Below are 72,089 nucleotides of genomic sequence, written 5' to 3'. Positions count from 1 at the left end.
TAATTTTCCCATTTTATTAATATAAAATAAAAATTAAACTATAAACAAGAAACAAAAATGAAAAAACAAAACCAAAAGCAAACAAAAATTTTGGTGTTGATGTTATAATGTCCAGTGAGTCACTCAGTAAACCCTTTTGTCCACACATTTTTACTTATAAGTGTTCATTGTAATGAATCATTGGTGTGTTTCTAGGCCTCTGACTACTGCTACACTATCAATACTGGGCTCTCTCTGGAACTCCCCTTGGGCATCCTGTTGTTGCTTTGTGTCATTGAGATACTACAGCTTTGGATCTGTAATTCTGACCCCTTCACATGTTCCAGCAGTTCTTAGATGGAGTGGGCCAAATCATAGCCCTGTTTGGGGGCCTAGGTAGTAGCTTGCTTGGTCAGCCCACCAGCTCTCTCTGGTCATCACCACCAGGGAGAGCTCTCCAGCACTGCTCTGCTACCTCAACAGTACAGCAGATAGCAAGTGGTAGTGGCAGTTTTCCTGCTCTCATGCCTTTGGTGCAGGATCATCTTCACCCCTGCCAAAGCTCTACTGTGCTGCCCAGGCAAGGTTCACTCCTGCTCTCATGATTTCTTCAGTTGGTGAATGGCAGGGATAGCTCTCCTGAGGCTGGCTCTCCCAACTGCTGTGGTATCAAGGGGTGGAGGGGTGGGGGGAGAGGAGTCTTTCCCTTACCTATGCCACCACATGGCAAGGTTAACTCTCCTGTTTTCATGCCTGCCTGCAGAAGGTGGCAAGAGGTGAGGAGTTGGAGGGCCTCTCTCCATTGTCCACACCACCACATGACAAATAGTGGGGCTGGCTTTCCCATTCTCATGCTTTCAGGTCTTGACCACCTGTGCCCTAGCCAATGGGGTCAGCTCTACTTTGCTGTCCACTTGAGGTGCAGGGCCTTGCTATCCCTAGTTCTGCAGCCAGTGAGGGGTAAGGCCAAGTGTAAGACTTTAGTGGTAACAGGAGCCATGGACATTAACACAGAACCAGCTTGAAGCAAGGACACAGACTCAGACATGACCCTTGGGAGTAGTCCAGGCCCAGATAACACCATGGTTCCTGGTGGCATTGTAGACCACAAAGATCTGTATGGCCCTAGCAGCAGTGCAGCCCTGGGACACTAAGATGTCCCCAGAGGTTAGCTGAGACCCCATATATCTGTGTGGCTCTTAGTGGCAACAAGGGTCATGGATATTAAACAGAACCCAGACATGGTCCTTGGCAGTAGCCTGGGTCCAGGTGTCATCATTGCCCCTCTTGGCAGTGCAGGTCACTCAGATTGGCATGGTTCAGTATCAGCTTGGCTCTTGAACACCATCAATGCCCCAGATGGTCTGTGATGGCAACAGAATCCTCAGACACCAACAGAGACCCTGGCCATGTTAGGGCCATGAACACAACAGCCATATTCTGACCATGCCTAATGATAGATAACTGAATTCTCCCTCAGAATTTTGCTCATATCCCTTGACTTCATTATATTTGCAACTATTTATAAGACTGAGGAATTGTGTTTCATGTGTTATTCTTCTAGATTAATTTCTGTTGTGATAAAATACTTGGACAGAAGCAACTTTAAAGGAGAAAGAGTTTGTGCAGCTTACAATTACAAGTTAAACTTACCAGTGTGAAGAGATCAAGATTGGAACTTGAAGCTCCTTGTTGCATCCATAGTCAGGAGAAGAGAGAGAGAGAGACAGAGACAGAGAGAGAGACAGAGAGATGGAAAGAGATGGGAACAGAGACAGAGACAGAGATGGAAGGAGGAACATAGAGAAAGAGAGAGAAGGTTAATACGTGGAAGTTTACTCATTTCCAGCACTCTCAATATATTTATTCACTCTATAGTACTTGGAGTGGTGCCACCATGCTGGTCTATGTCTCCTCTCACTAATTTGCACAGTCAAGGCAATACCACACCGTTATGCCCATAAGGCAACCTGATCTCTCACTCCCTCAGTGAGAATTTCTTCCTTGGTTATGTAAGATTGTGCAAAGTGGGCAATTAAAACTATCACAGTGCTTCTACCTTTCTAATTGTGGGTCCACAATTCCTAAAAAACCATTATTATTATTAATATTAATTTGGTTTTTAATTTCATTTTACATTTCAACCACAATTCTCCCTCCCACCCCTCCTTCTGCCCCCCCATCATCTCCATTATTATTGAGACTATCTAAGGGTAAAATAAAGTGAACAGTTCTTTTACATTCTGTTTATTTGAAGGACCTCCTTTTAAACATGGTTGCTATGATTGCAATAACTATTTGGCAAGTTTAAGGTGATGCATGACAGAAAGGCATTATTTCATATGAGAATCCTAGTGTCTTGGAGATCCTCATGAAGTAGATTTCAAGGAAGTCTGTAAGAGTTCCTTGATCTGAAATTCCGTGTGTGTGTGTGTGTGTGTGTGTGTGTGTGTGTGTGTGTGTGTGCATGCTAACATGCTAACTTACCTTGTGGATTGACATGCCTTGATTACCCATGTTATATAACATGTTTACAAGACATTTTTTTCTTATTCATTCTAACTACCTGTGAAATGCCTCCAAGAGGTATTAGAAAGGTTGAACAAGATCATACAGTGAGTTTATGCAATAAAGAAGAAATGAGATTAAAATGTGTTTCTGTCTGGAGATAATCATTTAACCATGATTCACTACAGGAAGAACTGAAGATGACAAAATGAATGCAGAATCTGGAAAGCTGACTCACCTGTTAAGAGAACTTAGTGCTGGTACAGAATTCCCAGGTTTGGTTCTTGCATCAGGAGATTATAACCATCTGTAACTTCAAGAGGATTCACTATCGTATATAAACTCTGAGGGCAGCCAGACATAGGGTACACATAAACTCACAAAAAGATGAACAGACATACAAGGTTTTTTAAAAAAGAACTTAAATATAAATCTTTATACAATTGCTATATGGAGAAAATTAAAAAATAACAGTTATGTCAATTTTATTCATGATGACATTGCATTTGTGACAAGGACAGCAGGTAAAGATTACAAGAATAGTACATGATTAACTTACAAGGAGGGAATATTCACATTAAAATGGGTCAGATAACTAAGTTCAAGGTTATTGGGAAAGTTCAGGGATATTAGGAAACAGAAAAGGAGATATAAAACAAAAGTGAACACCACAAATCAGGATAAAGACAGAATAAAAAACTATTTTGAATGAGGTTATCAGAATGCCACTTGTCTTCTCTCATATGATGGTCCTAACTTCAAATATTTTGTATGTTAACACTGCAGACATGTGAAACCTAGGAAATAGGCCATTTGTGTAGGGTTAATTTAGGCAGAGGATAATAGAATTCATTCAGGTAGTGAATTGACAATGATGGGCACATAATGGGTCAGGTGAGGACTTAAGACAAACCTGTGATCTTACAATCCAAGTTTTTTTTTTTAAAGATACTGCAAGAATGACAGTAGAATATATGCAAAAGGAATGGGGAGATGGATAGATGGATGCTGGAAACTAAAAATTTATAGAGGATGGAAACAAGGGGTGGGGAAATGAAAAATAATACTAAGGATTTATGAAGAAACTTTATGAGATCTCACTATATACATTGAAAGAAAGTATCCCACATTAGTGAAAATGTTGCTCTCAGAAGACATGAATTATTAATGAAAATCTCAGTGACAAGTACAGGCTCTCTCCCTGTGAGTTATTGTCCAGACATACCCCAAAGTCAATCAAAATAATACAGAGATAAGTAAAGAAAAGTACAGAAAAATTATTCCTGAGAAATGTGAATCATTTCCATGATAAACCTGGCATATAGAATCTATTTGTGGAAGAAATGTAGAATCTGGAGGCTTATGTCAGAGAAGCCCTTAGACTAGTGTGGTAAGCAGAGTCTAATGTGTCATTTTGCTGTGGGTTTAGTAGACTAGAATGTGATAGGAATGCAAATGGCAAAAATTGTTCTTGATGCTTCAAAGGGGAACTGAGGCTCCTATCAGAAATTTAACAAGAGGCCATTTGAATTACACTTTGGAAAATAATGTATCTTCTCATCCTCAAAACCTTAAATGAGACTAAATTCAAAAGTCATTCCCTGATGCATATTAAGATGCATAGCATTTGGGCAATATGTGTATCCAGGTTTACAGCGACAACTCTGAGCAAAAGGCATAACATGGAAACTTTTAAAAATGTGAAATGAGCTGAGGAGAGTAATACATGGGAACTTGAACTTGCAGATAGGCAGGTGTGAACAAGCTAGCTACAATTGTTAGAGGTCCATATAATTCAAGAGAAATGGGGAACTTTATTGTACAGGGATTTTAGAGTAGGTGCCTAGAAGACAAGACTCCATCAGATGCAATTATAATTACCATAGAAGAGACAGTTGTGAACTTGAGAGGGGAGAAAAACACAGGAGGATTTGGAGACTGGAGAGGGATAGGATGAGATGATGAAAATACAGTACTCAAGAAAGAAAATCTCCAAAAATAAATTTTAAAAAATGAATTAATCATAAGTAATGGCATGTTTAAGATTCCAGGACATTAAAATTATGTTCCTATTAAAATGAAAATAGTATTTCTTCTGGAGTTTCCTGTGCAAACGGGATCACCTAGGGAAGGCATGTCTCTGTTTGGACCATGTATGTATTTAGAGGCCTCTTCTGCAGGAGTCTGAGGGAACATGCTACACTCATGTGAGCTGGCATTGGAACTTGGCATTTGCAACAAAGAACATGCTGCTTTTCTGGTATACAGAGTCTAAGAATTACAGATCCTGGATTTCAAGGCCAAGGTTCTATTTCCTATGGGATGATGAAGGCTAGCAATGATGGGCCTTCAGAGAGCAGGAGAAGTGAATATGGGAAACTCTGGAGGTACATTCCAGCTTGTACTGGGAATGCTGTGGTGTTGGTGATGCTAAGGAGACATAGAACACTGGAAGTAGGTCAGCTCAGAGGCCACCTAAGCTGTAGGACTAAGCAATTCAGAGGTAGTTACTCAGCACATTGTTGGCAAGGTGACATCAACATGAGCTCCAGATGTTGAACACAGAGCTTGAAGACTTCATGTTTTTTCCCTCAATATATTTTTTTTGTAATTTTTATTTTACATATCAATATCAGTTCCCTCTACCTTTTTCTGTCTCCCTCCCACCCTTCCACTCTCCTTCCTTCTTTCCCTCTCTCCCAACTTTGCATTCACCCCAACAACCCTCCCCTCCCATTTCCCATCACTCCACATGTAGGGTGATGCCCTTCAGGACTGGTCACCTAAATCTGTCAAGTCTATTGGAGTAGGGACTAGGACTTCTTGCCTGTCTCTAGGTTAAGGGAGTATCCCTCCATGGGGGTGTGCCCCAAAGTCTTTTTGTGCATCAGGAATATACCCTGCTCCCACTGTATGAGGACCCTTAGACTGCTCAGGTCTTCTAGCTGAGACACATGATCAGGGGTCTAAGTCAGTCCCATGCAGGATTCCCAGCTATCAGTCTGGGGGCCCATTAGCTCCTCCTTGTTCAGGTAAGCTGTTTCTATGTGTTTCTGCAGCATGGTCTTGTCTTCTTTCTCTGCATCTTGGTTCTAGTTAGGCTCAGTGATTAGTTGTAGGTGTTGCTTATGTTTCCATCAAGTACTAAAGGAGGGCTCCATGATGGTGGATAAGTTAGTTGTTGATCTCATTATCAGGAAAGGACATTTATGGTAGCCTTTCCACTGTTGCTCAAACTGTTAGTTGGGGTCAGTCTTGTAGGTCTATGGACATTTCTTTAGGTTCAGCTTTCTCTTCAATCCTATAATGGCTCCCTATTTTATGTTCTCTCTCTCTCTTTCTCTCTCTCTCTCTCTCTCTCTCTCTCTCTCTCTCTCTCTCTCTCTCTCTCTTCTGTCTCCTATTTCTTCCCTGACTCAGTCTTCCTAGTCCTTTCCTCCCTTTCCCTTTCTCCTAGTTTCCTCTCCACCCACTGACCCCACACCCCACACACCCCATGTGCTCTGGAGGACTTGGCTCTTACCCCTTCAGTGAGGGACCCTATATGAATCTCTTAGAATACACCTTGTATCCTAGTTCTTCTGGCAGTGTGAATTATAGGCTTGTGATCCTTGCCTCTAGGTCTAAAATCCATATGTCAGCTAGTATATACCATCTTCCTCATTTTGTGACTGGGTTACCTCATTCAGGATGGTTTCTTCAAGTTCCATCCACTTGACTGCAAATTTCAAGATTCCATTTTTTTTTCTTTTTTGCAGAGTAGTATTCCTTTGTGCAGATGTGTGCCACCTCATTCTTCAGCTGAGGGGCATCTAGGTTGCTTCCAGATCTTGCTATTACAAATAATGCTGCTACGAACATAGTTGAGCACATGCCTTTGTTGCATGGATGTGGATCATTTGGGTATATGCCTAAGAGGGGGATTGTCAGGTCCTGTGGTAGACTGATTCCCATTTTCCTGAGGAACCACCATACTGATCTCCAAAATGACTGTACAAGTTTGCACACCCACCTGCAGTGGAGGAGTGTTTCCCTTTCTCCATATCCTCTCCAGCACAACTTGTCATTGGTGTTTCTAATTTTAGCCATTCTGGCAGAAGAATGATGGTATCTCAAAGTTGTTTTGATTTGAATTTCCCTGATAGCTAAAAATGTTAAAAACTTCCTTAAATATCTTTTAGCCTTTTTTATTTCCTCTATTAAGAATTCTCTCTTCAGTTCTGAACCCCATTTTTTTAATAGGGTTATTTGGTATTTTGTTGACTAGTTTCTTGAGATCTTTGTGTATTTTAGAGATCAGCCCTCTGTCAGATATAGGATTAGTGAAAATCTTTTCCCAGTCTGTGGGCTGACGTTTGGTCTTGTCCACTGTGTCCTTTTCCTTACAGAAGGAGGATCCATTTATTAATTGCTGATCTCAGTGTCTGTGCTACTGGAGTTATGTTCAGGAAGCAGTCTCCTATACCAATTTGTTCAAGGGTACTTCCCACTTTCTTTTCTAAGAGGTCAGTGTAACTGGATTTATGTTGAGGTATTTGATCCATTTGGACTTGAGTTTTGTGCATGGCAATAGACATGGGTCTATCTGCAGTCTTCTACACACCCTCATACAATTGTGCCAGCAACATTTGTTGAAGATGCTTTCCTCCCCCCCATTATATTCTTTTAGCTGTTTGTTGAATATCAGGTGTTCATAGATGTGTGGGTTAATATCAAGATTTTCAATTTGTTTCCATTGGTCTACTTGTCTATTTTTGTGCCAGTACCAGGCTGTATTCAGTACTATAGCTCTGTAGTAGAGCTTAAAGTCAGGGATGTTGATGCTTCTGCCTCCTGAAGTTCTTTTATTGTACAGGGTTTTGTTTTGGTTTTTTTTTGGGGGGGGTTGTTTTTTTTGTGTTTTGTTGTTGTTTTTTGTTTTTGTTTTTGTTTTTGGCTATCCTGTGTATTTTGTTTTTTCATATAAAGTTGATTATTATCCTTTCAAGGCCAGTGAAGAATTGTGCTGGGATTTTAACAAGGATTTCACTGAACCTATAGATTGCTTTGGCAAGATTGCTATTTTTACTACTCTTATCCCACCTATCCAAGAGCATGGGAGATCTTTCCATTTTCTTTTTCTTCTTCTTTAATTTCTTTTTTTAAACACAAAGTTCTTATTATATAGGTCTTTCAATTCTTTGGTATGCATTACCCCAAGATACTTTATGTTGTTTCTGACTATTGTAAAAGGTGATGTTTCTCTGTTTTCTTTGTTAGTCCCTTGTCATCAGAATAAAGTAGGGCTACTGATTTTTTGGAGTTTATCTTGTATCCTGCTTGTTTGCTGAAGGTGTTTATCAGCTGTCAGACTTCCCTGGTAGTGTTTTTTGGGTCACTTATGTAAACTATCTTATCACCTGCAAATAGTGACAGTTTGACTTCTTCCTTTCCAGTTTGTGTCTGCCAGATCTACTTTTCTTGTCTTATTGCTCTATCTAGAACTTCAAGTACAATAAAAAGTTATGGAAAGAGGACAGCCTTGTCTTCTTCCTGATTTTAGAGGAATCACCTTAAGCTTCTCTCTAGTCAGTTTGATGTTGGCTGTTGGTTTACTGTATATTGCTCTTATTATGTTTAGGTATGTTCCTGTTATCCATGATCTCTCCAAGACCTTCATCATGAAAGGCTGTTGAATTTTGTAGAAAGCTTTTTCAGCATTTAGGGAGATGATCATGTGGTTTTTCTTTTTCAGTTTTTTATATGATGGATCATGTTGATAGATTTTCATATGTTAAACCATCCCTGCAACCCAGGGATGAAGCCTACTTGGTCATGGTAGATGATGTATTCTTGGAGGGATATTGGTCTGTAGATTTCTTTCTTAGTTGTATCTTGTGTGGCTTGGGTACCAAGGTTATTGTGGCCTCATAAAAAGAGTTTGGTAATGAACCTTCTGTTTCTATTGTGTGGAACCATTTGAGAAGTATGGTATTAGCTCTTTCTTGAATTTGTGGTAGAATTCTTCACTGAAGCCAGCTGGATCTGGACTTTTTTGTTTGTTTGTTTTGTTTTTTGTTTTTTTGTTTTTTGTTTTTTGATTTGGATGGAAGGCTTTGGAGGAGTGTTTCTATTTTGTTATAGGCTATAGGTCTGTTTAAGTTGTTTACCTGTTCTTGATTTAATTTTGGTAAGTGATAGTTATCCAGAAATTTGTTCATTTCCTTTCAATTTTCAAATTCTGTGGAGTACAGGTTGTCAAAGTATGACCTGAAAATTGTCTGGATTTCCTTTGTGTCTGTAGTTTTGTCCCCCTTTTTGTTTCTGATTTTGTTAATTTGCATGTCCTCTCTCTGCTTTTTGGTTAGCTTGGATAAAGATTTTTCTATCTCTTGTTGATTTTCTTGAAAAGCCAACTCTTTGTTGCAATGATTTTTTTGCATTGTTTTCTGATTTCTACTTATTGATTTTAGTCCTCATATTGATTATTTCCTTTTGTCTACTCTTTTGGGGTTAGTTTGCTTCTTTTTGTTCTAAGGCTTTCAGTTGTGCTGTTAAGTCTCTAATGTGATTATGCTTCATTTTCTTCATTGGGCAGTTAGTGCAATGAACTTTTCTCATAACACTGCTTTCAAGGTGTCCCATAAGTTCGGGTATGTTGTGTCCTCATTCTTAATGAATTATAGGAAGTCCTTAATTTCTTTATTTCTTCTTTGACCCAGGTATGGTGTAATTGAGCATTGTTCACTTTCCATGCCTTTGTAGGGTTTCAGCGATTTGTGTTGTTGTTGAATTCCAACTTTAAAGCATGGTGGTCTGATAAGATATTGGAGACTATTCCATATTTTTTTGTGTCTGTTGAGGTTTGTTATGTTGCCTAGTATGTGGTTGATTTTATAGATAGTTCCATGTGGAGCAGAAAAGAAGGTATATTCTTTTGTGTTTGGATGGAATGAAATATAGATGTCTATTAAACCCAATTGCAACATAATTTCTGTTAGTTCTTTTGTTTGTTTTGTTAAGTTTCTGACTGGTGGTCCTGTCTAGTGGCGAGAGTGGCGTGTTGAAATTTCCCACTGCAAGTGTGTGAGGTTTTATGTGAGCTTTGAGTTTTAGTAGCATTTCTTTAATGAATGTGGATGCCTTTGTATTTGGGGCATAGATGTTCAGAACTGAGACTTTGTTCTGAGGGATTTCAACTGTGATGAATAAGGAATGACCATCTTCATCTCTTTTGATTAAATTTGGTTTGAGTCTAACTTGTTAGATATTAGGATAGCCACACCTGCTTGCTTCTTGGATCCATTTGATTGGAAGATCTTTTCCCAGCCCTTTACCCTGAGGTAATGTCTATCTTTGAAGCTTAGATGTGTTTCTTATATGCAGCAGAAGGATAGATTCTGTCTTTGTATTCATTCTGTTAGCCTGTGTCTTTTTATAGGTGTGTTAAGACCATTAATTTTGAGGGAGAGTAAGGACCATTGATTGTTAATACTTGTTTGTTTTAGATTTGTTATTGGCAGTTGTATTGTGAATATATATGTCCTGCTTTACCCTTGGGTTCTGGTGAAGTGTGATTATCTATTGCCTATGTCTTTGTGAACGTAGTTGACTTCCTTGGGTTGGAGTTTTTCTTCCAGAACTTTCTGTATGGCTTGATTTGTAGGTATGTACTGTGAAAATCAGGCTTTGTCATTAAATATCTTGTTTTCTCCGTCTATAGTGATTGAGAGTTTTGCTGGTTATAGTAGCCTGGGCTGGCATCCTTGGACTCTTAGTACTTGTAGAACATCTCTCCAGGACCTTCCAGCCTTGATAGTTTCCATGGAGAAGTCAGGTGTAATTTGGATAGGTCTGCCTTTATATGTTACCTGGCCTTTTTCCTTTGCTGCTCTTAATATTATTTCTTTATTCTGTATGTTAGGTGTTTTGATTATTAAGTGTTGAGTGGTCTTTTTTTCTTTGGTATGCTTCTTGTTCTTTCATGGACATGTCCGTCAGATTGGGTAAGTGTTCTTCAGTGATTTTGTTGAATGTGTTTTCTGCACTTTTGAGCTGGGCTTCCTAGCCTTCCTCTATGCCTATTATTCTTAGGTTTGGCCTTTTCATATTGGTCTCCCATATTCCCGGGATGTTTTGTGTTAAGGATTTATTGGAATTATGATTTTCTTTGTTTGATGAATCTATTTCCTTTAGTTTATCTTCAGCGTCTGAGATTCTATCTTCCATTTCTTGTATTTTGTTGGTTATGTTTGTGTCTGTAGTTCCTGATTGTTTGCCTAGTTTTTCTATTTCCAGCATTCCTTCAGTTTGTGTTTTCTTTATTGTCTCTATTTCAGTTTTCAAGTCTTGAACCGTTTCCTTCACCTGTTAAATTGATTTTTCTTGGAAGAAATTTGTTCATTTCTTCCAATTTTTTTGTTTGTTTTTTCTTCTATTTCTTTAAGGGATTTTCTCACGTTGTCTTTGAGGGCCTCTATCATATTTCTGACAATATTTTTTTAAGTCATTCTCTTCTTCTTCATTTGCTTTGGGGTGTTCAGGTCTAGTTGCTGTAGAGTCCTTAGATTCTGGTGCTGTTATGCTTGTCTTTGTATTGTTAGATGTTTTCTTGTATTGCCCTCTTCCCATCGCTTCCAGTAGGTGTAGATGGGGTCTCTCTGTATATATATGGTACTCCCCATTTGGGCTTAGGTGGGTCCCGAAGTTAGATGTCTGTAGCTCTGGGTGGTTCAAGCTCTTTATGAGGTCTGTGCTCAGGCAGGGGCCTGGTGATATGGGTCAAATATCAGGTTCCAGCAGAGGACAAGTGATGGGTGTCAAAGATCCTGTAGGCTGGGACTCAGGATGTTCCTGTGCTGATAGATACATCTAGCTGGGCCTTACACTCTCCAGTCGAGGCCTCTTTAGCAGAGGTCCAGCAATGGGGGTCAAGGATCCAGCCTGCAAGGACTCAGAATGGCCCTGAGGGGATAGGCAGATCTCTGGTAGGGACAAGGAACTCCAGTAGAGGACCTGCAGTGGGCATCAGAGGCCAGGTAGGTGGATATTCCAGGTGGTCCCGCATGGATAGGCAGGTCTATCGTGCTCAGAACAGCTCCAGATAGTTCCCCTAAGGTGGCAGGATTGTTACCTCCACCCTCTGTCTCAGTCCTCAATAGAGAGCTGGGACAGTGGGCAGGGTAGGGGACAGGGTAGGCAGAGGGCAGGCTCTTGGTGTGTGTGTGTGTGTGTGTGTGTGTGTGTGTGTGTGTGTGTGTGTGCGTATAAGCACCAGGAGTGTTCTCACTGGGGACAGGACACAGGGGGAGTGCTATGTGGGGCCAATCCGGGGAGGTTCCAGGGAAGGGTGTGGAAGGGATTCAACCCAATTTGATCCCAGACTCACCTCTAGCTGAGGCTTGTTGATAGGGGTCAAAGATCCCTGCAGGCTAGGACTCAGTATGTTCCTGTGCTGATAGGTGGATCTAGCCAGGGCCTGGCACTTTCCAGCTGAGGCCTCTTTAGCAGAGGCCTGGTGATAGGGGTCCAAAGATACCCTGTTTTTGATGTTTGGTGTGTCAGCCTTGATTTTATCTTTCATTGCTATCTTTTGTAATAGGAATATTAATTGTGTGATATTGTATGCTTTAATCTAGCTATCATCTCAATATCTATCATCATCATATCATCTATCTTCTATCTGTCATCTATATGTATCTATTCTATCATCTATCTACCCATCTCTCTATCATCTATCCATGTATATATCCAACTATCATCTTCTTCATTATCATCTATGCTTTCTGAAATTACACTAGTCTATAGCTGTGCTTGCCTTGAATCTCAGAAAATACTTCCTTTTTATACAATATTGGAAGTGTGAAGACTGGGGGCTTTTGAAACTATCCAGTGGATTTTGTACAAGCCTATTAGAACTAGGAGAAGAATGTTACAGTTCAGAAGTGAAACATCTCACACAGGTTCTTGTGTTGAACATTTGAACTCTTTGACTATGCTTTCAAAGAGTGTAGAGCCTTTTTGACTTGGACCTAGCTAGTAGATACAGAGTCACAGGAGCAGACCTGGAGGATTAAAGGGTAGACCACATCTGGTCAAACGTTGTGCTTCCTAGTGTGTCATATAAAAAGTAGCTGCCACTCAATCCAACCACTACAGACCACAAGTTCTTTGCCATATCTTCTTTGCCATGACAGCCTCTGAATCTATGAGCCCTAAGACAGAATGAAACCTTTTCTATATGAAATTGCTCTTTTATGATATTTGGTGACTCTAAAACTTATAGCTAATTTATATCTTTGTCAGTGTTCTATTGCTGTTAAGAAACAGCATGGTGGCTACAATTCTTATAAGAGGAAACATTTAATTGGGGCTGGCTTACAGTTTCAGAGGTTTAGTTCATTACCATCATGGCAGAGTGCATAGTGACACATGGGCAGACATGGTGCTGGAGAAGTAGCTAAGACATCCAGATTAATAAACAGCAAGAAGAAAGACTGGGACTGGCTTGGGCTTTTGAAATCTCAAAGCCCACTACTAGTTACACACTTCCTTCAACAAGGCCAAACCTACTCCAAGAAGACCATGCCTCCTACTCTTTCTCAACGAATGGACTCTGGGATAGTCAACTATATAAGCCTATGGGAGCAGTTATTATTCAAACCTCCACAATATACATACACAGAAAACGGAATGGGGTGAAGCAAACAGGAGATTAAAACTACATTCTACTATTTAGAGGTTACATGACTTGGGGTGCACATTCCCATCTGAAAACAGAAGCAATCATGGCTGAAGTGTGTCTTGAAATGATAAATCAATGAACTATAAAGTCGTATTCCCTCTGTAAACAGTTCAACTCATCAGGTTTTCTTGAAGACAAAGGAAAGATCATTGGAGAAAGGGGGGAATTATAGAAATGCCGTGTTTAAGGGATTTTAGAGACTAGGAAATCTAGAAGCATTGCAGAGTAATGAACATTTAGCCTAAGTTGTCTGTTGTGCACATCTGTTTCATCAGCCCACAGAGACTTTTGATAAGTTGTGAGGCAGGGGGAGAAAGGCATTGATGAACTTTCAGGCCTCAGAGTCTTGTTGGTTTAACACCTGTTTCTGCCGCTACGTTTATCAACAGCTTCTAAGAGAGAATGTAAGACTCAGAAACACTTCTTAGCTCCCAAAAATCATTAGACTTCTGCAATTGGAATTGCTTCTTACATCCTCTGTATGGATTGGTGGCCCACTGTGCAGTGCTATACAGGTAAGTGCGTGCTGGCACTGAAGGTTTCCTATATGGAAATGGCAATTGTCAGGAGATTAATGGTCAGTTAGGCTTCTGCAGTGCCATTCCCCTTTGAATGAAATTATCACTGCTGTAGTACAAAGTCAGTCCCCTTAGAGTGATTTATTTAATCAATATTCAGGCTGTAGACAGGGTAAGCTCTGCATTTATTCTTGCTCTTCTGGGAGAAGTCATTACAATGTAGAAGTCAACATGGCTACTCAGTATGGTGTCCTATCTATCCTTACAAAATGTACTGTGTAAGTTTCCATTACATTGGTTCTAGGCAAACATAACTGCTCGTGTTGACATCATATGGTTCCTTTTATCAGACACAAGCAAAAAATAGAGCACAGCTGGTTTCCTTTTCTTCTTCCCTTTTTACATTTTCTTATCAAAAACTGAAAATTAAGAAATGTACAAAGTAAAGTAACCACTATTTTGGTTTTTTATAGGACTTTTGTCCTAAAATTCATATGACAATGCTTGCTTTTGGTATAAAAAAAAAAAAGTTCAATTACACATCCTACACAATGGTAACTGAAAAGGATGCTTTGAAAATAACTGCAATGACTCAGCAAAATACAAAATACTCATTCTGTTTGAATGTGGGATCTCAGGTTGTTTTCCTTTGACTTGATTTAATCATTTGATGAATTTTACTTGTAAGACAAAGGAAAATATAAAGAATTTTATCTGACCCTCAAATGTCTCTTATCACAGTTTAACTGACAGATTTACTTTATTGGTACTTTATTATTTTTCCATTTTTTTCTCTCGATTTGACAATCCTTTGAAAATTACAAGGACTATATTACACTTTATAAAACACAAAATGATTAATTATTATTCAAATGCTTTCGAACACATCAGGAATGTATTATTTGTTTCCATTTTAATACAGTGAAAACTGTTGGTTATAAAGGATGTCACAGTATCTTGGAATGTCCTGCAAAGTAAAGAATACAAGGCAAGCGAGAAAGCAAAAATTAAATACAATACACACACACACACACACACACACACACACCTGAGGTGACATCCTTATTACCAGACAGTTCCATCTTTGAGAATTTGTTTCTTATTCACCAGCATTTATTTTAAAAAATATGAATATGACAGCTAGAGAGCCCTGTGTGAGAACAGAGCATTGCCCTGTTAGTGTTCTTCTTTGTTGATTAGAAATTTCTTTCAGATTCTAAATTAGTTTTGATTCTGACATCTCTAGAAGTGTGTGCATGCGTGTGTGTGTGTGTGTGTGTGTGTGTGTGTTTGAGTCTGTGTGTGTGCAAGAGAGTGTAAAATACATGAAGGTGTGAGAATGCATGTGTGCGCGCGCGCACATGTCCTCATCTGTCATTTGAGACAGGATGTTTCCCTGAGCTCCCAGCTTTTCCCCCCTCCTTCCCACCATCACTCCTTGGATTACAGTCACATATCAGCACATTTAATAGACTTTTATGTAAGTACTGAAGATTTGAACTCAAGTCCTAATGACTGAGCAGCAAGCTCTCTTAAGCACAGAACTATTCCCAAGCTCTGCAGAAAATATTCTTAATAAAGAGTCAAAGTGTTCTCACATGTGGATGTGTGTGGAGGCTTTAAGCTGTATCATTGAATGGAAGTTATCATTGCCAGTCAGTATATTGAGTATTTCTAAGTGACAGCAAGAGTTACAGGATATTCAGCTAATGTCTTTCTCCAAGTTCCTAATAAAAGTCTTGAGCCGGAGAGGTTTCCCGATTTGACATAAGTAGCTTTATTTTAGATTTCATTAAAAATTTGGCATCAGCTAAGTTGTTTTGTTTTTTTCTGTTCTTTGTTTGATTTTTGCTAATACTTGCAGCTATTGAGTTGTCTATTCCATCATTCTGTCCATAACATAACTGTGTTTACTGTATGTTCCTAGAAAATCCTTTTCTATCATTCTGCTAGTGGGAAACTAGCAGAAAAAAATCTTATTCAGAAAAACTGATTCATCTAAGTATTTATGGCTACATTCAATGGTCTATCTGGTAGTTTATATTTGGTAGTCTAAATAAAGATATTTAGAAATGAAAATGGAAAGAAATAGCCTGTCTCCTTATTTGACATGGAGAAGTGGATGACTGAGTAAAGAATGGCTACTTTGGGGTACATATAAATAATGTAACAAGACTTTCAAAAAATGGGATGCTCCAGGAAAAGACTTGGGTAGTGTTATAATACATTAGGTCAGATTAGATCAGGGAAATCATTTAAATAACTTGAAGATAATGGGCAAATAGGTGGCCAATTTTTAGACACTTTTACTTAAATATAAATAAAAAGACCTTCCTTTCATGTTGTCTTTCTTTCAGTGATTCCAAAAAAAAAAAAAAATATATATGTTCTATGCAGTTTAGGCTCCCTTACTGAGTACATGCTATGCAAAAGAGAATATAAAGGAAGTCCTCATGGAACATGGTCAAAGGTTCTCAAATGCGGTAGTTTTTAGCCTTTTTAAAAAATATCACTTGGCTCTCCTCCCAGAATGTTATAATGTTTTAAACTTTATTTTGATGCATTATGAGTATTTTTGTATGTTGGTGAGAATGACAAGAACAGACTTGCAGTCTGGCAGCAAGCCACATTTACCTACTAAGCCCTTTTGCTGGGCCCAGAATTTTATTATTAAAACCCAGAGGGCATTTCTTTATTGCGGTAAATAAGGATCAGGATAAACAAATAGGCCGAATAGATGTTTATTCAGGGAGAAATAACTTACAACCTAGACAGATGAACACCAGGAAATTCAACCCGATCCTCTCCTGTCCGAGTCACGCCAGAAAGAGAGAGCGCCTTCCTGGCCCCCTCCGACCTCCTTCCTCTGGACACCTCCGCCCATAGCTCCACCCCCCAATGGGCGTGGTCAGTGCTACAGAAGGACTACCTCACTACAATTCCCCTTTTAGTCTAAAGAAAAGATTTAGGCTTAATACAAAACTATACACAAAACAGTGAATAACAAGTGTGCTCTAAGAAAAGGAAAATCGAGAACAAAATGACCTACATATCTAGTCCTAGGGTGAGGGCATAATGGAGTTTACAATAGAGTTGTCCTAAGCTGGAAAACGTAAGTCTAGTACCTAATATATCTAACTAGGAAGAGAGAATAATAGTTGTGATAGTTTAATCTTCAACCTCATCAAGACCTGAGAAGGAAAATAACAATACTAGAGTAGACAGGAAATGCGGATGGACAACTTCCAAAACGGTGCAGCAAGGACAGAAACAGCAAGCCACCTGAACAGTCACCCTAGGTCTCACAGCGACGTTGGTACACCCAGATTTGGCTAAGGCCAAGAGAACTTGACAGACCACAACAACAGCAGGGAAATAGAATGGCTGTCTTACCCTGACTTGGCAAGGTCAAGCAGTCTTCTATATTTGTCTCCTGCAAGCACATAGGACTGCATGTCCAAATCAGTGGTCAAGGTGGGGGCAATTCTATGCCCAACAGGCCATTAGCTGAGGCGAGAATGAACTCCAGCAGGAGCAACAACAGTGTCCAACATATTTTCGGGAAAATGCATGGTGCTGTCAGGAGCAACAGTGTCTCATGTCAATGGAGTACTAATATTAAAACATTTAAAGGATCAGGATAAACAAATAGGCCGAATAGATGTTTATTCAGGGAGAAATAACTTACAACCTAGACAGATGAACACCAGGAAATTCAACCCGATCCTCTCCTGTCCGAGTCACGCCAGAAAGAGAGAGCGCCTTCCTGGCCCCCTCCGACCTCCTTCCTCCGGTCACCTCCGCCCATAGCTCCACCCCCCAATGGGCGTGGTCAGTGCTACAGAAGGACTACCTCATTACATTTCTTTATTGATTCTTCTTTATTTTTCTATTTGAGCTAGTGTAAGGACATTAAAATTTGTGATGAAGACAGAGCATATTGACTTGAAGGCCACTTACTTTTCAGAACCTGTGGAGAAACCCACTAATTCTCCAGGCTAGTATGAGTGGCAAAATCACACAGTCCCACCACTTATTGCACAGATTTATAAATGAACATGTTTGATAGTATTTAAAACCACTCTGAAAAGACTGTTGGTGTGTTGAGTTCAAAACTGAAAGCATTATTTAAAGAGTAAGAAAGTCATGCAGAGTCTATTACTGTATGAGTGTGAGCATTCAACAATTTAGATGTTTTTCAATCTGTCTTTGTTCCTCAATGATGACATGGCACCTGCTGTATAAATACCAGTTTTCAAGCCCAACAGCAATCAAGAAAAGCTGAATGCTCAGAATAGACAGCCTGGATAAATGTTAGGAAAGTTGTATAAGAGTTTTATGTAAATCCGTATTTAAAACTTTGCCTTTTCTTTCATGTGTGTTCCCCACATGTGGTTGGATACATTATTTCTTTTCTTCATCACAGTGTGCAAAAGCTTAAGGAGAGAAAGCTTGGTCTAAATTTGTTGACAATTCATTCTGAAAGGAATGACTATATATTGACTGTATCACAAGAAAGGGAGCACTATGTGAAATGAGTGGTTTTGTCTCTAAAGAATAAAATACATGAACTCTACATCCTCGTAGACTATTAAAGTAGAAAAGTTACTTGTTAGAATTATACTGTAATTTCAAAACATTTCCTTTGAAAATTCAAAGTCATTTGAAGTTAAAATTCAGGTTGCTTTCTTCTGGGTGCTTGCCTAAGCTCTTCATTTTGGGGTCAGGGGTTAAGAAAATGATTCACAATCCTGGGCCACAGCTTCCATCTGCTTCCCTTAGTGCCATTTCAATGTTTTAGCATTTTTAATGGACAGAGGACCCTGGGAAAATGTAACCTAACAGGAGTCTTTGCACAAATGTTGTTGCAGCACACTTTGTTGTCAAGGTAATGAAATCACTTAGGTCTTCACGGAAAACATCCTCAGTACTTTTACACACAGCCACAGCCAGACTTTCATTCTTTTTCTCTCTCTTCTTTTTTTTCTTTTTCCTCTGTAGCTTTTGAGTCAGTCCTGGAACTCACTCTGTAGACCAAGCTGGCCTCAAACTCACAGAAATCCATCTGCCTCTGCCTCCCAAGTGCTCGGATTAGAGGTGTGTATTACCACTGCCTGGAGATAGCCAGACTTTCTATGTTACTACCTAGCTTTTCTTCACTGTGAAAAGAGATCTGAGATTATCATTTATGACAGGGAGATTCTAACTTAGGTTCATAGTTTCAGAATAATCAGTCCATTCCTCCAAGTACTATGCCTGAAGCATGTGGTATCAACAATAAGGTCTTGCCTTCAAGTTCTAGAAGGCAACAGGGGCACTGAAAAATAGCTTATATTGGTTTGAAAATCTTTTTGATTCCACTGACCAACAAGTTGAAGAGCATTTTGCAGTGTCCTATACTGGTGTTTTTATTAGCTATTGTATTTTTTCTTGGGAAGATCATCTTGCAGTGTGTGTGTGTGTGTGTGTGTGTGTGTGTGTGTGTGTACAAAGGTTAGCACATAGCAGTGATAGGATCTGAGGGTTCAGGTGAGAATGGTAGGACTCAATGGGAACACTGAAAATATGCATCATTGGCCATCTTTAGGGATTAGAAATAGAGCTAGAACTTTAGAAACTCTATTGGTTTTGGAAAATGGTTGTAATGGGTTCCATGGTAGCTGTTCTAAGAGATGGGAGAGTATTGTCCAAAGTCTTCTGACAGGCAGCTAACTTAATTGACCTTGAGTAAAGTGCACCAGAGTAAAAGTTCTTCAGTTGGCCTGTTCTCTATAGCTATTGAATCGAGATTGCCTGTGGTGACTGTCCAAGTTGGGCAAACAGTAGAACAGTGACTTAAGTTGCCACTGAAAACTATGTATAACTAACTATAAGTAAAATCCCTCATGTACTCTGCCATGACCACATTTCTTGGGTTCAGTATTTGTTAGACATTCATTCCCAGTCAATACTCAATGGTTTGACTTTTTTACAGGCAATAACTGTGTTGGAGATGTATGACTGAATCCAATGTTTGGTAATTTGTATTTGTTTTGCTGCAGAGAAGGGAATCCTGATGTGGTTCGCACTGGTCAGTCACTGCTACTCTTGTGGAGTGACTCTCCTTTCCTCTTTCCTGTGCCCAATGGAGAGCTGCATGCTCTCATGTCAGGACCTAATCAGTATCTTTAGCTCACCTACACTGAGCCACAAAGAATTGTCTGCTTGTGTTCTCCTTACACAGCAGGATTCCTCTACTTCCACATATCTTCAAAGGGTGATGAAAGGTTGTAGGGTAAATTGAGACACTGTCAGCCCCATATTCCTTTCATCATGGCACAAGCATTAGTTTAACATTTAGAAAGTGGGCATTCTGTATAATTGAGCAAGCGATTACATAAATAGGAAAATTCAATCAAAGCCTTCAATATATGCATTTTTCCAGCACAATGACCTGTGAATGTAAATCTCCACATATGTAAAACCTTTTATTGGAAAGATGTTTTTTGATAATAGAGAGCTTACTTTATAGAGGATTGCCTCAAAGCATTACTTATCTGCTCCTTTTCTCCTTTTAATAAAAGTAATTTAGCATTACTGTTTTTCTACAAACTATACTGCTTGCACACAGGAGTGATTCGTACACATACACATGGAGTTTTAAGCTACAAAGATTATTAAAAATGCTAATCTTGTGGCTCCTGGAATTCTCTCTGTAGACTAGGCTGGCCTCAAACTCACAGAGATCTGCCTGCCTCTGCCTCCCGAGTTCTGGGATTAAAGGCATGAGCCACCAGCACACAGCTCTGTTCTTCTTTTTTTAATGTTACTTAAGAAAAGCTCCAAAACAAATGTCCCTAAGACATGGATCATTTCCACCACCCAGACTTAGTATAAGAAGGAAGGTAGAATATGTGATTCCTTGTCCTTGTCCTTTGTAACTTGGTGTTGTCTGAAAGAAAATACTAGGAAACCTTACAAACAAGGGTATTTCCTGGAATATTTCATATGAGTGATTATAGGATTTCTTGTCCATATTCTGAGCATAAAGTTCCAAAGATTGTTGCTGTGTTTCTTGAGATATATGGCCCTGGCTGGCCTTCTAAGCTTCAGGGATCCTCATGATTGAACTTGTCAAAATAGCTAGGACTGCACTCATGTCCTATCTTACATGCTTCTTTTAGTTGTTCACTAGCCTTCTATTTTTCTAAACGTAAAGTGTTTTTTTAGAAGTATGCATCAGGAACAGAAATTTAGGTGATTATATATATTTTTTATGTGCTGTCCATGCTGTCATTAAGTGTGGGGGGGCAGTGAAGCCCTGAGGCCTCCAGGGATTGTTCATACAGTATGAACAATAATACAGTATGTTATTAAACTTGAGTAGTGCCTTTTAACAAAGTTAAGCTCTACTCAGTGAATGATAAATATGTTCTTGTCAATTAGTTCATGAGCGTGAATATATTGTCTTATGCAAAAACATTTTATTATAGTTAAAATATCTCGATTGTGTCTGAGACTGTCACAGTAGACTGGGATGGAGAGCTGTATGATCAACCAAGAATTTCACATTTTCTTTCATTAAGCTCATGGCTCAGTAGGAAATTTAGAAGAATCCACAGTTTAACTGTGACTGAGAATCAGGGCTGGTTCTAGTAAGCCAATCACATAACTTCATTTGAACACATTTTCCTAAGGAGGATGAACAAAAGAAGAAATGGAGGTTAGTAATTACTTCTTAAATTAGGTGCATGGTGACCTTGTGCAAAATCCCCTACAATTCTGAGTGAAAAAGACATATTCCACAGCCCACAGTAGACAGCGATAATTACAGAAGTAATTCTGGAAAGAAAAAGAAAAGAAGCCTCTTGGAGTTGTTGACTCCAGCTGTTCTCTTGAAATGAATCAGAAACTGAGCACCACAGACCTCTCTTAGCAGTGGCTTTAAAGTTACAGGGGAACTGAGAATCAAAGGTACAGGCTTGCAGAGTGAGGCTACAGTAATATCTATGCTGATAGGGAGGCCAGCCTTGCCTGCTCAAAAACACAGTCCCAAAAAAGAAAACTGGGGAATCATTAATAATCAGGACTGTGAAATTATTCTTGTTTTATTCATCAGCAGTCATGGACCTGCCTCCTATGTGAAGGGCATTGTTTCTCAATATTTTACTTTTTAAGTCTTAGATATGTATGCACAGGTCCACAGGAAGTAGGGCGAAAATGATCCAGTGATACCTGAGGTTGTTGTCAGAAAGCTGCAACTCGTGAAGCATTTGAATAAATTTAGGAGGACACTGTGTGGATAGAATCTTAAATTGCAGTGACCTTTGAATTCTGGCTCTGTTGTTTCTTATGTGATGTGGACATATAAGCACATTGACCCTCACACTTTCAGTTACAATGTAGGCCAAAACTCCTAGTTGTGTCTCAATGCTATGTTAATAATGCTCATAAAGCCACTATATTCTGTTTGTTTTAGGTTTTGCTACTATCAGAATAACTTAAATAGAATAGTTATATAATCTACTGATGTAATGAGCTAGATATTTTAAAAAGTACTATAACGTACACCCCCATACTAAAGATAATAGCTGCTCTTAGTCTCAGCCCAGAAGGGTAGTCAGGACTTGTTCATAAGAAGAAAATATCTTTCCCCAAGGAAATTAAGAATTACTGCTATTTGTCTTTGTATTGGAAGAGAGGAATAGGTAGTCAGTGCTGGGCATAATTCAAATCTTCTTACAATTTGCTAGTTCAGTGGTCATGAAGGTATTGAAACAGAACTCTCCAAAGGGAAATAACAGTAGTTAGATTGCTTTTAGCTATGGTACCTAAGGGTTAAACACCACAAAGGAACTAGAATCAAAGAGCAAGTACAGAGGCCGGGACTCATAGGCTCAGCTAAGCTACATATGGAGAGGTATCACATAGAATCTGTTCCTGTATCTGCTCTCCACCCAGATCTAAGGAATGATGTGATCTAGCAGAAGTCATCTAAGCTCCTTCTAAGATAAACTCCTAGAGTAGTGTAAAGATTGAGTTTGTGTTCCATTAATCCAATTTAATTAAATATATCACCTGAGATAATAAATTTGATCTCTGATCTATGTGTTCTTTGTATAGTTTGAAAGCAAAACAAGACAGAAAACAAAACATAACAATATCTGTCTTCAAGTGGTGGGTACTACATCATCTGGCTGTTTGGTTCACTCAATCTTCTCACTCATATGTCTACCTCCAATTTTAAGACCACCAGTGGTCGCAAAGGGGGGATGGTTTGGGGATTTCTGCACTTCTATATTTCACTTCTAAAGAACATGAAGTAATCCCAAACTGGAAGGGAAGAGAGTTAGTTTTAAAGCCAATTGAAATGACATTGTACAGCCTGTTGAGGAGAGATCCTTGGGAAGATCTTCCCCACAGCCCTCTTAAGAAAAGATCAGATGTATAGTTTTAGAGCACAGAATGCAATTTCTTCCAAAGATCTGAAATACTCCTATAACTTTCTTTCTAAGATGTTAATTCTGCCTCTTCCTTTGTATCTGAGTCCCTGTAATGGTAGTGAAAGCCATAGCAGAGTAAGTAAGTACTGAAGAGAGGAAAAGGAAATGAATATTTTTACAAAAATAAATCATAGGGTTTAGGAAACTTAGGGACAAACCAACTTTCTCTTTTTTTGAAATATTAACTAATTATTTTATTCTCTCACCCCCTTTTTCCCTTCCTTACCCCCTCCCTTCCTCTTTTCACCTCCTTTCCCCTCTCTATTGATTCTTTCCCTGATATCTGATCTAGTGTGGAATGTACTGTCTTTGTAGGTGCTGTTATTGCCTCAAAATTTAGCTTGCCCAGGAAATGGACAAATGATAAGTACAGAAATTACAGAAGATTACACAGATCAACTAAGAAAGCAATGTCCTCTGGAGACTGGGGAGCTTCTCTGTGCAGTGCTTTGGAGGTGAGGAAGGTTTGAAACAGGAACTCTCTAGAAACTGAACTTGTACACTTTTGAGTGTCTTATGACAATCCTCTACTACATTCAAAGGTTTGCTATTTGTTAAAGGATTTACTAGGTGTTACTTTATCTAGGAAGGGGATTGTAAGTTATTGTGAGGTAGAACATTATTAGATAAGCTCATACATTGTTACAAAGTGTTGTGTAGACACACAGAGCCTACTATTCTTTCAGGGATTCCCAGAACACTTCATTTGAAGCACAAATAAATAATCTTCACAGAAAAAATAATTGAAAAACACAAGCAGAATTATAAAGTCACAGGTATGCAAGGTATCTGAAGTTGCTGTGATCCTTTGCCTTTACAGATGTATCTTGATAATTTGTGCCTGGAGATAGAAAACAACCAACTGAACCAACTGAAACAAACACCTACAATCCTGTCAAACAAGTCAGTGACATGACTAGGAGTTTCATGTGGTATTTGTCACATCTTTACTGTAGCTAAATCAGAACCATAGGATGCTTGTCAGCAAATGGGAAACGGTGATTTGCATGGATTAGGCTCTTTAATTCTCACTGTGACTAACTTCAGTTTATTTTGTGGAAATCAAAAAGATCGAATAGATTAAGACAAAACAGGCAGCTAGCAAGTACTTGATCTAGAAGAAGAAAGAAGCCCTACATTTCAAAGTAATGACAAGAACAGACATTTACTGGATTGTAGCCAGTTTCTTTGTGAGACAGTAATTACTCCACTCAGTGACAGAGAACAGTATGTATCAGACTGTGCCCAAGTAGGCTTTAGATTTAAATTGAATCTATAGGTCATATGTTTGTCATGTGTGAACAAATAAAGTTCACAGGTAATTAAAAAATAACATTCATAAATCACTTATCATTTGTGTAACATGTCATATGCTTATTTCATTTAATGTACTATAAATACAGCATGTAATAGTCATTCAAATATTATTTATATAGGCCATAAAATGATATCAATAGTATCTATGGAATAGTGCATCTTGTATGTATTTATATTTATATTAGGTATGCAAATATATGTCCATAGACCATACAATCAGAATTCAAAGGGAAAAATGTAACTTGTGTATATAAAAAAATATATACATTAACTTTTTCCGGACAAAATACTATAGATGATTAATCTCTCTTGCCTGTAGCAATCACTGCATAATAGCATAAAATTATGCTGGCAGACTGCACAGATAGACTTTTAGTTATTCACTTTTATTTTGAAGAAATTGATACACACACACACACAAATACACACACACACCACCACCACCACCACCACCACCACCTAGATAGGGGGTGGGGAAAGAGGGATGGAGGAAGCCTAACAGGGTGGTTTTGGTTTTGCCTTTGTACAAGAGTAGCACGGTGTTGTAGGGAAGCCTGGCAGATGCCCCAAGTAGAGCATCACCGACTACAAACACATTGTAGACTTATTTGCTAACACACTTTGTGTTTCTGTGCTTTATCCTCAATCTTTCTGCTCTCAGAAAGAAAGGCAAATGTCTGGCTTCTGACCTCCCATTTCCCCACCATCATACATTAGGGAATGGTGACACCTTACACTGTATTTAGGATTCCTTTTTATTTCTTTTTTATTTATTTTATGTAACCAAGTCCATTTAAATGAAAACAAACATTTATAGACAATATTCAGGAATTTGGGCATCGTTCTTTCCAAACTACTTCCTGCTGGTCAGGAGGGGCACTGTCATGGGGGATTCTAAGAAGATTCAGAAATCCTAGCTGTAGTCTGTAAGGCTGCTTTGTCCAGCTGTTTTGAATGTAGGATCACCTGGTACTCTGTTTCAGGTGATCTGGCTTGATCAAACCACATTAGTCTGGAAGGAATCCACATCTTTTCATTTTCGGTGGAAACAAAAATAGGAAATCCTTTCCCCCAGTAACTTGTCCTTGAACTTAAATATTGGAGTCAAAGCATTTTTTTAAATTTAATTTATTATTTTACATGCCGATCCCAATTCCCTCTCTTTTCCTCCCTCCTTCCCTCCCTTCCTTAGTCCCTTCCTCCTTCCCTTCCCATCATCCTCTCTGCCCTCTCACATGCACTCTAACCACCCTCCCCTCCCATCCTCCCACCTCAATTCCATATGTGGGGAATGCCATCCAGTTGGGGTCATGTAGATCTGACAAGTCATGTGAAGTAGGGACTAGGGCTTCTCTCCTGTCTCTAGATTAAGGCAGTTATCCCTCCATGGGGGATATGATCACAAAGTCCTTTTGTGCACCAGGGATACATCCTGGCTCCACTGTCTGAGATCCTTTAGACTGCTCAGTCCTTCTGGCTGAGACCCATATTCAGGGAGGCCTGAGAAAGTCCACTGCTGGCTTCCCAGATATCAGTCTAGTGGCCTGTTAGCTCCTCCTTTTTTAGGTAAGCTGTCTCTATGTGTTTCTGCTGCCTGGTCTTGTCCTCTCCATCTACATCTGGGTTCTAGTTCGACTCAGTGTTTAGGTAGGGCTGTTTGCTCCTTTTTCCAACAGGCATTAGTTGAGGGCTCCATGGATAGTTAGTTGTTGGTCTCACTCTCCGGGAAGGGCATTTATGGTAGCCTTTCCACGGAAGCTGAGATTGTTAGTTGGCAGCAGTCTTATAGTTGTCTAGACCATTCTTTGTGTTCAATTTTATCTTTAAACCAATATTAACTCCCTCTTTTATGTTCTCTCTCTCTCTCTCTCTCTCTCTCTCTCTCTCTCTCTCTGTCTCTCTCTCCCTCTTTCCTGTCTTCTATTCCTAACCAGGCTCAATCTTCCTGGTCGCACATGTTTTCCTTTCCTCCCCCTCATTTTCTCCTACTTCTCTCTCCATTCACTGCCTCCCCCCACTTCCCCTGAGCTCTGAGGGACTTGTCCCTTCCTGGTTCTGTGAGGGACTTTATATGAATCTCTTAGAATACACCTTGTATCCTAGTTCCTCTGGTGGTGTGAATTATAGGCTGGTGATACTTTGATCTGGGTCTAAATTCCAAATATGAGTGAGTACATACTGTGTTCCTCTCTTTGTGACTGGGTTGCCTCATTCAGAATGATTTCTTCAAGTGCCATCCACTTGCCTGCAAATTTCAAGATACCGTTTTTTTTTCTGCAGAGTAGTATTCCATTGTGTAGATGTGCCACATCTTCATTAACCATTCTTCAATTGAGGGGCATCTAGGTTGCTTCCAGGCTCTTGTTATTACAAATAGTGCAGCTATGAACATAGTTGAACAGATGTCTTTGTTGCATGGATGTGAATCCTTTGGGTATATGCCTTAGAGGGAAATTGTCCTGTCCTGTGGTAAACTAATTCCCATTTTCCTGAGGAACCGCCATACTGATCTCCAAAATGGCTGTATGAGTTTGCACTCCCACCAGCAGTGGAGGAGTGTTCCCATTTCTCCACATCCTCTCCAACATGAGTCATCATTGGTGTTTCTAATTTTAGCCATTCTGGCAGGGGTAAGATGATATCTCAAAGTTGTTTTGATTTGCATTTCCATGATAGCTAAGGATGTGGAGCATTTTCTTAAGTGTCTTTCAGCCTTTTTGATTTCCTCTATTGAGAATTCTTTCTTCAGTTCTGTACCCCATTTTTTAATAGGGTTTTTTTTTTGGTGTTTTGTTGACTAGTTTCTTGAGTTCTTTGTATATTTTGGAGATCAGCCCTTTGTCGGATATAGGATTGGTGAAAATCTTTTCCCAGTCTGTGGTCTGCCGTTTGGTCTTGCCCACTGTGTCCTTTGCCTTACAGAAGCTTCTAAGTTTGAAGAGGTCCCATTTATTAATTGTTTCTCTCAGTGTCTGTGCCCCTGTTCAGGAAGCAATCCTATACTAATTTGTTCAAGGGTACCTCCTACTTTCTCTTCTAAGAGGTTCAATGTGGCTGGATTGATGTTGAGGTCTTTGATCCATTTGGACTTGAGTTTTGTGCATGGCGACAGACATGGGTCTATCTGCAGTCTTCTACACACCCTCATCCAATTGTGCCAACACCATTTGTTGAAGATGCTGTCTTTACCCCATAGTATTCTTTTATCTGTTTTTCGAAAATCAGGTGTTCATAGGTGTGTGGGTTAATATCAGGATTTTCAATTCGATTCCATTGGTCTACCTGCCTATTTTTATGCCAATACCAGGCTGTTTTCAGAACTATAGCTCTGTAGTAGAGCTTAAAGTCAGGAATGGTGATGCCTGCAGAAGTTCTTTTATTGTTTAGGGTTCTTTTGGCTAACCTGAGTCTTTTGTTTTTCCATATAAAGTTTATTATTATCCTTTCAAGGTCAGTGAATAATTGTGGTGGGAATGCTTCTATTTCATTTCAGGTTATAGGTCTATTTAAGTTGTTTGTCTGTTCTTGATTTAATTTTGGTAAATAATAGTTATCCAGAAATTTGTCCATTTCCTTTGAATTTTCAATTTTTCTGGAATACAGATTTTCAGAGTATGACCTGAAAATTGTCTCTTTTTCCTCTGTGAAAGTTGTTATGTTCCCCTTTTCGTTTGTGATTTTGTTAATTTGCATGTTCTCTGTCTGCTTTTTCATTAATTTTGATAAAGGTTTGTCTATCTTGATAATTTTGTTGAATATGTTTTCGGCACATTTGAGCTGGGCTTCCTCACCTTCCTCAAAGTCTATTATTCTTAGGTTTGGTCTTTTCATGGTGTCCCACATTTCCTGGATGTTTTGTGTTAAGGAGTTATTGGATTTATGATTTTCTTTGGTCGATGAATCTATTTCTTCTAGTTTATCTTCTGTGCCTGAGATTCTCTCTTCCATCTCTTGAATTCTGTTGGTTATGCTTGTGTCTGAAGTTCCCGATTTTTTGCCCCGTTTTTCTATTTCCAGCATTCCTTCGGTTTATGTTGCCTTTATTTTCTCTATTTCAGTTTTCAAGTCTTGAACTGTTTCCTTCACCTGCTTAATTGTTTTTTCTTGGCTTTCTGTATTTTCCTTACGGAATTTGTTCATTTCTTCCACTTTTTTGTTTGTTTTTTCCTCAATTTCTTTAAGGGATTTTCTCACATCTTCTTTGAGGGGGGCCTGTATCATTTTTATGATGGTAATTTTTAAGTTGTCCCCTTCTGCTTCCTCTGCTTTGTTGTTGTGTTCCGTTCTAGTTGGTGTAGATTCCCTAGATTCTGGTGGTGTCATACTTGTCTTTCTGTTGTTAGGTGTTTTCTTGTATTGCCGTCTTCCCATACCTTCTTCCAATAGGTGTTGTTGTGGTCTCCCCTTCTCTCTATGATACTTCCCCAGTGGGCTTATGTGGGTCAGCGATTCAATATCTGTAGCTCTGTGTGGTCCTAGCTCTATAGGACTTCTCTCCACAGACAGGGACCCAAGGATGGGGTCAGGGCTGAGGATCCAGTAGAAGATGCCACTAGCCAATGGCTCTAGCCAATGGTTTGCAGAAGAAGACAAAGTCTGAGCTCAAACTTGGAAAGGTTTTGCAGGATAGTTGGATCTCACTGGAAACTGGTACTCTCCAGCTAAGGCCTCTTTCTTTAGCAGAGGCCCTGATTTGGGGGTCTAGGTTCTTGCCGGCAGGAACTCAGAGTGAACCCCCAGAGATAGGCCGATCTCTGGGAGGGGCCCGGAACTCCAGCAGAGGACTGGAGGTGGGTTCAGAGACCAAGCAGGTAGAATTAAGGGTGGTCCCACATAGATAGGCACGTCTCCTTTGTTCAGAGTTGCTCTGAGGAGTCTCCAAAGTAGGGTGGACTGTTGGCTCCACCCTCTGTCCCAGTGCTCAACCAGAGCGGCAGGACAGTGGGCAGGGTAGGGCATAGGGTGGGGGGAGCAGGCTCGTGGTGGGGATGGGTGGGGGTGTATCAGAGCTCCAAGAGTGCTCTTGATGGGGACAGGACACGGGAGCAGCAGGATCAAGCGCCAACCCAGGGAGTTCAGGGGGGGAAGGTTGTAGGGGAAGAGGCAGCCCCGATTGGGCCCAGACTCACCTCTGGCCAATAGCTGGTGGAAGAGAACAAAGGCTGAGCTGAAACTTGGGAAGGTTTTGCAGGATAGTGGGATCTCACTGGAAACTCCCCAGCTGAGGCCTCTTTCTTTAGCCTAGGATTCCTTTTTATAACAATACATGTTAAATGAAGAAAAAAAAATCTGCCTTTCCCCTTCTTTCCTCTCGTCCTTCCCATATCGTCTCCCTCCAATCTCACATGGTGTAAAAGGGGCTCTTAATCAGTCTAGATAATAAAAGGCCAGATTCAGATGTAGAGGGAAATGCTGAGAGATCAGAGAGAAGAAGCAAGGCACAGCACGCTTTACCTCCTAAGTGTCTCAGCAGAGAGGACAGTGATTTCCTGTTCTGCCCAGCTACATAACTTCCTGTCTGTCTGCACAGCACTCTAGACCTCTATGGTTAGCTATGGGAAGCTCCATTCTCTGATCAATGCCCCCACAGGCCTTATTTGTGCAAAAAAAGATATCACCACAACATGGTCCCTTCCTCACTCTTAAATTGATAGCTGATTTTTCTTTGATTGTTATTGTTACACACACAAACATGTGCAAAGATATATTAACTCTATGGGCTGAATCTATTTTTGATGTTGTTGTTTCTCTATATATGGTTTCAGGGTTGAGCACTGTATATTTGGTCACCTGTTGGGGACTCTTCCCTGGGGGCTGATTACTTTCCTCTCTCAGATATCCTTTTTTACCTGTAGTTCTTTGTCTAGGGTTGAGATCCCACAAATGTGCAAAGGTGTCACATATGAAATTATACAGAAAAGAAATTTCATAAAGCTGTATTCAAGTGTTTTAGGCATCTTTCTGTGGAACCGTATTTTGATTATCAGGTGTTGAATTTGACTCTTTAGTCCTGGCACAACAAGGCTGGAATTTCCCCTAGAGTATAGGCACTAGAGTATAAAAGAAGAACCAGTGGTTAATTTTTTCTTGAAAATCAACCTTTTAACATTCTGCAGTGTATATATTGCTGTTAGCTGTTAACTCTTGCCATTTTACTCTTTGCACTTTACTTTTTGGGGGCCTGCCACCCAGCTCCCAAATAAATATACACACGCAGGCTTATTTTTACTTATAAATGTCCTGCCTTATCTTGGTTTCTTTCTTGCCAGCTTTTCTTAAGTTATCCCCTCAGTCTTTTGCCTCTGGGCTTCTTCCTTTTCTCCTGTATATCTTCCTTTCACCCTTACTCCAATGGCTCGGTGACTGGCTCCTTCTTTTCTTGCTCCTTCATTCCTTCAGATTTCTCCTCCTATTTATACTCTCTGCTTCCTAGCCCCCACCTATCTTTTCTCCTGCCTTAATATTGGCCATTCAGGTGTTAGACCTCTGAGGTGTTTTAGTCAGGCAAAGAATCACAGCTTCACAGATTTAAACAAATGCAATATAAGGGGATGCAACAAATCTTTGCATCATTAAACAAATATTCCACAGCATAAACAAATGTAACACACCTTAAAATAATATTCCACAACACAGGTGGATCCTGTTATTGTTGATTAGTGACTACTAATAACACAGTTATTAAATCACAGCAGTGCAGAAACAATTCCAACTTTGATGTTGTTCTCCTTAAGCAAAATACTAAGTTGTATTTCAGTTCTTGGCAGTATCCATTTTAGGGATCATAAGCTTGTATCTAGAAACTAAAAAAGATGTGATTTTTCACTACTTTCCATCCCCTCCCTCTTTTTTTTATTGCTCAAGTTGCTCTAAAACTCCAAAGTGACAATGAGTGTTTTCTCAAATACTAATTGAATATGCTCAGATGTTGAATGAATCAATGAAAACTACCATTCAGTTTAAAGTTACAGGATTCCTTATTTGTGTCATCATGTGACAGGAGAAATATGGATAAATGGACAAACCTTGCTATTGTTACGTACAGCCGAGAGCTGATTAAAAGAAGGCTTTAAATGAACTAAATTACTATAGATGGGAATAAGGAGAAAGACTCAAACTCTGAAGAGCCATGTGTGGCTGCCTAGATGGAGATCCTGAGAATCTCTTCCACCTGAAGAAGCTGCTTCCACTTGTCGTTGATTCCCTATGGAACTTTGAACAGCACAGCAGGTAAGAATGAAGACAGGTAGGGTAGGGACAGGTTCCATTGCTGAGAGGAAGGTTCATAGACCATTCTTACCTGCAAAGAACTGGCTGTTAAGACTGAGGTTAGGGCTTGCGAATAGAATGTATCCTGCTTTGGAGCTTTGGAGGTAAACTTGGAAGACAAATATCAAAGATGCATAAATGTCCTCTGCATAAATATTGTTGATTGTTAGCTCAGTGTTTTTGTGGGACTCCTCACCATTTCTTTCACCTGCTCTTGATACACATTTCCTCCTATTTTGCACTCAACAAACCAACAATATTTTCAGAGAGATTTTAAATACTGCCAAAAGTGTTCGTTTATAAATCTATGTGATAAGTGGTAGGTGAGATTGTGTGATTTCACCACTAAAACTAGTGTGGAGAATTAGATGAGGTTTTGGCACAGGTTCTGCAAAGTTAATGACCTTCAAGCCTATGTGCTCTACCTTTGTCACAATTTTTAATGTTCTAGTTCAAATAGCTTTAGAACATTTCCACTCTACAAAGACAGTTTTAGAAGGGCAGCCTCCTATTTTCTTCATTGCCCCAATTAATCTCTGCATCCATATATCACCAAGAACCAAATGGTTATCAGAAAAGTGTTTAATATGATTCAAATGAGAAGCTGTGTAAAGATAGACAATATACATTAATGTGAAATGACAAACACAGAACAACAGCAGTCTGTGTCCTGTAGGGTTAATACTTCTCTGTGATCAACCATCATAGTCACAGTAGCCATAGTACCCAAGTCACACAGTGATGTTTGTCTTATCATAAGTAAATCACTTATTCTCTTCCTGATAGTTTCATCTGCTCATCCAGGAAGCTGCCTATATTTCCTTCCACTCTACATAACTAATACTGATTAAAAATATTGTTTTAGATCTACTTTAGCTCTACATAGTATTCCATAGTTTTTGTGACACATTCAGTTCTTTCATTCTCTCTGATACACAAATAATTTTAATAATTAGGGCTACAAGAAAGTAATTAAAAGGTCAGTTTTCTTGCATTCAGCTACCCGACTTTTAAGTTATCAATAATTATTCCTAATGCAAGAGCATATGTACATACAGAATATGCTGACATAGCTTTTGGGAAAGGATACTAACATAAATATCCAAAAACAAGCAGAAATGCATGCTGAATGCATTAGAGAAATTGAAAACAATGATACCTTGTTCAGGCCAGCTGTCTCTGTGGGTTTCTGTAGCCTGGTCTTGCCCCCATTTTCTTATCACTCCTCCCTCTATCTGGATTCCAGTTAGGCTCAGTGTTTAGCTGTGAGTGTCTGCTTCTATTTCCATCAGCTACTAGATGAAGGCTCTATGATGGTACATACGTTAGTTATCAATCTTATTATCAGGGAAGAACATTTAAGGTAGCCTTTCCACTGTTGCTCAGATTGGGGTCATCCCTGTAGGTCTCTGGACATTTCTCTATAGGCAGCTCATAGACCTCCAGACTGATAGCTGGGAAACCAGCATTGGGCTGACCCAGAACCCCCTGAACATGGGTCTCAGTTAAAAGTCCTGGGCAGTCTAAGGGACCTCTGTCAGTGAAACCAGGATGTATCACTGGTACACAAAAGGACTTTGGTAGCACATTCCCCATGGAGGGATACTCCCTAGGAGGGAGGTCCTAGTCCCTACTTCAAATGACTTGACCGATTTTGTTGATCCCTCATGGAAGGCATCACACTCCCTATGGAAGTGGGAGGTGAATGGCATGGGAGAGAGAGGGAACTGGGATTGATATGTAAAACTAGAAAAAAGTAATAAAAATAAATTTTGAATTATAATAAATCAATTGAAAAGTAATATAAGAAAATGTAACAGAATAAACAATTAAGAAAGTATTTTAATTAGGAAGGAGACAGAACTTAAGTGCACTGAATAAAAGGCTGGAATGATTACAAAAAAAAAAAAAAAAAAGGAAAGAAAACAATGATACCATCCAGTATCCAGCTGTGCCAGAGCATGTTATAATGGAGTCTCTGACACAATTAATTTCACCTTAACATGAGTGAAACATGAGTCTTAACATACTTGGCACATATGCAAGGGAAGGTAATGGTTGTTCTGATATTTCCCCATTGCACATCTTCCTACATAGAAGAGAGGGCACAGGCTATCAGCACAATCAGAGTGCAGAATTTCCTCAAGCATTGGAGCACTGGTTGGGAGGATTTTTAAATTTCTGGATTAAAACTCTAGTTGATATGATTTGCACAGCTCCAAGGGGAATGTACATTCTGCACTTGACCCTGGATGATGCCTTTGTAGTTAAATTTTCTGTAAAACTCAGCATTTCCAAGACTTGCTTGCATGAAGTTGTAATTTGAGGTAACTGTGTCAGCAGGAAAAAAATGGAAAATGACTCCATTTTCCATTTGGGATAAGCCAGTTCTACTCATAATGTCTCTCAGATTTTTTTTTTCAGAAGACTATTTTTCAGTATTGGTCATTACTTACGACTTTATATAATAGAAAATGAATAAAATGATATACCATATAAGCGTAAGTCCACTTTCATGCTATTGGAAATAATAAAAAGTATATACTGCTGCAATTTTGATAGGGTTAAATGGCATATTGAATGGGAAATTACACTGAAAATATAAGGAAATTCCCCTTAACTGAGATTTGACTCTGGAATCCAAATTCAAACTGTTTCAAAACTCTTACAGTTCATAACAAAGTCTAAGAGAGTGGAAAATAAGCATAATTACATGGCATATTTGGATGGTGCTTATTTAGATTCTGACATTTCCTTAGATCTCTTAGCAGGGTGTACAATCCTTGCTTATAGATTAAAAAGCTAAAAGCAGATAATTGTTACCCGAAATGGATTCCAGGTCTCAGAATTCACTTTAGTGTCTCTTATTATGACAGGCATGGTCTTAGATCTCCAGGATCCAGGATGCAGTTTAACAATCAGGAGAAAAAATCATTGATCTAAAACACATTGCTTCATGGATTTTTTTGTTATTTCTCATTTGTTTCTCCCAGATTGTGTCCTTTGCCTATGGACCACCTGATTAGATCTAGCATCTAAACATACTCACTGACATGTATACACACACACACACACACAGAGAGAGAGAGAGAACTCTTTCACACAAACAGTTCTTTCACATACACAGCTATTGTGTCACAGCATTTCCATACCTATACACAAACACAGCTCTTCAATACACACAGCTCTTTCACATACACAGATCTTGCACACACAGCTTTTGCTTAATGTACACAAACTCAAATGTTGCACACAACTCTTGCATAAACGCACATGCTCTTTAAAACACACAGTCTTGCATACACACAGCTCTTTGACACACATAGCTCATTCTTGGGAGAAATCTCTGGATAAGAATTGTCTGACCTTGGAAGGCCATAACACAGGGTGGATACTTAAAAAAAATGGCTTTCAATCAACTACTAAGTGCTTTATGGTACATTCCCTTGACATGAGGAGATAAAAGGAACTTGGTCTTCTTCAGTTTCTCATTTGTCACATCTTGAATTTGCACAGATACCACTTCATTTGCTTCACTGGGATTAAATCACAGCTCCTATTTGGAGCAAAGTTTAGTAGCTGGATGGTGTATAGCTAATTGTGCCAATTAGTTTTTTGTCAACTATAGTGGCATCTTGCCTTGACAATGAACTTGTAGTTGTGACTGTACACTTTGCACATGGCTTCTGGTATATAGTGACCCCTTTTAAGGTAGAGGATGCAGAGAGAGACTCTCTGTAGAGACTGAGAAGAGAGGGCGTGTCAGGCATCCTTTGGTAAAATAAGGCCATGTAGAAATGCATAGATTAGTAGTTATGGGTTAATGATTAAGAGAAAGCTATCCAGTAAGAATCCCTAGCTATTGGCCAACAGTTTATAAATAAATATATCTTTATGTGTTTATTTGGGTCTAATCTTCTGTAGGACAAAGTGGGGCAGAGACCTCCATCTTCAGTCAACTAGGGAAAACAAACTTAACTGAGTTATTGATTCAAGCAGATTGTCTGTAGGCAAGTCTATGTGACATTTTCTTGATTACTGACTATTTTGGGAGGACTCAGAACACTATGTGCTGTGCCAGATGATCCTGGGTTGGTTGTTTAAGAAAGCAGCCAGTAGTCAGTGTACCTTCATGGTCTCTGCTTCAGTTATGCTTTGAATTCCTGCCCTGACTTCCCTTCATAATGAACTCTATGCTGGAACTTCCTCAAGTTGTTTTGGGTAATAGGATTTATGACAACAATGGAAAGCCCAATACTGAGGACAATATAATTGTCAAGATCATTATGATAAAAGACAAAGGAATGGCAGTATGGACAAAAGGGAGGGGAGAGAATTTTGTAAACATTTAAATACTGGAATGGGAAGTTCTTGATGGCTACGGAAATCTTGCACTGATTGATAATGGGAGAGAAGGAAGGAGGTTTTTGAGGAGAGCCCTTGGACTCTCCTTGGCAATGAAGATGTCACAAGACTTTCACACAGAGTAGAGCTATATGTTTAAAGGGAAACATCACTAATTCAAACAGAAGCATCTAGTTATTTCTTTTATGAACAGAGAACATAGAAGCTTAAATATTTTTGGAAGAAGGAAGGTTTTGGTTGGTCTGTTTGCTTGCTGCTTGAATAGTCTAGTTCAGAGGAACTAGACTAATGCATAGAAGAGAAATGTCTTCAGCTAAGATTAGAGTTAAGCAGGGTTTCAACACTAGGAACTCTGTCCTGTCTCACCAATGACAAAATTACCATGCCTGTCATATTGTGGCACATCACAGAGCCATTCAGCAGGCAGAGGTTTGTTCTATTTACCAAAAGCATTTGTAGCTTGAAATTGATTTGTTAACTTAATTCACAGGCTGCCAGGTCCGCTAGAAAGTCCGAAGTGAAGGGGAATTTAGTGCCCTGGATGATGGGGCTGAAATATGGAATTCCTTCAGGCTGCACCATGTGGCTTCTACATGTAGCCTCAGTGATCTGAGTGCATGTGCTTCTTCTCTTCAACTGTGAAAATGAGGGCAGCTGCAATAATGAAATTCCCTCCTGTGGCCATCCTCTCTATGAAGCAGGAAGCCAGCCTTGTGCAATATCTTAGAATTGTGGGGCCCAAAGGCTTGAAGGGAGAAATGCTCATATCACATATATTTCAGGAAAAATTAATCATTTGACTTGAATAATTCATCCAGTGTCAGTTTAATATATCTCTTTGTAGGAAATATGAATATGGATTTCATATTAATGCATGTCTTTATCATGATGCATATTTTTAATTGTTTTTCCCATAGTAAGTGGCAGGCATTAAAAGTAAATATGGGTCTCAGCCAGAAGGACTGAGCAGTCTAAGGGACCTCAGACAGTGGAGCCAGGATGTATCCCTGGTGCACAAAAGGACTTTGCGAACATATCCCCCATAGAGGGATAACTGCCTTAATCTAGAGACAGGAGAGAAGCCCTAGTCCCTATTTCACATGACCTGTCAGATCTACATGACCCCAACTGGATGGCATTCCCCTACATGTGGAATTGGGGTGGGCGGATGGGAGGGGAGGGTGGTTAGGGTGCATATGAGAGGGCAGAGAGGGTAATAGGGAGGGAGGGAGAGTGGGAGAGGGAACTGGGATCGACATGTAAAATAATAAATTAAAAATAAATAAATAAATGCTTTGTCTCCAAAATTTAAGTTGAAGGACAAGTTACTGGGGAAAAGGATTTCTATTTTTGTTTCCACAGAAAATGAAAAGATGTGGATTCCTTCCAGACCTATGTGGTTTGATCACTCCAGACCGCCTGAAACAGAGTACAAGGTGATCCTACATTCAATACAGCTGGACAAAGCAGCCCTACAGACTACAGCCAGGATTTCTGAATCTTCTTCGAATCCCCCAAGACAGCGCCCCTTACCAGCAGGAAGTAGTTTGGAAAGAACGATGCCCAAATTCCCAAATATTGTGTATAAATGTTTGTTTTCATTTAATTGGACTTTGTTATATAAAATAAAATAAAATATAATAAAAAAGCCAAAAAAAAAAAAAGAAAAGTAATAGATTCATTATTGAAGACTAGAGTCTCAATGACTTACCCAGGGTAATTTTGTAGCAGGTACCAACTTCATTAAACTGCAATATTGGTCATTCACTGCAGCAAATGGAACTGAGTTGTACATTTGTCAGTATATGAAGGAATTTGATTATCAGTGACTGCAGCAGAATATTATTGACATCTAGTTAATAATAACTTCACATTCACAGTGATATAAGAAACTACAATGTATGATTCAGCCCTGAGGTCTTTAATGCAGTGGCTTTGAATTCAGTAGGATAACGTACATGGTGTTCTAATCATAAATTCTGGAAAAAGCTATAAAACATGAAAAGACAAGGCCTCACAGATTTTTAAAAGAAGTAATAGACCCCCAAATTCTTATTCCCACATTCTAGGAGAACATGTAAGATTAATTTTCTAGGGTTTTGAATAATTATTAAATGAATTTCATCTACCTTTATTAATGTAAGAAACTACCTTAAGAAATAAAAAGGAAACTATAAAATCTGTGAAAATAATTGCATCCAATGACACAGAGCACCTGAGTTCATACTCATACTAAGATGTCCACATTCATCACACACATACATATTATAGATATTAATTTACATGCAGCCTTATATATGCATGCATATACCTATTTCTATATACAAAGGTAATCACACTTTTAAAATTTTTTCCAGCTGGTGAGCAACTTTTTGCCTAAACAGTGACTGGTTTATTTGAGGATTTTTCAGTTATTTCGAGATTGTACCATATACTAAACTATTAACAAACATTAACAAGCAAACCAGCAAGACATTCAAAATCTCTAAAATCACAAAGTGTGAAAATTGCCACTTTGTGTCCTGAAGAGGCTATCAACATGTCAAATTCAGTCATTTGTGGATTCTATCAACAGTATTAATGACTGTAAATTTTACAAATATCGTATTAAAGCATAGCATAACGAGAGTTCACATATCATAATTTTAAATTCATGTTTGGAAGACTCTCTGTTTCCTGTTTTAAAGATATTTTCAGAATTAATGGTTTTGGCTTCAAGTAATCAAGTGTATAAATTCATAATTTGACAGCAATCTAGAAAGGAAGCCTATTCACATCAGTGTGTGTTCAAACTTGGAAGGGGACAGGAGAAATAGGAAAAAGCAATATACATTTCCTACAATGAATCAAGAGGGTTCAATCAAAGGACAGTTGAGTATTCCTACAAAGAAATGGTGAAGAGTGAGAGTAGGAGAGACTCCATAGATGTTCATTGATTCCTGGTACCGCTGTGTTACATAGCAATCTCCTCTGAGTTACATTCCATCCTCAAGGGAAGTTCATTAAGACTCACAATGTCCCCAAAGCCTGCTCAGTAAGATTCATTAAGAAGTGCAGACACAGGGCCTGCAGAGCTCCAAGCTGAGGAGCTGACTTGAAAGAATTGAAAGCCTCCTCAAAAAAAAAAAAAAAAAAAAAAAAAAAAAGAATTTTATGCCATCAAAATACAACTGAAGGCCAGTACTTTAGAGCTGTGGTAAACCTTAGTCATCCTTTTAGTCCACTTGCTTTTGCTAAACAGTGAAATTTTTATTAATATTAAAATATGTACCTTTATCAGGTATGTGTTGATGACCTTTGAATGAGAATTACAGAGCTGTGATAAGGACACGAGCATCAACAGGCTCATGTCACTAAACCTAGCGTGCATGCTTTTACTCTCATACTTGTACTCTCTCTTATTCCCTCCCCCCTCTCTCTCTGCTTGCTCTCAATTTCCAATATGAAATAAGCCTTATTTGTTACATTCTGTTCTATAATGGCTTCTCATCTTTGATGGATTGAGTCAATTAGGTTATTAGTGCTTCTTATTGTTTTGATAACTATGCATTCTTTTCATTTGAAAAAATATTAAATCCATTTTTCATGTGTTTAATTATTTACTTCTTTCTTCATGCCAATGTTTATTGAGGTACCATTCACAATAGTCAAAATGTAGCATAAGCCTAGTTGTCTATAAGTAATAAATGAATAAAAAGTTAAGCTATATATACACAGTGGCATTTTGTTCAATCTTAATAAAGGAAATTATGCCATTTTCAGTAATATAGGCAGAGATGATGATCATCAAAATAAGTATAATAAGCTACACACATGTTTTGCACATACAAAAACTCTAGACTTCATATATGTGACACAAAAGCAGACTATTTGGGCATCATATACTCATCAGAATAAGTGGAGGGGGACAGGAAAGGATAGTGGGCAGTTAATACTGTCAACAAATATGATATACTTGCATGAAAAGATCATTATGAAAACCATTACTTTGTATAAGGACTATGTACTAATAACTTTTTAAAGAACAATTTGAAGGCATCTCATTATAGTAAATCAAAGAAATATAAAACTAGAGTGATTCACAACAGGATGCTCTTGAAATAGATTGGCATACACTTGGAGAAAGCATGAAGAAATTCCAAAGTGTGGTATATGTGATCCTTTGAGTCAAGAAAATGAAGTTACTGAGCTAGATTGAAGGGTTTTCATTTCATTAATTTTAATGTGAGCATGTTGTACATTCATAGAGGGAAACGAATAAACTTTAATTCTTTATACAAGATTACAAGTAAAGTACATTCGAAGTTGAACAAAGAATTAAACACAAAAATCCTCTATTTTTCACTAAAAAATGGTAGATAATTATATTTGTGATAAAAATTTCAAAAAAGAATATGGTATCAGACTGTACAAACTCTCATGAAACAATAAGCTAAAAAGCCAACTGAGTGTAATCAATGGATAAAAGATAGGATGTAATCAATACTTTACTGAATAATAACATAAATATTCAGTAAACACTGAATCAATCAATAAAATGCTGAAAGTAATAAATAATGGATCAAAGTAGGCTGCACTCCTTTCATTTAATGTGAAATATACTACCATATAGCGAAGGTACAAGTTTTCAAAATATTTCCTACCTTGTGTGGGATAACATCCATATTTTTAAGTTCACTGATATTAAGGAGACCAGAAAGAGTAGTATTTTTCTAATGTTCATGGATTAAAAAAATCAAGCTAAGATGTCAATGTACATCAGAGACCTTTTTTATTGTCTCAAGTAAGTACTTTATAAACTAGTGACATGGTATTCAGTCATACTATACTTAGCCATGAAGTAAAAATCTACTTAATAAATTTATGTGAATGAGAATGAAAGATTCTTTCAAAAGTAATCACATATTGATATTTGCATATTTCATTTGTATACCTTTGCTCCATCAAAATACCACAATGCTGACTTATGAGAAAGAAGCAAAAGAGAAAAGATGCAAAAACCTTAGTTTAGTTAAAAAATATTGAACCCGTAGGTAGTTCAGTCATAGGGTATTATTTTTCATGTGAAACGCCAGAGTAAGAAAAATTATCACAATTATTCTCATAGGATAATTAACCAGGAGGACAAGTAAACCAGTGTGCGCATAAAGAACACATTTTCATAACCACTAAAGCTTCTAATCTTTCAATTCTGTTTTAATGTCAAGAATTTGATTAATAAAGATGTTAAGAAGACAACGACAAAACAATTACTATTTTTGTGAACTATGTAACTGTGAGGCTATGTAGCATCATGTAAAAGAAGATTTCCAAGCTAGAGCTGACCATGAACATGTTCAAGTCATGTACGAAAGAAATATGAACATCATGCATGTTGATTTGGGAACAGCAAGGGTCTACAATATCCTTGGCATTTTATGTATTTTTAAAAGCATCCTTACATAATATAGTTTGCAAGTAATTTATGCATGTGGTTTTCCATAATTTCTTGTGGTCTGGTGACAAATTCAGAGTTCACTATTGAAACTGTGAAAAAAAAAAAAAAAAAAAAAGAAAGACTACAGTTCCTGAATGTTAAAAGATTAAAAATAGGAGAGAAGTCCTAGTGCCTACGTCAAATGAGTTGACAGATTTACACGACCCGACCTGGATAACATAGCCCTACATGTGGAATGGGGGTGGGGGGATGGGAGGGGAGGGTGGTCAGGGTGCATGTGAGGAGGGAGAGAGCATAAGAGAGAGGAAGGAAGGGAAGGAGGGAGAGGAACTGGGATCAACATGTAAAATTTAAAAAAAGTTTTATATATATATATATATATATATATATATATATATATACATATATATATATCCTTTTTATATCAATCAGAGGCTGGTTTATATTTATGCTTTTACTTAAACTCGATTTTTCTATCATTTTTCATTCCATTTTATCAACAAAAACAGAAGCCTTCACTTACTACCCATAATTTCTTAATCATTTGCTTTAATGTAAGACAATTTTCTATGAAGGAAAATAGAATGTAATATTTTCAGAGTGTTACAAACACTTAATACTTAAAAACAAAACATTTTAATACAAGTAATCATATGTATAAATACCAGATCTTCAAAAGTCATACAAAATTCATCTTAAAGTATTTAATTTTTATAATGTTTTATTGAGATATTTGAGGACTGTTTAAAATTAATATTTATTACTAAATGATTTAACATATCTTTTAAATAAATCTATACAGCTCATGACAAACAGAATTTTCTTTATACCATAAGGACAACACCCCTTGCTTAAATCAATCTGCATTTCCATAGAAATAATTTTGGTATCTTCCATCTTAAAAATGTCAGTGAAGAGCATCCTGGCAATACTCTCTCATGGCTTCACAAACTATCCATGTTGTCATTAGTTTAATATTTGAAGCAACTTTTGATGACAAATATCTTTCCTACTTACAGCCCTGTTTCCTCAAGGAAACACAAACCCAATTTCATTTGTTAGCCATGGCCCTCTTGCCATTTATAGTTGTGTTCTTTTTTCCCTTTTTGGCTTTTTGAGGGGCCTGCTACCCAACTCCCAATAAATTACATGAAGTCTTACTTTCTTATGCATGTCCAGCCTTAGCTTGGCTAGTTTCTTGTCAGATGTTAACTGAAATTATTAAGGTATCCCATTTACCTTTTGCCTCTGAGCTTTTATCTTTATCCTATATACCTTTCTTTGGTTCTTTCTCCCTGCCATGCTGTGTAGCTGAGTGGCTGGCCTGTAGAGTCTTCCTCCTTCTCAGGTCCCTCAACCTCTTCCCAGATTTCTCCTACATATTCTCTTTGCCTGCCACCCCACCTTTTCTTTCTCCTGCTATGCTATTGGCTGTTTATTAGACCAATCAGGTGGTTTAGACAGGCAAAGTAACACAGCTTCACAGAGTTAAACAAATGCAACATTAAAGAATGCAGCACATCACTGCTTCATTAAACAAATATTCCACACATAAACAAATGCAATACATCTTAATATTCTACGCATAAAATAATGGCACTTGTAGATATGGTTTACTGTAGAAAATTTTAAAACTCTAATTAATCCAGGCTATACCACATAACCTAAAGTGTCTCATGTTCATATTCTGCTTTTTGCTAATGGGTGAAGGTAGGTAGTGTAGGTTCCTCCTTAGCCTCCAAAGTTCAGCATTTGGGGGAATAAAGTTGCTTTCTTGGAAGATTAAGAGAAATAAAATCAATTTATTGGACTTTGATTAACATAGCATTTGAAATTTTGCAAACTCGGTTAATATCATATTTCTCCATTATGTCAATGGCATCTATTATATTATTATGTTTTTGTAAGCAAAGTTTTGCTTTCTCCTCAGCACCAAGGATTTGTAGGATGAATGCTAGTTTGTACCAGTTTAATGACTTAGAATGTCATCTCTAGTGGGTGTGCCATATATAATTTATACCAACATTCACATTCACTTTTTCAAATGATTTCAAGACTTCAGTTTTTCTGGTTTATTCTTTAAAAGGGATAGAATGAAATTTGTCTACATTTCTGTGATTTCAAAGAGTTAAATTCCAATATGCAATTCAATACTGCAACCTCCTAAGATTTACAGAAGGGTTGCCTGAGAGGATGAGTTTAGTTTTCAAATTAAGATTTCCTAAGACGAATTAAATAACTTCAAGAAAATCCCATTTGTCTTATGTTCATACCAGACCACAGCAAGGAAATAGCATATTTCCAAGATAATCATCTGCCTGTTTTTAAAACAGGGTCTCAATTTGTAAACTAGTCTAGTTTGGGCTTTCCATTCTGCTTGTAACTCCTAAGTACTGGATTTTAATCTTATTTTATCATCAGGGAGTTACAGTATAGGAATTATCAACTGAAAAACAAACCCAACTTAGTGAAAAAAGAGAATGAATTTAAAAATATATTATTACAAGGAAGAGGAAGTCTCGTGCTGTAGGGATCATGCTCTGCCTCAGGGTATTCGAGTATCTCCAGATGCCATATGGAAAAAGCCTTTCCATCAGAGCATGGTGTCTAGCAGCTAATTATAGAATGTATATGTGAATCACAAGTTGAGAAAAGAATGAAAAAGAAGAATTTTTCTCATAATTTTGGTTCGAGGTTGAGGTTGGAACTCCAACCTCAGTATCCCATACTCCAGAGAAAAGCTTAAATGAAGTTGTAAATCAAGTTTAACCAGACTATGGCCTGTCTATTTGTGGAGACAAAAAAGTTGAGCTAATCTCTCATGAGGCAAAGAATGACATTAGTCATATCTGTATGTAGGTCAACCACAACTTAAAATGGGCACTCTGAATCCATTCTACTCCATATGTTGAAAGTTGTCTCTTTGTATTCCTCATAATTACAGAGTAGAAAGCAACATGATAAGAATTTAGTGTTTGCACTTAAAGGATCACCATTGGTAATCAAGTACCAATAGGGAGTGCAAGTTTTGAATAGGTGTTGTACAGTAATTGTATCCTAAATTCACAAAGAAACCAGCATTCAACATGCAGTGCTTTTCCACATTGTTTCCATAGTCAATGAACCCTTAAATGAATTAGTGATAGTGGCCTCCTGCAGTTTTCAAAAGGAAGTATCTTAGTCATTCCTTTAATTATAGATCCTTTAATTACAGGATGTCAGCAACACATGTAGGCATTCTATTGCATGCTGATTGAATTGCAATAGTTATTTACTTAATTTCTAAAAAAGTAACATTACACTTATCATTTAATTACTTGGTTATATGAATACATTCTAGCTTGTTAGAGATATTACCTATTACCTCCTTCACAATTAAAAAAAAAGGCTCCCTAGTAAGTGAAAACAATATAATTTCATTTTAAGGAGAAGTATGATATGAGAAAAATGATTGAAAATATAATAGATCTGGGTTCCAATTCAGTTATATAAGAAAATTGAACCAATGGCCTACTCCATTTTGTCTTGGTACAATGCCACTTTGAAGAAGTCTTCAGAGAACTAGGAATAAAATGTATTATAAAACCCTATATACATATATTATCTGTGTTCAAATCCTCTCAGAAAAATCCTCTGATACAAAACCCAAAACTGTGGCCTTTACATAGCAAGTACAAATGAAGAAAAGAATATTAATGTCCATAGTCATGGCTGACAGTAAGGGGCCTGAGATCTGTCTTCCTGGCTCTGGCCACAGTTTCGTTGTTTTTGTTAGTAATAGTTTTATGTATGAGTTAATATCACAGTATTAAAATTATAAATAAAATGATTTGATTGGCAAAGTTTTGTGGTCAGATATAAGAACACAACTTATTTTTCTTAAGGATGTTTCAATACTACTTACTATGATATTTGTATGTTTTAATATTTTTGTCTACTCCCTGAAATCTTGAATGTATATACAGTGTATGTTGATTATATCATCCCTTTGCTCCTTCCTCATGTTCACCCACATACCCCATATCGCCCATATCCATATTATTTCATTTGAGTCAAGTTAGTGCAGAAAGCCACAGCTACAGTGAGGTCATGAGCACACAGGCCACATCTTAATCTTAAAGCAGCATTTAAAAGCAACCTTCCCTATCCTTCAACTCTTGTCCTCTTTACAACCCTTATGCTCTGATGTTCTCTGAGTCTTAAGATGAAGAGTGATGTAGATATCCCATTACTGGCTGAGCACTCAACTTTCACATATTTTTTTCACTTTTCTGAGTTATGAGATTCTATAATGCAATGTTTATAGGGATGTGTGAGTATTAATAGCCACAAAACTAAGAATAAACTCTATGTCATATGGGTACATAAGTTTAATGCCTCAAACATATAGTGACAAAAAAGAATCTGCTTATACCTAGGAATCTGGGAGCTGGCCTGCCACTCATGTAGCTTTGTAGTTATATCCCCTGAAATAAAGCACTTCTCTCTGGAGAGGAGAGAAAGGGTCATAATACTTAGAGCAGTAAGAAAATTAGTGACTTAGAGCAGTAATTAGTGAGGGTCAAGAATACTTTTCCACAGTTAAAAAGTCAGTATCAATTTCTGTGGAGGATATTCTGGCCAGCTGAGCTTCCTTAAACTTGTGAGAGAGCCATGCATTGTCACCCATGATAGAGTAGATTTTGTCATGACATAGTTGACTTTGGGTCACACGTGATCCTATAAGTAAGTTCTCCCCTATACTTCTATAAGCAACCCCATTAAATTCATTGATTCTCTAAATAATCATGGAGTTGTGTCATTTCTTTAGTGTATTGTTGGTGCCCTATCAGCTTAAATGGACATCTGTTTGTGTCACACAGTTCCAAATGCTTCAGTGCTGCCTGAGAATCAGATTCATAGCAAAGGAGCCTTTGTGACAAGGATAGCTCACCAAAAAATGTAGGACTGTTTTGTAGTTATGGTTAGACACCATCAAAATATGTACATTATGTAAGTCATGGAACATCAAACACCTCCTTCCTGCAATGGATATGTATGCCTATTGCTTCTTTTCATGTTCCCAATTCTCTATTCCTCTACTCTATAGATAAAAGTCATTGAGATACACAGTATTTCCAATTCACTTGACCACACCAAGCCCCACTCCTTCAATTATTTCTCTTTAATACCCTCTCACCATGACAACTCACTGTTTCTCAGCACTAAGTTAACTCTAACAGTGATGTTAGAACAGCCTTTTGTTCACCTACATGTGTAATTTTGGTGTTTTTTTTTGGGGGGGGAGCAGGACATTAACATAAGAAGCATGTAATAGTAGTTTTCTTGACTTTATAGATGCATTTGTCCAAGTTATCATGCTGGTAACTATCTCAATTCATCTAGCGAAAGAAGTATGTGGAGAGTTGTGTTATTCCCTCATAGGTAGTTAACTTTATTGATCTTTATTGATGCAGGGTTTTTTTTTTTTTTTGGTAATGTTCCATAACACAGCAAAGTATTAAAACAGAAATACAGAAATATGTGTGTATTAAACACATTTATTTTCTGGTGCTTTGATATATTAGGACCTTATTGAATAATCCTCATAGAGAGCTAATTTCCAGAAGTAGCCCAGAATTACCCAGAGAGCACGGATTTGTGTGAAAATGAAGCAATTCTGAGACCATACACTCAACTACCTCCCTCTCAGGCTTCCATACTATGTGCCACTATTTGTTTGTCCTAATTACCTTAAGGACAAGTACAGACAAGTAGGGACAATTCACTAATGCACAAAGCCACCGATGTTAAGGATTCTTTTAGCCTACATTTCCATGGAAACACATTAAAGATTTAGTCATAGTTCACTTCATCTCTTCTCATTCCTATATGTCACTTCTGATCTTGTGGCTTGCTATGTGACCCCATGGTATAGTGTGCCCATTTGTAGAACAAATTGTTTCATAATGGCAAGCAAATACCTCCTGATTTGTTGGCTTCTTCATATAGAAGCAAAAATAAATCCCATGATTCGAAACACTTAACTTTTATCATAAAGGGATTTAGAGCTTAAAATTGGAGCCTAGAAAACTGACATCAGAAAGCACAAAGGAAACAATCAGACACAGTGGTCAGCGAGGATAAACCTGGGTAATGCTAAGCTGTACTTAGAGAATGACGGATACTGTGAGCACAGAACTGGAAAGGACCCGAGAGAAAATGGAGACTGTGGAGCTTGGAGGAGTGGGATGTACTTGTAGATAAGAGGAGGCAGAAAGTCTGCGGGGGAGTTGATGAATGAAGCAGTGAGCTTGAAGCACTTTGTTCTGCGAAATTACTTGTCTGAACCGAGCCATTATCATTTTCTGGTTTCAAGTTGCTTTTGTTTAATAAATTTGATCAGGTAACGGATTAAATTTGGGTATGGATGACATTCACTCTCAAAAGAATCTTCTCCGTCAACAAGAAACCAAGCCTCTTATTTTAATTTCTAAATAGAATCTTCTAGAGGAATAGATAATACCTATGAGCACAAACTTCTGCATCTAAGTAACATTATCATGAGGTGCGGGTCAGATTATTGACATTTTATAGATAATGTTTAAAGAACACCAAAGAAAGGCCAGTTCTAAGTGGAAATACCTGGCAAGTCAGGGGATCCCGAGAAATTGGGATAATTACTGAAATCAATTCTAGCTTACTAAGAACATAAAAGCCGAACACACACTGTTTAATTGCACTCTGCTTACCTGCGGTGTGCATATTGCTCTCTCTTTTTTCTTTTTCTTAATGCTCAGATATTGTAAAGGCCGAGAAGAATTTCCAGCAGATCGCTAATGAGAAGTAGTCGTGGCAGTCTAAGTAGAAAACAGAATTATCATAGCTTCAAACTCTGTACTTTTTATGAACTTGAAATTGGTCAAACCAAATTAAAAAAAGAAAAAGAAAACTATTGATTTGAGAAAATGACATTTATGTTTAATACATATATGAAAATGATTTTGAAGGGTTGAATGTGTGGCTCTATTTATGTTGCTTGAGTTTGAAAAGTTCTATCTGTATGAATAATCTCATGAATCTTTGGTAATTATGCATTCATTACTGTCTCCCACGTGTTATGATTCACCAGTCATGCAGTTGACTTTCCAGGGGCAGGGATAGCTGTAGTCATAAGTTCTGTGGGAGTGATTGCTAAAACAGCAAGAACAAATGACCCCCATGGATTGGATTCATACTCAATGAGCAGAAGACTAGGAGGCAGATGGTGTTTTCTGCCCAGGAAAAAAGTACATGTGGCTCAACCAAAGAAATGGTGTTAATGTGGCTTCACATTCTGAATGAAGTTAGATGGGAGAAGCCAGTCAAATATTTTTATTATTATTATTCATTTTTAAAACAGTCATATATATATATATACATACTTATACATATACATACTGACCCCTCTCCTCCTACTCCACTGAACTTCTCCCCATCCCATCCCCCATCCATTCCTCAGAGAGGGTGAGGCCTCCCATGGGGAATCAACAAGTCAGTCATATCATTCCAGACAGGACCAAGGCCCTTCCCCCTGTATTGTTCCAAGGGGAATTGGCTTTAAAAAGCCAGTTCATGCACAAGAAATAAATACTGGTTCCCTTGCTAGTGGGCCCACAGACTGCTCAAGCCACCCAACTGTCACCCACATCCAGAGAGCATAGTTCAGTCTGATGCAGGTTACCCTGCAGTCAGTTTGGGTTCAGTGAGCTCTCACTTGCTCTGGTTGTCTGTTTCTGAGGGTTTCCCCATCATGGTCTTGATCCATTTGTTCATCTTGTCACTTATCCCTCTTTACTATAGAAGTGAATGATTATAACTTCAATGATGCTGATAGTCCAGAAGCTCATTACAAAATATTGAAGGCTGTCATACCCCTTACATGGGCATTTATTGTCAACTAATGTATAGACTAACTGATACATGTGACCTAAGACCCTATTAGGTAAGTCACTTTGGAATGCAGAAACAGATTCCCTAACTCCTGCCAACCCCAGTAAAACTACTGTCAGATTCCCTACCTAATGTTTCCATCAGCATAAATAAAGACACTTTAATTTATATATTTCTTTGTTCTGTTCCCACAAAACTTGGTCAGTTATTACCGTGTTGGAACATAGAATTCAGAGCAAAGTAAAATGTGTTTCTGGGCCACAGTAATTTATATTTGGCTCTGGAATAAACCATGTCATTAACCTCTTTGAGCTGAGAGTAGTGTGTGTGTGTGTGTGTGTGTGTGTGTGTGTGTGTGTGTGTGTGTGTGCTTTCATCAAAAAATCTATTTAGACCATAAGAAAAGAAAAACAATCTAGCCCAACATGTTGCATACAGAGTTAGTCAATTAATAGTTAGTTGTATAAGTGACAGGGAAGTTTACATATTCCTAAATTAACTTAATTCATACTTAATGTCATCTGCATATTGGATTGCAAATGACACAGGAATAGCAAATGTGTTTTAACAGGAAGATTGAGTTTAACTCTGTTTTACCTCTTCCTAGGTGAGAATTCCTAAAAATCACTGTATTTCATAGGGTGTTTATTTCAAGCATCTACGTAAGGATGACACTCATAGCATAAAGACCTGTAGAAACAAAGCCAAACTTTATTAAATAACAAAATAATATCAGGGAATGAATATTGATTGCTCTTTAACTAATTCCAAAATAAGATGGAATCACTGGAAGGAATGGCTCCTAGCCATTCCTGCTCTTACTCCAAGGTGAGAGTCTAATCTGCCCTTTCTCAATTCTCCTCTGCATCACACTATCTTTGTAGGATGAAACAAAGTTCATCATCACTGCTGCCTGCTTTAGGCAAAATAGTTATCATTTGTCCATACCAAAGTATATTTCTAATCAAATTCTCATAGCCAGATATTAAAACACTTCAAACTAATCATATAAACAGACTATAAATGAGAATTTTAGCTACTGAATGATTGTTTCATGGAGATGGAGAGACAACACTCAGAAGTCATTGGGTTGAATATTGAGTTTTGAGTTGGAGACATTGTAGGGATAGCCAGTACATCAATTTACTAAATTTAAATGTTATTATTTATAAGCAGGTAATTGTCCTTTTAAAAACTACAATAGAGTCATGATTGCACTAAAATTCTTATCCATGGGCAGAATTTCCATCCAAAGTATTTTTAAATGGATTTTGAGCTTTAATTTTAAGGACATTTCAATGGATTTTTATCAGTGATGGTCAGCATTAATTGTCAGCTTTGAAGACTCTAGAATGACCTAGAAGTTAGTATTGGATGCACACCCATAGAGTTAGCTTTGCCTCTGTGAATCCCTGCTGTACATTGACATGGTAGTATTAGTTGAGACAGGACAACACGCCCACTGTGTATGCATCTTTTCCCGGCTGACATCTGGATTGTCTCAGTGAGGAAAGGGAGCCAAATGGCAGCATGCCTTCATTGCTCTCTGCTTCCCAATTGCGAACAGGATGTGGGCAGATGCTCCAAGCTCCTACCATGATAGACTGTACCCTTGAACCATACATGAGCCAAAGTTAACCCTTTCTTCGTGAAGTTGATTCTTTTCAGGAATAGGACACCTTCCAAAAGCAACTCATACAACCAGAATCTTATAAAATGTTCAGTAAATGATTCCTTATCTTGTCTTACAACTTTTTTTATCCACTCTCATTTGTGTTTTTCAGGGTGACTATATTTCTTTGCTTACTAACGTATTAGGCAAAAACAATTGACTGAAAGTCTGAAATCATAGCTTGGAGTAGCCATTGCCTCTCCTTTTTAATGGGTACCTCTATTATCTGTCTATCTAGCTAGGATCTATCTATCATCTATGTATAAATGCATGCATAAATCTATCTATCTATCTATCATCTATCATCTACCTTTATATTTGTACCCATAAGCACACTTGGGCATTTACATAAATATGGCTGGATATCTTTCTGTACTAAAGGCAAAATGTAGGATTAGAAAATTGATTTGCAGAGATAAATGAGTATAATTAATGGTGAACTATTCAATTCATCTCCCTTCTTTCTGAATGTGGCCTTATGTTCCATGCAGCCTAAAATTTTAATCTATGAGGTGTGGAGAATACATTCATCTTTAAAACTAAATTTACATGGAGAGAAACTATGTGTATAAGGTTGGTGAATTGCAAAGATGCACCTATAGACTCAAAATAAAGAACACTATGGAATTAAAAAATAATTTGTCTTGAAGCTCTGATGTGAACATGTAGCATGATTATTTTATGTAGTTAATGGTGCCATTTGAAATGATTACTTTTCAGGGTGTAGATTCTTACCCTCCTCTGATGGCATGGTGGAATTGATTACACAAAAATAAAATCTAATCTTCTTCCAAGTCATATGTTTTACAAATGCAGTTTAACTCCAAGCAATTACATGGAAAATTAAAGTATTTCATCTGAAAGGAAATAGATTTAGAGGCAGTATGAATTTCAAGAGCTCCCATTTTCTTAAACAACATCTAATCAAAGAGGCACACAAAATCTAAACAATATGCATTTTCCACTCACTTTTCTTGTTTCCAAACCTATTGAAACAAAGTAAAGAAACAATAGTGAACTCTCAGAGCTTATTGTCCACATGTTGCAGTTAACAGTATCTCCTACCCTTGTTCTGAATTCCTGCTAGTTTTTAAATAAATGCTTTGAATTTACTCAAAGCTTCCAAGCTCAGGGATAGATTGTGCTTAGAAGGGAGTGTATCCTTAAATCTATGTGTGTCATTCACACATCAAAAACACTGAAGGGGGCAGAAAAAGAGAGAGGAAAGGAGAGGGAAGAAAGGAGGGGAGAAGAGAGGGAGAGAGGAATTGGACGTATGAACAGATGAAGACATAAATAATGTAACATCAGCCACTGCCAGGAAGGTTTGGTTGTAAGTCCACTCACTTGTCCACATTAAAAGAAAATACTGAAAGTGGAAAATCTGAATATTTTTGGACAATTCTAGTTAAAACTAAGATAAATCCAGTTCCTGTTTATCCCCACCTTCACCATAGAAATGTTATAATTCATAGAAAACAGAACAAAGCCTGGGAAATATGAATGTGACAGTAAACAATGAGCCCTAGTCACTGGAGGTGTCAATAGTATCCTCTCCCTGGTGTTAGGAACCAGAACTTACTTGAAGTAAGTGGGTTACTGATGCCTCAAGCAATTCTCTACAAGTTTATGGAACTGAAAATTACACTGAAAATCAAAATCCCAATTTGAAATGCTCTGTTATGGATGGATGGATATCTAGGTAAATTGATGTTAGATAGATGGATGATAGACAGACAGACAGAGAGAGAGATAGATAGATGATAAATAGAAATATGATAAATGGGTGATAAGTAGAAAGATATTAGATATAAGTAGAAAGAAAGGTGATATCTGTCTATACATAGATAACAATAGACAGATAGGTAGAGAGATGCTAGATAGTGATAGGAGATGTCCATCAGTATATATGTTTCTCTTATTGTTTGATGAGTAAAACACTGTGGCCAATAGTGGTAGGGAGATAGGTGGGACTAGGAGATGAAAAGAATTGTGGAAAACATAGGCAGACACAGACGCCATATTAGATCAGGAAGATAGGATGCATCAGGAGTTCTCCGGTTAAGATAAGACCATGTAGAAGTTAAGAGATAATAATTAAGACAGAGCTAGCCAATAAGAAGCCTAAGCCACAGGCCAACAGTTTTATAATTAATATATTGTCCATGTGTTTATTTGGGGCTGATATGGCTGTGGGACCAGGCTGGCAGGAAGAAGCATCAGCAACAAGATAGAAAGCTAGATTATTTACACACACACACACACACATACACACACACACACACACACACACACACACACACACACACACACACACGATGATGATAGATAGAGAATAGATATAGATATAGATCGATCGATAGATAGATAGATAGATAGATAGATAGATAGATAGATAGATGAAAATGTCAATGGCTCCTAAACTAAACATCTATATGCGTATAATTGTTCAGACTTATATCTGACCCCCATTTTGGATTCCACTGATTTAGGTGTCTATTTTTATGCTAATGTCATGCTGCCTTTGCAACTTTGCCTCTATATATAAATTGAAATTGAGTATGGCAATACTTGCAGCATTATTAGTTTAGGACTCATGTTGCTATCACTGTTCTCTCTCTATCAGTAATCTTTCTCTATCAAGGTTAACCCATCTCTTTTTTCCTCTTTCTGCCTTTTGTGTGCACTGTGTGTGTGTGTGTGTGTGTGTGTGTGTGTGTGTGTGCTTCTGTATGAATTTTAACATGTTTTTCTACTTGTGTGGAGAATAATATTGGGACATTTATGAGAATTGCACATGGAAAAACCAAGCTGGCACTCACTTCCAAGTTTCATCCTACTGGCTAATGCTAATGTAATGTACTATGACTATGCATCCTGCAAGAGCAACAAAAAGAAAATACGTCACTTTCACCAAGATATGAACCCTGAAGGCAACAAATACAACTACCCTATCAAGATTTGCTCACTGGTGCAACAGTAGAACAAATGTTATGGAAGTAACTACCCACTTTCTGATTGCATATAAGGCTTGCTGTGTGAGATGAAACTCATGCCTGGCCCTTTTAACAGAGCCAAGAACCTGTGTGTAGATAGGCCCTAGGCCCTAATGATGGATATGATATTAAAATGACTCCTAGTGATTTATTGTTACATTTATTGATCAGAGTATCTCTCATCTGTATTTAGATAAACTTTTTTCAGTAGATGGCAATTAACACTGAGACTCACCACTGGACACCATGTAGAGAATTAAAAACTGTGGAGCACTCAGCCCTAAATGGGACATTTTATCACACTTCTTCCAGTGCAAAAGGATTTTTGTAGAAAATGAAGTGGAAAGATTGTAAAAGCCAAAAGTGTTTGACAACATCAAGGAGACAGTGTTTTTGTACACAAGGCAATATAGACAATGAACAATGATGCATATAAACAACAATTATGAACTCACAGGAAATGTATATAGAGCATGTATATGGGCTTTCATGTAAATGTTGTCATAGAATTTTTAAAAGTATAGAACAGGTGACTGGCATTGACCCCCATTCATATTCTGTTTTAGCTAGGTAAGATAAATTATCTAGGTAAGAACTAATTATGACCAAATTTATTTCATAAGATACTCTAAGGCTGGGGAGGGGGCAGGTGAGGGGCAAGTGGGTGCGGGATGAGGAGTGGAAGGGAAACTATGATTTGGGTATAAAATAAAATTTTAAAAAATCAATAAATTATATAAAAAAGATACTCTAATTCTACTAGCTGGATTTTAAGAGCAAAACTATATGAAAACCCCTAATGTTTTATTATGCAAATAAGCAAATATAAAAGAAATCAGTGTAAGAGGCTAGGATCTAAGAATCTCATTCAAAAGACTGAATGATTTATATCATATTTTGGAAAAGATCAACTTAATCATCCATATCCCACATTAGTACAAAATAACTAATTTTCACAAACAACAGTTGGCAGCATATTATTTGACTTTCTTAATGTATCATTTTTCTTTGCCCAATAGTGGGAAACAGCCAAAATATTATTATAGAAGTGCTTATATGAATACAAAACTCTAATTAGTAATGACAACAACTTTAAATCATGATAGTTTTGTTTTTGTAACACTTACTTAATTGTCAGTCTTCACCTTTGTTTCTGCCTTACCTTATGTTCATCTATGAGCCCCTCTACCTCCCACCTTGATGGATTTAGTGGTACATAACCCAATCTGTTGGGTAGCTTATAATAAATAAAAAAATTAGTTAAATGCAAATTGAAAGCATATAGAATGATATTAATGAGATGTCATTTTGTAATGATGTAATTGAAACACAACCAACTTGGTTTATTTCGAATCCTAGCAAGCATCTCCCTCTTCCTGACTCACTCTATAAGAAGATAAAATACCTTCTGTCAGCTACCCATGTAAACTTGGGCACTGCAAGAAACTGATATTTCTAGGTAGTGGCTGGTAAAGACCTGAAGCATTTCAATGTACATGTAAGTATTATCCCAGCAGCTGTTTCCAAGATTTGTCGTTGTATTAGCACTGAATTGCTGTAAAAAAATATTTGACAAAAATGGCTTAAGGGAGGAATGATAGACTTGAGATTTTTGTTTCAGAGATTTCTGTTTATGACATGTTGAATCCTTTACTATATATAAACCTGTGGTGAATCAGAGCATAATGGTGGCAGGAAGGCATCACAAATCAAAACTGATCACCTCATGTCATCTAGGAAACTGAGAGAAAGACAATAAAGGAGCAGAGGCAAAATATGCCTTTCAAATACACACACCCACTTCTTCCATTAAATCCCATTTCATTGTAGCTTATTTGATGTGAGATGTCATTCTGTAAATATGTTTCTCTTATTGGTTTATGAATAAAGCCCTGTTGGTCAATAGGAAAGCAAGATAGGTGGGACTAGGAGACAAGGAGGATTTGGGGACATGTAGAAGGAAATTCAAAATGTAGGACCAAGAGAACAGAGGTCCTGACCCACTCTCCAGTAAGCCAAGACCATGTGGAAATACTTAGATTAATACAAATGGGCTAATAGTTATGGCAGGGCTCGCCAATAAGTAATGCTAGTAACAGGCCAACAGCTTTATATCTTATACAGCATCTCTGTGTGTTATTTGGGGCTGACATTGGACATTGCTGTGAGACCAGGCTGGCAGGAAAACTGCCCATAATATCTACTGATTATGGAATGATTAATGGATTTACCTGTTGGTGAACTAACTCCCATCTGATCCAGCCATATGTCTATAGCAACTCAAGCAAGGGTCAAGTCCTCAAAATGTTTTTTTTTTTTTTTTTGTAATGAATTCACATACAAACCTTAACAATGAAGCTTGGTGCTAACTAAAACCCTGATTAACACCATCAATGTGAAACTTTTTTAACACTGAGATTAAAAACACCTAGATAAATGTTCAAATTCATGGTCCATAGACATACTTGCTGGTTTAAGCCTCCAAGAATTTGTTATTTGGTTATTAGCTTTGATTATTCTCTACCTTTTAATGAGTTTTTAATTTACTAGAAACATATACTGTAATAATTTTCCTAAATTCTATTATATTCTTGACTTGACTATAACTCTGATGTAGATAAAAGATCTAACATTATAGTTGAGATATTTCTAAAGTAATAGAAGATTGAGAATCCAGTCTAGCACATTTTTCAAGTTGTATTTTCCTCAGAGACTTAATTAAGTTTTTCTATGTAACTTTGAATCTAATAAGTAGATGAATTTCTCTTAAATGGATAGATCAGGTAAGACATCTGCATAAATAATTATCTTCTATTAATTACAGAAAAAAATCAATAACGGAATCAACTAAATCATTTTAAAAAGACTTAATTAAAAATTTAATCTAAAAATGTAATTGTTAAATTAAAAAGAGAAATTAATTTACGTTAAGAAATATCGAATGGCTCCTGAGTAAATGTTAAACTTTTTTCCACAGTTGAAAATGGACTTTTATTGGAGTGAATAGCTTATAAAAAGTTTCATAGCTTAATATATTCATCTCTGATTGGTTCTTTCTAATTCTGTCTCAGAAAGATGCAGAACAACTACCTAGGTTATCAATTATGCATAAAAATATATGTCTGAAACATATTTGTGATTTATCCAATATACAATTTTCAGAAAAATGTTCCTTTATCACTTATATAAGTCACTGGAGTTTAAAAAGCAGAGTATGAAGTGTCTAGTAACTATTAATAACTCTCAAAGAATGGAGGTGGGAGTAAGGAAAATATGTCATGTTGGGTAAATTTACCAGATCAGCACCTTCCTGGGAGACTGCAAGAGGTTCACTTGATTTCGAAGGTCTGAATTTACAAGTGTGTCCTGTGCTGTAATGCTTGTTATATATCAGGAAACAAATCTGAAAAATGTGCTGTAAAGGGATGGTTGTAGGTAGGATTTTTCATAATCAGAGGAGATTTTCTTAGTTCCCTATAAAACACAGTACCTTAAAATACAGGGTAAAAGGAAAGACAGATATTTAAGGAGATGGGAAAGCAATAAATTCTGATTATTTATACTGTATATGGATATCAGATTATGGAAAATTCCCTATATATGAATCCTCTTTCTTGTGAATATAAAGAGAATCAAAAATATCACAATATCTTTCAGGAAATTTCATGTTAAAAGAATAATACAATCCTTATTGCAAATTAAATGGCAAAATATTTTATAATTAAATAAATCATTTATAGCATATTCTATGACTGAATATTTACTTAATAGTAATATTTTCTCTCATATTAAATGACATTTAAATGCATCTCTTGTCTTTCTTTTCCTCATTTTCTTCATTTATTTCTCTTCATGGGTATTAACTAGCCATGGTATATCAAGTTGCAGTGAGTCTAGGCACCTCCTCTTCCATTAAGGCTGGTTGAGGCAATTTGGCAGAAGGAAAGGGTCCAAAAACCAGGAAACAGTATCAGAGACAGCCACTGCTCTCACTGTTAGTAGTCCCACAAGAGGACAAAGCTGCACATCTGAAACATATATGCAGAGTGCATAGGTAAGTTCCAGGCAGGCTCCATGTTTGTCAGTTTAGTCTCTGTTGAGAGCTCGCTCTTCTTCTTTCTTATACATATGTTTCATGTGTGAGAATTGGAGTCACACAAGTACCATTCACACATTAATATGTGTATATATATATATATGAATATGCACAATCACCATACATTCATTTAAAATTTGATTGCATACTTTGTGGGCTTGTGTCCAATCTTAACAACATGAATCTTAATAGTATGTTGTATCATTTTTAACACTTCCAGATACATGTGGAATTTGCAAGAAAATTACTTGTTAAAACAATTTGGAAGAACAATTGTATTGAAAATGTACTCAGTAACAAGCTTTCCAGACTATTTTGGGACTTATAAGTTTTATTTTATACCAGAATCACAAATGGATATGCTTTAACAGTATAACATTCAGACCAGTTGTAAGGATAAAATTTTAAAGCAATGTGAAATAAAACAAAAATAAAATAAAAATATATTTTCATCATGTATTTTTAGCACATCAACATTTGTTAATAAAAAACAATGCTTCTAATTCAATACTCTTGCTTGGCAAAGACTAATTTTTCCTTAAGGTTTTAATGTCAAAATGAGCCTTCCTTTAAATTGGTTTACTTTTCAGTCTGAAGGGTGTTTTTTCCTGAATGAATGGTTGTGATTGCATATCCAAGAGATATAAGAATAATCTAGTACTTAGAAAAAAAGAAATAAGAAACAATCAAGGCATTTGATAACATGTCATTTACTATATTGTGTTTTAACGACATAATGACTCAGTAAATGGGTGGAAAGTGTTCAGTGGACAATATACTCAAAGGGACTAAAATCACAAGCTATAACCTCGAAGAAAATCTGCCTTTTTGGACAAGTGACAGAAATAACATCACCAAGAAGGAAAAATTTGCACCTAATCAACATTAGCCTTCTCCAAATTGCAAAGTTTTGAATCTTCTGGGACAAATTTTGTAATGTTAATATAGAGCCCTCACTTAAACTAAAAGATAAGTTGTTTATCATCATCAGCTGGTGAAGAAGCTGCCTCAGTGCAAAATATACAGCTCTGATTAAAGAAGAGCATAATTTTGAACCAACATCATGCTATTTAAAAACAACTTTATTAGGAAGATTATTTCACTTAAGCTGTAGAAGTCTCCATGAAAGAGAGCAACCACTGATTGCACTGAAGTTACAAACATATTATCATTATACACCAATTAGTTTTCAGTAATCTTCATTAGAAAATAAAAAATGGCTGGTTTTGATATGAAGCTGTTATATTTAGGTATTTTGCCAAAATGCAGCTTTTGATAGGTTAGAGTTATGGGATATTCGGCATGTGTATTTTATTTCTTATTGATATGTATCATTGAAACTTTAAATCATGTTTTCAATTTACACAGATACATTATATAAGAAGTAAAGACAGGAAAACAACAACTTCTAGGAAAGGTGTTTGGTCAATACATGAAATGTATAGATACTGTGTGAGATAGATGATGCAGCAGTATAAGACTAAGGACTGGATAATTGGAAAAAATTCATAGAAAAATTTTTGCAATGACCATTTAAAATATCAATCATTTAAATTTTATTGGACTCATCCATTTTATTTTATGTGTGGGTGTTTTGCCTGTATGAATGTATGTGCACCATGTGTATACTTATTGCCTATGATGATAAGAAAAAAACAATATCAAAACCCCTTAGATTTGGACATCTTAGATGGTTGTGAACCACCATGTGGATGGTAGAAACTGGATCTATGTCCTCTGTAAGTGTAATATGTGCTCTTAAATGCCATGCCATCTCTTCAGCATCAATATCAAACATTTTAATACCTCCTCTATTTTCCATAATTGCTACAGAATGATAAACAATTATAATAGTTGTTTTATTTTTTATTGCTGGGAAGACAATTTGTCTAAAATTCATAAAATTTAAGTATAATGAGTCACATAGAAAAGCTGTTGGAAAAAGAATAAAATATTGCAGAAAATGATATTTCTACTAAAATAGTTCTGTGGACATTCATTTATAAGGTCTCGGTTACATATACTCCATTCCACAGATAAATGATGCATTATTTAACAGTAGCTAGTTAGACAGATGTTTGATGTTTTTGGTTTCTTTGTTTGTTTTTTAAGATATAAAGTTTTAGATCAGTTATTTGTTTCTTAATGGCTAGCTCTGTCATAACTACTAACCCGTTTCTATTAATCTAAGTATTTCCACATGGTCTTATCTTACTGGAGAGAGGGGCTGACATTCTTCTCTCTATCCTCCATCATGGATCTCCTCCCTCCTACTTCCTCTCTCCTTCTAGTCTCCTAGTCCCGCTTATCTTGCTTTACTATTGGCCAACAGTGCTTTATTCATTAACCAATAAGAGAAACATATTTACAGAATGACATCTCTCATCATCTTCTCTTTTCTGTCTAAAATAAAAAGAAGGGTCTTTACCTTAGCAAAATGTATAACAAAACAGTTATCAAATAAGAAACACAGTTAACAATATTTAGTCCATTAACTTTTAGCAAGATTTAAAGACAATATTTCATCATCTATCCTATCTTTGTGAGTCTGAAGTCCTATATGTAACTTATCTTTGTCCTAACTAAAGAAAACTATTACCGTAACTATCTGTCTTCAACTCCTTCAAAGACCACAGAGGGATAATATATAAACTCTAGAAATGACAGAGACAACTTGCCACCTGGTCAGTCACCTGAAGTTCTTCTGTAATGTTTCATCTTCAACCCATAGGCCATAGTGTGTCTGGAAGACTCCTCAGCAAAGCAGGAAACTTTAAACTTTCCATCTGTATTGGAAGTTTGTCACTTTTCTCAATGTCCTACAGAGTGTCTGGAAGAATTTTCTATGTAGCAGGAACCCTGTAGCAATGTACATCTTATATCAATGGTCACTTTCCTGTGTGTCCTGAATATCCAGTTTATACAGCATAAAGTCAAATTGTCCAGACAAGAGCAGTATCTTGTACAAATGGCTGGTCTTGCCATATTGAAAGCAAATTCCATAACATGTTTCTTCAAGGTCCATCTTCCTTTCTGATACAGGCGGTGTTGCCAGGAGCAGTTGTGCCTCATTGTTAAGAAAAACCCTAGACTCTGAGTTTCCGCCAGCAAGATCCTTGACCCCCAAAGCAGGGCTTCTACTAAAGAAAGAGGCCTCAGGCAGAGAGTGCCAGTTCCCACTGGGATCCAACTACCAGTGCAGAAACATCCTGAGTACCAGCCCAGCATTTGTACTCTTCCACCAGCCATTGGCTAGAGGTAAGTCTGGGCCTAATTGGGGTGGCCTCTCCCCTACAACCTCCACCCCCCAGAACTCGCTGGGTTAGCCCCTGATCCCCCTGCTCCTATGTCCTGTCCCCATCAAGAGCACCCTTGGAGCTATGATACACCCCCACCCATCCCCACCGCGAGTCTGCACCCCCTACCCTGTGCCCTACCCTGCCCACTGTCCCACCACTCTGGTTGAGCACTGGGACAAAGAGAGGAACCAACAGTCCACACTATTTCGGGGACTTCTTGGGGACTTCCAGGAGCAACTCTGAACAAGGAGACCTGCCTCTTCACAAGGGACCACCTCTAATTTCCACCTGCTTGGTCTCTGACCCCTACCTCAAGTCCTCTCTGGAGCCCTGGGCCCAGTTTTTGTCCTCTTCCACCAGCCATTGGCTAGAGCCACTGGCTAGAGTCCACATTACTTCGGGGGACTTCTCAGAGTGAATCTGAACACAGGAGACCTGCCTATCTACGCGGGACTACCCGTAATTTCTACATGCTTGGTCTCTGACACCACCTCCAGTCCTCTGCGGGAGTCCTGGGCCCATCCCAGAGATCCGCCTATCTCTGCAGAACCACTCTAAGTTTCTGCAGGCATCTTCTACTGGACCCCCACCCCTGACCCCATTCCTGGGTCCTTGTCTGTGGACAGACATTCTATGGAGCTTGGACCACCCAGAGCTACAAATATTGAAACTCTGATCCACATATGGGGGAAGTACCATAGAGAGAGGGGGACACCCCAACAACACCTACTGGAAGAAGCTATGGGAAGAAGGCAATACAAGAAAACACCTAACAACAGAATGACAAGCATGACACCACCAGAATCTAGGGAATCTACACCAACTAGAACAGAACACACCAACAAAGCAGAGGAAGCAGAAGGGAATGACATAAAATTACTGTCATGAAAATGATAGAGGCCCTTAAAGAAGATACGAGAAAATCCCTTAAAGAAATGGAGGAAAAAACAAACAAAAAAGTGGAAGAAATGAACATATTCCTTAAGGAAAGTAAAGAAAGTACAGAAAGCCATGAAAAAAACAATTAAGAAGGTGAAGGAAAGGGTTCAAGACTTGAATATTGAAATAGAGAAAATAAAGGCAACTCAAACCAAAGGAATGCTGGAAATAGAAAAACTGGGCAAAAAAATAGGGAACTACAGACTCAAGCATAACCAGCAGAATTCAAGAGATGGAAGAGAGAATCTCAGGCGCCGAAGATAAACTAGAAGAAATAGATTCATCGACCAAAGAAAATCATAAATCCAACAAATCCTTAACACAAAACATGCAAGAAATGTGGGACACTGTGAAAAGGCCAAACCTAAGAATAACAGAAATACAGGAAGGTGAAGAAACCAAGCTCAAAGGTGCTGAAAACATATTCAACAAAATCATTGAGGAAAACTTTCTCAATCTGAAGAAGGACATGCCAATGAAAGTACAAGAAGCATACATAACACCAAATAGGCTAGACCAAAGGAAAAAAGACCATTCGACATATAATAATCAAAATACTTAGCATACAGAATAAAGAAAGAATATTAAGAGCAGTGAAGGAAAAGGGACAGGTAACATATAAAGGCAGACCTATCAAAACTACACCTGACTTCTCCATGTAAACCCTCAAGGCCAGAAGGTCCTGGATAGATGTTCTTCAAGTATTAAAAAACCATGGATGCCAGCCTAGGCTACTATACTCAGCAAAACTCTCAATCACTATAGATGGAGAAAACAAGATATTTAATGAGAAAACCAGATTTTCCCAATATGTATCTACAAATCCAGCCCTACAGAAAGTATTAGAAGGAAAACTACAACCCAAGGAAGGTAACTACGCCCACAAAAATGTAGGCAACAGATACTCCAGCTACACCAGAAACCAAGGGTAAAGCAGAACAAATATATTCACAATACCAGTGCCAACAACAAACCTAAATCAAATAAGCATCAACAATCAATGGTCCTTACTCACCTTCAATATTAATGGTCTAAACTTACCTACAAAAAGACAGGCTAACAGAATGGATATGAAGACAGAATCCATCCTTCTGCTGCATTCAAGAAAGACATCTGGGCTTCAAAGATAGACATTACCTCAGGGTAAAGGGTTGGAAAAGATTTTCCAATCAAATGGAAATAAGAAGAAAGCAGGCGTAGCTATCCTAATATCTAACAAGTTAGACTTCAAACCAAAATTGATCAAAAGAGATGAAGACAGTCATTTCGTATTCATCGCAGGAGAAATCCATCAACACAAAGTCTCAGTTCTGAACATCTATGCCCCTAATACAAGGCACCCACATTCGTAAAAGAAATGCTACTAAAACTCAAAGCTCATATAAAACCTCACACACTTATAGTAGGAGACTTCAATACACCACTCTCAACACTAGACAGGACCACATATCAGAAACTCAACAAAGAAACAAAAGAACTAATAGAAGTTATGTCTCAACTGGGGTTAACAGACATCTATAGAACATTCCATTCAAACACAAAAGAATATACCTTCTTCTCTGCTCCACATGGAACCTTCTCTAAAATTGACCACATACTAGGTGGCATAACAAACCTCAACAGATACAAGAGAATAGGAATAGTCCCCTGTATCTCATTGGACCACCATGCTTTAAAATTGGAATTCAACAACAACACAAGTAGCAGAAAACCTGCAAACTCATGGAAACTGAACAATGTGCAATTTTAGCACTCCTGGGTCAAAGAAGAAATAAAGAAATAAATTAAGGACTTTCTAATATTCAACGAGAATGAGGACAAAACATACCGAACTTATGGGACACCTTGAAAGCAGTACTATGAGGGAAATTCATTGCGCTAAGTGCCCATGTGAAGAAAACAGAGGATAGCCACATAAGGGAATTAAGAGCTCAACTGAAAGCCTTAGAACAGAGAGAAGCTAACTCACTCCGTAGGAGTAGATTCCAGGAAATAAACAACTTGAGGGCTGAAATCAACAAAATAGAAACCAGGGAAACAATACAAAAAAACTCAATGCAAAGAAGAGTTGGTTTTTTGAGAAAATCAACAAAATAGACAAAACTATCCAAATTAACGAAAAAACAGACAGATAATATGCAAATTAACAAAATCAGAAATGAAAACAGGAACATAACAAAGGACACAGGGGAAATCCAGACAATTTTGAGGTCATACTTTGAAAATCTGTATGCCACAAAAGTTGAAAATTCAAAGGAAATGGACAAGTTTCTGGATAACTATCACTTACCAAAATTAAATCAAGAACAGACAAACAATCTAAATAGACCTATAAACTGCAATGAAATAGCAGCAGTCATCGAAAGCCTTCCAACCAAAAAAAGTTTACGGCCAGATGGATTCACTGCAGACTTCTACCAGACATTCAAGGAAGAACTAATACCACTACTCCTCAAACTGTTCCACAAAATAGAAACAGAAGTTTCATTGCCAAACTCTTTTGATGAGGCCACAATAACCTTGGTACCCAAGCCTCACAAAGACACAACTAAGAAAGAAAACTACAGACCAATATCCCTGATGAACATCAATGCAAAAAACTCAATAAAATACTGGTAAACCGAATTCAAGAATACATCAGTGAAATTATCCACCATGACCAAGTAGGCTTCATGCCTGGATTGCAGGGATGGTTTAACATATGAATATCTATCAACATGATCCACCATATAAACAAACTGAAAAAGAAAAACCATATGATCATCTCCCTAGGTGCCGAAAAAGCCTTCGACAAAATTCAACACCCTTTCATGATAAAGGTCTTGGAGTGATCAGGGATAACAGGAACATACCTAAACATAATAAGAGCAATATACAGCAAAACAACTGCCAACATCAAACTGAATAAAGAGAAACTTAAGCCAATTTCTCTAAAATCAGGAACAAGAGAAGGCTGCCCTCTCTTTCCATATCTCTTCAATATTGTACTGGAAGTTCTAGCTAAAGCTATAAGACAACAAAAGGAGATCTAGGGGATCCACATTGGAAAGAAAGAAGTCAAAATGTCTCTATTTGCAGATGATATGATAGTTTACATAAGCGACCCAATAAACTCTACCATGGAATTCCTACAGCTGATAAACACCTTCAGCAAACTAGCAGAATACAAGATAAACTCAAAATAATCAGTAGCCCTACTTTTTTCAGACGACAAAGAGACAGAGATAGAAATCGGAGAAACATAACCCTATACAATAGCCACAAGCAACATAAAGTATCTTGGTGTATAACTTACCAAACAAGTAAAAGACCTATATAATAAGAACTTTGTGGCTCTAAAGAAAGAAATTAAAGAAGATACCAGAAAATGGAAAGATCTCCCATGCTCTTGGATAGGTAGCATAAACATAGTCAAATGGCAATCTTGCCAAAAGCAATCTACAGATTCAATGCAATCCCCATTAAAATCCCACTACAATTCTTCACTGACCTTGAAAGGATAATAATAAACTTTATATGGAGAAACAAAAGACCCAGGATAGGCAAAACAACCCTATACAATAAAAGAACTTCAGGAGGCATCACCTATCCTGACTTTAAGCTCTACTACAGAGCTATGGTTCTGAAAACAGCCTGGTATTGGCACAAAAATAGACAGGTAGACCAATGGAATCGAATTGAAAATCCTGATATTAACCCACACACCTATGAACACCTGATTTTCGAAAAATAGCTAAAAGAATACAATGGGGTAAGGACAGCATCTTCAACAAATGGTGCTGGCACAATTGGATGAGGGTGTGTAGAAGACTGCAGATAGACCCATGTCTGTTGCCATGCACAAAACTCAAGTCCAAATGGATCAAAGACCTCAACATCAATCCAGCCACACTGAACTTCTTAGAAGAGAAAGTAGGAGTTACCCTTGAACAAATTGGTATTAGAAGACTGCTTCCTGAACATAACTCCAGGGGCACAGACACTGAGAGAAACAATTAATAAATGGGACCTCTTCAAACTTAGAAGCTTCTGTAAGGCAAAGGACACAGTGGACAAGACCAAACAGCAACCCAGAGACTGGGAAAAGATTTTCACCAATCCTATATCTGACAAAGGGCTGATCTCCAAAATATACAAAGAACTCAAGAAACTAGTCAACAAAACACCAAATAACTCTATTAAAAATGGGGTACAGAACTGAAGAAAGAATTCTCAATAAAGGAAATCAAAAAGGATGAAAGACACTTAAGAAAATGTTCCACATCCTTAGCTATCAGGGAAATGCAAATCAAAACAACTTTGAGATACCATCTTACTCCTGCCAGAATGGCTAAAATTAGAAACACCAATGATGACTCATGTTGGAGAGGATGTGGAGAAAGGGGAACACTCCACTGCTGGTGGGAGTGCAAACTCGTACAGCCATTTTGGAGATCAGTATGGCGGTTCCTCAGGAAAATGGGAATTAGTTTACCACAGGACCCGGCAATTCGCCTCTTAGGCATATACCCAAATGATCCACATCCATACAACAAAGACATCTGTTCAACTATGTTCATAGCAGCACTATTTGTAATTGCAAGAACCTGGAAGCAACCTAGATGCCCCTTAATTGAAGAATGGTTAATGAAGATGTGGCACATCTACACAATGGAATACTACTCTGCAGAAGAAAATAATGGTATCTTGAAATTCGCAGGCAAGTGGATGGCACTTGAAGAAACCATCCTGAATGAGGTAACCCAGTCACAAAAAGAGTAACACAGTATGTACTCACTGATATATGGATTTTAGACCTAGATCAAAGGATCACCAGCCTATAATTCACACCACCAGAGGAACTAGGATACAAAGTGTATTCTAAGAGATTCATATAAAGTCCCTCACAGAACCGGTAAGGGACAAGTCCCCCAGAGCTCAGGGGAAATTGGGGGGGCAGTGAATGGAGAGAGAAGTAGGAGAAAACGAGGGGGAAGAAAGGAAAACATGTGTGACCAGGAAGATTGAGCCTGGTTAGGAATAGAAGACAGGAAGAGAGAGAGAGAGAGAGAGAGAGAGAGAGAGAGAGAGAGAGAGAGAGAACATAAAAGAGGGAGCTACAAGTCTGCTTCCAACTAACAATCTCAGCTTCCGTGGAAAGGCTATCATAAATGCCCTTCCCGGAGAGTGAGATCAACAACTAACTTATCCATGGAGCCCTCAACTAATGCTTGTTGGAAACAGGAGCAAACACCCATACATAAACACTGAGTCGAAGTAGAACCCAGATGCAGATGGAGAGGAAAATATCAGGAGGCAGAAACACATATAGACAGCTTACCTGAACAAGGAGGAACTAACAGTCCACCAGACTGATAGCTGGGAAGCCAGCATGGGACTGACTCAGGCCCCCCTGAATATGGGTCTCAGCCAGAAGGACTGAGCAATCTAAGGGACCTCAGACAGTGGAGCCAGGATGTATCCCTGGTGCACAAAAGGACTTTGCGAACACATCCCCCCATGGAGGGATAACTGCCTTAATCTAGAGACAGGAGAGAAGCCCTAGTCCCTACTTCACATGACCTGTCAGATCTACATGACCCCAACTGGATGGCATTCCCCTACATATGAAATTGGGGTGGGGAGATGGGAGGGGAGGGTGGTTAGGGTGCATGTGAGAGGGCAGAGAGGTTAATATGGAGGGAGGGAGAGTGGGAGAGGGAAATGGGATCGACATGTAAAATAATAAATTAAAAATAAATAAATAAATAAATGCTTTGTCGCCAAAATTTAAGTTCAAGGACAAGTTACTGGGGGAAAGGATTTCTACTTTTGTTTCCACAGAAAATGAAAAGCTGTGGATTCCTTCCAGACTAATGTGGTTTGTTCAAGCCAGACCACCTGAATCAGAGTACCAGGTGATCCTACATTCAATACAGCTGGACAAAGCAGCCTTATAGACTACAGCCAGGATTTCTGCATCTTCTTATAATCCCCCATGACAGTGTCCCTTACCAGCAGGAAGTAGTTTGGATAGAATGACACCCAATTTCCCAAATAATATTGTCTATAAATATTGTTTGTTTTTATTTAAATAGACTTGGTTATAAAAAAATAAAAAAAATGAACAAAGAAAGAAAAATCCTAAAACATTTTAAATGCCATATTATGTAGGTCTTTGAAAGGTTTGAAGAATGCCTATCCATCTCAAATACATCTCTATGTATCTTGAAAACCTAACTAACTGAACTCTAAGTTTTGTCTACTATAGGTAACTGTCTATAATCTGGATGAAATTATACATTACATTTCTAAATGAGCTATATAAACATAATACCTAAAGAAGAGGACAAATATACACATCACAAAATTGACCTTAAATTGTATCAACAAATGAAAATCCATTTTCAACCAAAGTATTCATCTCTATACCATAATCCCCCTTTTACCTTTAAAAGAATTTGTTGTGATCATTAACCATTTATAATCAAGCCCATTTAAATGACAACAAACATTTATAAACAATATTTGGGAATGTGGGCATCATTCTTTCCAAACTGCTTCCTGCTGATAGGGGGCGCTGTCATGGGGGATCCAAAGGAGATGCAGAAATCCTGGCTGTAATCTGTAAGGTTGCCTTGTCCCAACTGTTTTTATGTTGGATTGCCTGGGACTCTGTTTCTGGGGTTCTTGCTTGATCAAACCACATTATTCTAGAAGGAATCTTCAGCTTTTCATTTTCTGTTGAAACAGAATTAGAAATCGAAATCGTTTTCCCCAGTAACTTGTCCTTAAACTTAAATTTTGAAGTCAAAGCATTTTTTTTCAAGCTGATAAATTTTATTTTCTCAGGGGATGCTTATATAGGACCAAGGGCACAATGTGAGCAGGGTTTGAGTGTAGCCAGGGCATGAGCTCTGGCACATAGGCAGAGTGAGAAGGTCAGTGGAAGGAATGTCCTGAATTGTTTAGCTAACCTGTAATTGGCTGTAAATTGCAGCAGGTAAGAGAGCCCTGAGCTATTCTTTAACTGGCTGTGAAACCACAAGCCTATACCTTGGAAGTCTGTTTATTTCTTTAAGAGGCAGTAATTTTTTGCCTGAGAGACCTGAGGTTGTGAGAATGGTGATGGTCCCCAACAGTACTAGGCATGGCATGACTCATTGTGACACTGGTGTCCACTTGCTGTGAGTGAAACTATTCTTCCCAGGCTCCTCTATATGAGAGACTGACTTCTAAAGACCTTTAGACTAATATTCAAATATTCTCCACCTATAATTGCATTGATTTTTATCTATGTCTATTCTACCTTACCTCTCAAAAGGAGTTAAGACAATTGTCCATTAATAGATTAGCATGAAAAGGGAGCTTATTATTTAAAAGAGATTTTGGTATTTTAACCTGTGGATGCTGACTTGTGGAATAACATATTTAATTAGTAAAGAAAAACAGTGTGCTTAAGTAAATGCAGGCATCTGGGAAATACATTTGGTATTTCAGTGCTTTACTGATTTGTATGTGAGCCTCAGTGTATCATTTATTTCTCTGGCTTAATTTGTTGATTTGTAAAATGAACTATTGTGTCATATAATTTGAAATATTTTAGTGTATCTCTCTGAACATGATGTAGTAAAACTTAAATTCAACAGAAAGCAAATCTATAGTGAATAAACTGGTCTGAACCTGATTTAACTGGCTTGAACTGGATAAAATCGGTTTGAACTGGATAGAACTGGATTAAGATGGTCTGATTCAATCTCAAATTGATCAAACCAGTGCGAACCTGATTGACATGTTTAAACCGGTCTGAACCTATATGAACCAGATCCAACTGGTCTGAACAGGATCAAACCAGTTTGAACCAGATCGAACCTGTCTAAACCAGTCTGAACTAGATAGACCCAGTTTGATCCAGTCTAAACAGGATAGAACCGACCGGTCTGAACCGGATCAAGCCAGATAAAACAGGTCTGTACCGGTTTGAACCAGATCGAACTTGTCTGAACCAGGTCGAACTGGTCTGAACCAGATAGAACTGGTCTGAATTGGATCGAACCATTCTTAACCGGATAAAACAGGTCTGTACCGGTCTGAACCTGATCAAACCAGTCTGAACTGGATAGAACCAGTCTGAACCAGATCGACCCAGCTTGATCCAGTCTAAACTGGTCTGAACCAGATAGAGCCAGATGAAACCAGTCTGTACTGGTCTGAACTGGACCGAACCGATCTGAATTGGTTTGAACCAGATAGAGATGTCCTAATCTGGTTTGAACCTGATCGAACCCATCTGAATCTGATTGAACTGGTCTGAACCAGTCCAAATACGATCAATCCAGTATTTACAGGATTGAACCTGTCTAAGCTGGTCTCAACCGGATCGACCCTGTTTGATCCTGTCTAATCTGGTCTGAACCCAGATAGAAGTGTTCCGAAGTGGATCGAGCTGGATAAAACAGGTCTGTACCGGTCTGAACCAGAGCGAACTGGTCTGAACCTGTCTAAACAGGTCTTAACTTGTTTGAACAGGATAGAACCGGTCTGAGCCGGTCTAAACCAGTCTGAACCGGATCGAACCAGGTAATAGTTGTTTTAAAGCTGAGAAAAGAGAAAATGTAGATGTCTAGGGCTTTTAGTCAAGAACATATACTACAGATGTTCTATATTTAGTTACATGTAATATATTACCTGAATTATTCATGTAAACATTGCCGTTTTCCAAACAAGGGTGTGTACTTTTGAAATTCATTTTCTTCTCTCTGTACATTTAGTAATAGACAATGAATATGTGAAATTTAGGTAATAGACATGAGGTACAATGTTTGGATGTGAAAGGAATCACGTAAATTAACTCAGGTTTAGTGAAGGTCATAAAAATAAATATAAAGACATACTTTTGGTTAGTCATTAAATATTTGGATAAAAATGAAAACAAGCTTATAGGCTAAATATATGAATCCCTTCAGTTTATCTAGGGTAGAATCTCTGAAGTAGCATGATTTCTCTTTCTTTTTCTCCATTAGATGTTTATTTCCTGACAAATAATTAATGCTCAATGATTTTAGAAAATATTCTAGGAGTCATTATCTTTCAGTTGAGAGATTTCTTAATACACTCACTATCTGGTCCTCAGTATATTCAATATATTTCATATGATAGTCTCAAATTGAAAGTAGACTACAGAATATATTACAATCCAACTTAATATCTGAAACACTAAAAACATTCACCACTTTAGTAGTACTCTTCCAGAAATATATTCTGATTTGTTTTTGTGAAAACCTAAAATATAAAGAGAAAAAATAAAGGCAGATTCTGAGTTCAAGTGAACAATTTAAAATTACAAATACCTCCTGAAGTCAAAACATGCCTTTAAATATTGAAAATACATTTAAAAGTATAGGAGTTGCATTATAGATATAAAAATTTGGAACTGTACTCCATACTTCTCATTTTGATTGTTTATAGGTGTTTTTTTTTTTTTGTTTGTTTGTAATGTTATTTATCAGATGCAAAGTGAAGTTTTCTGGATGAGAGGTGAGACTGTGTAACTAACAATGGATATTAAACTGTGTATTCAGAAAGTAGTTAGGAATCAT

This window comes from Phodopus roborovskii, unplaced genomic scaffold, assembly GCF_943737965.1.
Source record: "Phodopus roborovskii unplaced genomic scaffold, PHOROB, whole genome shotgun sequence".
Taxonomy (NCBI): Eukaryota; Metazoa; Chordata; class Mammalia; order Rodentia; family Cricetidae; genus Phodopus; species Phodopus roborovskii.
The sequence above is the reverse complement of the archived record's forward strand: the minus strand, read 5'-3'. Positions refer to the sequence as shown.